The 72,089-nt window shown below is 37.1% G+C and overlaps 3 protein-coding genes across 3 annotated transcripts; 1 reads left to right on the top strand and 2 right to left on the bottom strand.

Annotated features, from left to right (window-relative positions):
• Window positions 1–2,972: 2,972 nt before the first annotated feature.
• LOC115921745 (galanin receptor type 1-like) lies at window positions 2,973–4,641 on the bottom strand. The gene is made up of 2 exons (XM_030979812.1): window positions 4,420–4,641; window positions 2,973–3,872 (listed from the first exon to the last, which is right to left on the bottom strand). The coding sequence occupies exons 1-2, from the start codon at window positions 4,621–4,623 to the stop codon at window positions 3,675–3,677; spliced, it is 402 nt and encodes a 133-aa protein (XP_030835672.1). The 5' UTR covers window positions 4,624–4,641; the 3' UTR covers window positions 2,973–3,674.
• An 818-nt stretch (window positions 4,642–5,459) lies between these two features.
• Window positions 5,460–32,930, bottom strand: LOC100890051 (pyroglutamylated RF-amide peptide receptor-like). Its single transcript, XM_030979172.1, has 5 exons — window positions 32,647–32,930; window positions 15,468–15,842; window positions 7,119–7,246; window positions 6,244–6,372; window positions 5,460–5,705 (listed from the first exon to the last, which is right to left on the bottom strand). Exons 2-5 carry the CDS (start codon window positions 15,793–15,795, stop codon window positions 5,460–5,462), a joined length of 831 nt encoding a protein of 276 aa, XP_030835032.1. The 5' UTR covers window positions 15,796–15,842; window positions 32,647–32,930.
• A 19,010-nt stretch (window positions 32,931–51,940) lies between these two features.
• LOC105446596 (low-density lipoprotein receptor-related protein 4-like) lies at window positions 51,941–60,531 on the top strand. Its single transcript, XM_030980121.1, has 6 exons — window positions 51,941–52,055; window positions 53,514–53,532; window positions 56,278–56,502; window positions 56,933–57,110; window positions 59,014–59,138; window positions 60,084–60,531. The coding sequence occupies exons 1-6, from the start codon at window positions 51,990–51,992 to the stop codon at window positions 60,395–60,397; spliced, it is 927 nt and encodes a 308-aa protein (XP_030835981.1). The 5' UTR covers window positions 51,941–51,989; the 3' UTR covers window positions 60,398–60,531.
• Window positions 60,532–72,089: the final 11,558 nt, after the last annotated feature.

Consider the following 72,089-nt stretch of genomic DNA (forward strand, 5'->3'; position numbering starts at 1 on the left):
CTATTTTTTTGTTTTTGTTTTGTTTTGTTTCTTTTCTTTTTCTTTCCTTTTGTTGTAGTTGTTGAACAGTTTGGTTTGATTTTATGCCACATCACGCTTATCCCCCTCCATGAAGAGGATGCAAACACGATTGCCAAGACTTAAATCAAAAATCATCCAAAGGTAATTTAAAGTGGCCTTGTCTTGTGCATCACCTATGAGATGTACGAACATTACAATGACATCATCTCAATATGATTTCTAAAGGCGATACAATAGGGAATTGAAATTGCCCATAAATAAGTATGTTGATCTTATCAAAAGTATCTGCGATCGCGTGCGTATCTTCAATGCACCAGGGGACCTCAAAGATATAATGATAAGAGGATTTTATTTCTTCTTCATTGAATGACTTCACGTTCGGCCGATCATATGGCGTGAACGCCGGTATGGTTACATGAATTATCACGCAGACAAATATTAAGAAATGGAAGAGCATATAGCAAATAACATTTGAAAACTGAAATCTTTTGACATTTAACACTAGAGATTGCTACTGTCATTCCTCGTTTCTGCCTCTCTCTCTCTCTCTCTCTCTCTCTCTCTCTCTATCCCTCTCATCTCTCGTTCTCTTTCTGTCCTCCTCTCTGTGTTTTACTCTCGATGTCACACACAATCCATCTCAATTGTTACCTTCTCACATCACACCCTGTGAGAACCAGAAGAATATTAATTCGTATAATCTATATTGAATTTACTCCGTGGCAGACAGAAGGCCAGTGTTTTCTATATCATGTTAAATTGAATAATAAAAGAATCAAAAGACGGAAGTATGAAAATGTATGTAGAGAAAAAATATTTATTTCTGCGTCTTACCCGCGCTACTCGTAAAAGCAATCATTTTCTTATTACAAAAAAAATAACGTTGTTCAATGAAATAGAAACAATCGTTTTAGTCTAATGTTTTCAACGACCATTACCTTTCGATTTTTTTCAGATGATAAATCGTTTAAAACATGGACAACGGACTATTGAAAGAAAAAATGGTATGCAGACGTGCAATAGCGTAAAAAAAATAATAATAATAAAAAAAAATCTTATTTTGACAAAAATTACATATCCTTCCTACTATTTTTCGATGTGTTTCGAATTATGGGCGTAATATTTTTTGCAAAGAGGAGCATTATAAAAGCATCTTTTCATAATAGTCATAATATTCACAGGGAGAAGCAAATCTTGTATAATTTACAGTTCTCAATCTTTATACCAACGAATATCTAAATTCCTGTTTTTACTTCAATTAAATGATTGTCATAAAGTAGTTGGGCTCATGGCTACTTTATCATCTAAATAATTATGATCGGAATCTTTCTAAATGCACCTTGATTATTACATAAAGAACATTTCTGTCACAGATGTACGTCGAATTCAATTCCTCTCTTCATGAAATCATTTTTAAGTTGACAAAAATCAACTCTATCTTTCTCTTCTTGCCGTCTAAATCACATAAATCCCGCTTCTTAGCATCAATTAGGATTATTGTTGTTATGTTAATTCATATAAATACAATATTCTTTATTGTCAAATATATATGTCATATTATTATGATATACTTACTGTACATACACAGTGATCGGAGGTACTGCTTGGTTGGTTTGTTGGTTTTACCTTACTGCTAAGAAAGCATGTGTGTGCTCGTAAAAAAGCAACTAGGGGACCAAGGGCTTTAAGTCCTCTTCGAGGGACTTGGTAAAGAGGATTAATGCCTTACCAAAGGACACTAGCGCGTCGACTTGTTTTTGAACCCGTGACTTCCCGGTAACGAGACCACTGCTCTACCGCTGAGTCATTATATCTCACATGAACGATATTCCAAAAGGCCTCTTACATTTTGTGTCTTATTCTTTAGGTAAGATTGCGCAAAAGGTTCTTTCATGTTCCATAATCCATAACTATTTTGTCGTTGTCAAAATTTGAGAGGAAATTTGGCACTCTTCCCCCACCCTAACAAAAAAATAATAATAAAGTAATGGATCTGCCTCTGTAAGACGACTTGGATTTAATTATTTTCACGAATGAAAACCTTAACTCTTGTTTTCTTAACATTAAAAATAAATTTAAAGATATGAGCGTTTGGAGAACTATAATGGTAAGCTGCAATATATCCCATTTAAATCATTGATTTAAATTTGAAGAAAAGAAATCACCTTCAATTCGATTACTTTTCCCCAACTTGAAACTATTTTCGGCAGCTGCCTGGCTACAGTGGTGTTGAAACCCAAATGCCTATACACGCATTGGCTAGTAGTATATACAGTTGGAATTAATCATATTAAAGATCTAATTTCGGAGCCAGCATAGACGCAATAACTAAGCGCCTTGAAGCTGAAAGCGTTGTCCAAGGGAAAGTAAAGCATATTTCTCGCAGCTAAACCGGCGCGGCGCTCAGTTCGTGTCAATTCTACCGCGACTGGATATTTTCATATTTGAAAGCCACCTATATGCAAAGACAATATTAGACCCTCGACGACTTCATATGAAATAAATATTGAGCTATGCAGTGTACAATGCAGACATTCAATAAACGTATTGATGGTCATTATTGCTCAGACTTATTTCATTCCAGCAGTTCTCCCTGCATTGACGTGACACATACACATACATGTAATGACGAAACAAAATTGAACAAGTTCCAGTGTTGAAATTTCATTTCCATTATCTCTCCCTGGTTAAAAAAAATCATAGATCTATCAAAAACATAGTCTCTATTGTCCTTCGATACATAAAATGTGACGGGATTATTCAAATGGTTCAAAGAAGAGTTCGTTAATCTGCCGCACATCGTCTCACCATCGCACGTCTTGGCGCACAGCGAACATTACTTTCAACGTAACTCTGTGTGCCATATATTATGTATGTATATATATATATATATATATATATATATATATATATATATATATATATATATATCTTTATCATGATGGTATACCCTGAGCGAACGACTAAATGAAAAGGTTCAAATAATTGAACTCTTTAATATTTTTGTTTGTGTTTCAAAATACATTACAGAGGTGTGATCCCGTCCAATACACCTTGTCGCATCACAACCATGTTTTAGAGCACTGCAAAAAGAACTGCTCTCAATCGGTACTCTATGTGCATAATATACTGCTGTAACACGAGCAACATTCAGTGACGCATTCAGTGACGCATTCAGTGACGCATTCAGCAAGCAATTTTAGTGTACGAAGCGACCACCGGTCACCGCCACAATAAAGAACACCAACGACCACCCACTGTTTTGTAAGTGATATCACCTTCGCTCCGACGATATTTGCCATCCGGACTTAACTTCCTCAAAATCACAGAAATAGTTATAGACGAGTCTAGGATTGAAGTTATGCTCGTTACATGATGCGCCATTCCGACTGCGTCATTTCTTGCGCTAATCAGGCCTGTAAAGGCAGCGGACTCATGCGTCAGTTTTCAATGCAATGCATACATTGTTCATTTTGCAATCTCTTTTGCACACTGTCACCATCACATAACGCGTTAAAGAACGCACCTGTCACTGACGGAGTCCTGCGTCAGGCAAATGACGCATCCTGTGCAACGGGCTTTAGCAATTCGTCTCGTGTAAGAAATAGATCGTGGGACGAAATTATCGTGAGAGCATTTGTCGTACGGTGATTCTATAAGAGATGTTTCTCGTTTAAATCTGGCGACCTCGGTGAGCTCGAAGAGCATGTCGTGTACACGGTCTTCATTGTTGGGCCTACGTCGGCTACGTCGTTTTCGATGACGGGCAGGTCGATGCAGGTCTTTCCGATGTCGCTCTTAGGTTTGTCGATGTCGACTTTGCGATTGAAATAACGTTGGCAGCCAAGAAGCTGAGGTGAGAGGGGAAAAGTCAAGAAATTGGTTTGAATGATGAGACCCAACATCTATATAGGTCATTATAGGACAAGCCTATCCTTGCTTTCTTGAATTATATTCGCAGAACTACCAGAATATAATATTTCCTAAATAAGTTTAAGGAATTTACTGAACTTTTCAATAATGTCATTTCAAAGTCATTTGAAACATTAAAAATGTACAGTAACTAATGAAAATTTCATGATAACATAATATAATATGTTGTAAATTTAGCAACAACCTAAAATGCGTCCAAACGCCGCGAAATTATGGTAATACTGTAATAATCCGGATTGAAAGTAATTGATGTTATGAATAAATTCTCAGGCCCAGTCTATTTTTTCTTCTTCACCTTCTGCTACAGTACGGTAGCAACATTAACTAAATCAATAAAATTTCAAAACTAGCAATCCTTTCATGCAAGGTTCTATAATACTACAGATCAGGTAATACTACAGATCTTCAAAGGAATATTTTGTAAATTTAAAACTGATTGGATTTTTGACATTCCGTTTATCTTACCGTGACAAGTCCGCGCTGGAATCTACGGCTCATGAAGGCGTACACGACAAAATTGAGCGCGCTTCCCGCGTAGGCGATGAGGCAGGCTGTGACCTCCATGGCCGCCTTCTCGCCCTCCGTCATCGGCATCGTGTACTTGAGAAGACGACTGATGAGGGAAGGCACCCAGGAGATGACGAAGATGACGAGGACGATAATCACCATGCGAAGAGTCTTGTCTGTACGAGCTGAAGAATGGGGACAACATTAAAAAAAACAAACATTTTATTTGAATGATAACTGTATATTATGTGTGCAGATCTGTAGAGACGGGGGCCGCGAGGTGGGGGGGGGGGGGGGGGGGTCGTGCTCTCATCAATATTCCGAAAAGGGAAAAGAGAGCAAAAGTGAGGAGGGAAGAAAACGTGACAAAAGGACGCTACGACCCCCCCCCCCCCCCGACTGATGGTCTCGTTAATTTGCATTTCATCATGCCACCAAGTAAGACCACGGCCCTATCTTACAAAGAGTTGATATCAATCATGATCGCAACTTATTTGCGATTGATATTAATCGCAACTATGTTCATAAGAGATAGGAGACTGGAAACTTGCGATTGATAGGAGGACTTGCGATTGATTTGGATCAATCATAACTCTTTGTAAGACAGGGCCCATGCAGTGCACTCGTCACCTACCCCCATGATACCGTGCCCCCTCAATACCTTGACACGCTGTACGATCATGTACATGACTTTATATATGGTAATCATGAATATCATGGTTATAGTTATAATCATATAACTGTAAATCATACATTGAATGAAAATTACACACTGTCTTTTGCCTTACTCATTTTTTCATTTTTCTTCTCTATCATCAGGACTTAAATTAATGTGTGCAAAGAAATTAACTAATCATTCTGCGCTATTTTGATATATCAAGGCTATATTCAGTGAACGGTACATACAGAGATAAGAACAGAACAATATTATCTATACGTAGAGACAGAGACTGCACACAAAAACATGAAAAAGATGTGAGAAAGGGAGAGTGGGGTAGCTAAAGAGGAGTACGAAGCAAGGACCTACCCGGGGTTTTCGTGCTTTTCTTCAGCCCCGCCTCGCTGGCTCTCCTCACCCTCGACGCAGACTGTCTCGCTACTCGCACGATGCGGTAATAGCAGGCGACCATGAAGACCAAGGGGACGATGAAGAAAACGGCCAGGACGCCGAACTCGTAATTCTGCGGGATGAAATAGATGGTGACCGCCGCTGCGCTCGATATCAACCAAATGACGACCAGGACCTGACAGAAATACAAAATGGTGGAGAAGGAGAAACTGTGAATTATCGAGGTATATAAAGACATCCATTTTGAAAAATGAATCTGAATTTAAAGGCATCGTTTAACAATATTAAATTTGGAATGCACGGTAATGCGCGTTATCAGTGCCTGTAATATGGTGTTATATTGAAGCCCTAAAAAAATTGTGCTTCAAAATGATCAAGAAGAGCCTCAAAAAGTGAAAAACCTTTGAGTGACCGGTTTTTACCTTACTCGTTTTCCACAATAGACTGTAGTGTTATGAAAACCGTTAGGAAAACGCAAAATTTGATTTCGATTTCCAATCATAAATATCTTGACAATCAGACACGCAATCGGCTTGTAAAAATAATGGGGTTCCTGACTGACCTAAAGGTTTATAATTATCATTGCAGCATGAGCTAAATCTAGGATTTTGTTTCAGAATCTGAGAAAAAGTTACCCCTTTAAGGCTGCAGAGAAGGATACAATCTACAGGTCTTTGATATAGGAGGCCCCTCTAGTTTTAATCATATCTTACCTGTTTCGAGCGCTGGATGTTCAGCCTTCTCGACATGGGGTGAATGACGGCGTCATGGCGGTCAAGGGCGATGGCGGATAGACTTAGGATTGAAGCCACGGAGGAGAAATAGAACATGACCTGTTCCACCTGCAGAATAAAAAAATACAGTTCATGTATTTATAATTATTCTAATTGCATCTATAGAATGATCAGGACATTTATTTTCATAACTCGTCATTTCATTGGCGGGTTCTTCATGAATAAAATGACTGTGACAATGTCGATGCTTTGATTAGCAGTTTAAATAAGACAGTCGTAACGAAATACTTTTAAAAAAAATCAACTTTGTATGAAAGAGTACATTTTGCACCACCTATTGAAATATACGACATGAAAATGACATTATTACATAAAGCCAATAATAATTTCTATATTTATGAAATACAATATAGGGGCATTGAAATTACCCTTAAGTCGATTTATTTTATGTCTTCGAGATATTATCAAGGATTTCAATATCATTGCTGCTTTCACTTTTTTTTACCAAACTCTACATCATTATGTCCTGAAAGCAACTATTTTAACTACATTGCCTCTCTCTCTACCCCGGTGCAGGTATACCAAGTAGGATGCGAGCGTCATTGTGCTTTGTTCAGCATTGTATGAACCTATATTATGTTGACTAGCCGAAATGATTTTAAAAATCCCCAGGGAGTGAAGAATGTGCACATACTTTGTGCTGGCAATCAGATAAGGGGTTAATGATTTTTCAGCAAAGCGCAAAGAAACATCGTAGATAATTTATAGTGATATGTATTTACATAAGATAGCTATCTATATTAATTAGAAAAAAAAGTAAAATTATTCATTGGTAAATTGTTTTAATCTCTTACGATATATGAGACACCGGTATGTTTCTGGTGCACAGTGATTCCAATGATGATTAATGGCGTGCATATGACGCACACAAATAGATCAGCGACGGCCAGAGAGAGAAGAAAGAGCTCGGTGACGGTCCGATCTGTGAAGAGAGAAAACGGATATATAAAACAATCATGATAGTGATTTGTTTACATTACATGGGCATGATATAAAAAAATATCAGGTGTAGTAATAGGGGAGGGGGGGAGAGAGAGAGAGAGAGAGAGAGGGACGTGTATATATCAGTAGAAGTAGTAGTAGTAGTAGTAGTAGTAGTGGTAGTAGTGGTAGAAAATAGCAGTAGGCCTTGTAGTAGTAGTAGTAGTAGTAGTAGTAGTAGTAGTAGTAGTAGTATTAGTAGTAGTAGTATTATCAGTAGTAGTAGTAGTAGTAGTAGTAGTAGTAGTAGTAGTAGTAGTAGGAGTAGTACGTATGGAAACGTTGTATCATCCGCTCAATCTGACTTGCGTGCATAGAACAAATAAGCATTTTTCCATGAAAAAGTGAAGTTTTCTAAAATGTGCGTTACTTCCAAGCATTGGGGCGCCCGGAATTCACTCGGGTAACATTTCATAAAGTAAAATATAAAAAGACCATATGCCAATTTTCTGTACTTTTGTCGGAAAAAATACATTTATCCAGCACAATGTCGTCCCTTTTTGCGTTGGAGAAGAGCAAATAGCGAGTTTCAATCACACTTTGGCCGCTCTCGCAAGCTCTCACTCCTTTCACTGTGGTCAAGCGACTTTGGGGCAAGCGGTTAATGAAAATACTAATCGTTAGCTTTCTTCTGGTATTAAACTTGTTTTGATTGATTATATAATTTTGTCGGAATAAAGGAAACAAAAAGGCTCGACCAATAACTTATCAGTGTCTGAATTGACCTTTTGACCTTGAATTTCCTTGATGCAAGCGCACTAATGACGTCATCTTCGCTAAATCGGCGTCTTTTATCGTAAAATGCGACACTTTCACAATGTTTATACATCTTTTTTAACTACTAGTAAGATTTAACATATTTTTTCTGATATCACTGAAGTTTTGGGTGTTATTTAATGAGTAATTTTAAAATAAGAGCCATTTTACTGTTTTATTTTACTGGATCATATCATTCAAGTCGCAGGGTAGAAAGATGTATTTTCCAACCGCGCCAAATTTAATTTACGTTTCGACATTCTGTTAAATGGGTTCGTGATGTTAAGAATCCACTGCTTTCCGCTCCAACAAACGTCCACATGCGGAGTCGTTTATCAACCAAATTATTCAAATGTATGGAAGCTTCCTAGCTTCCCAGGTGTTTGTGTTGCTGTTGACGCATTTCATTCACCTACTATCATTCTTTGTATTCCAATTGCCAGAACGCAAATTTCATTTTGGTTTTATAGTTTCATCGAAGTCGTTTATTAACTATATGTATTCAAATATATGAATGCTTCCTCCCCAGGTGTTTGTGGTGTTTATGCATTTCATTCACCTCTTATTATTCTTTGTACTCCAATTGTTAGAATACAAAATGCATTTTGGTTTTATAGTTTCATGCAATAAGTAAGTCAATAACAGAGTATGTTCTGCACAATAAAAACAATGTATGTCCCTACTGTACAATGTAAAAGGTCCCCTCATTTTGTAATAGTTAATTTACCCTTTCACATAATGGAACTACCTGCCCGATGAAGCCCGTGGCCTGTGACCCCTGAGCACTCAACACCGTGTGGGAGTCAGTTTATTATCAACTTCTTTTATGAGACAAATACAAGCAAACGTTTCCATATGTAGTAGTAGTAGTAGTCACCACGAGGAGGAGGAGAAGGATAACGAAATGGGAGAGAAAATGACCAACAATGAAAATATTAAATTATATCGTGAAATAAAATTTTAAAAATATTAATTCAAAGTTGTCGAGAAAAAAACACGGTTATGAATATTTCATTCGGAGCATACGAACACGATTATGATTTTTTTTTTAAACGCCTAAAGATATTAGACTTGTCATTTTTAATTACAGATTATATCATTCTCTTACACAGATGAAAGTGCAGGTGACCTCATTATATCATCATATTTCACAATAAATGAAACCAAGGATGAAAGGTAAACGATTTGATTAGGAAATAGCTGTAATCATCTCTTTAGCGATAGACACGAAAAGTGTCAATTTAGCCACATTAGTGATTTCAATTAGATTTCGTCTATTTCTAGATTCTACTCTTAGAAAAAAAAAATGGTAAAAAAGGGTAAAATTTCGCTATGGTTCTAAAAAGAACTTTGCGCTTCCTTTTAACCTTTGTTCTACATGCCAATTTATATAATATTAAGGTTCTTTAAACAATGAAAAAAGGGGTCTTCAAGTGGCACAATGGTTTTATTTAGAAATCCCAGTATTTATTTATTGATTTATTGATTTATTGATTTATTGATTTTTTATTTTTTATTTTTATTTATTTATTTATTTATTTATTTATTTATTTATTTATTTATTTATTTATTTTTTATTTTTTATTATTATTTATTTATTTATTTATTTATTTATTTTTTTTTTTTTTTGGGGGGGGGGAGGTTTGTTTGAACAAAAATGGAGTTGATGGAATTTAAACACGTATCTTCATGCTTGGGGAGAAGGAGGAGGGAGGGGGTTTGTCATTCCTCCGTTCCGTCTTCGTTTTATCAGAAGAAATGCGAATAACACTTTAGAGTCTTTTAATGATTCTGTGCCTCGCATTCATATTGCCGGAAAGCTGATAAAGAATTCTTTCAAGATCTTACCATTTGCGAGCCCTCTTGGGGTTCTACATATGGGCCAAGGTTTGGAGCCATTACAGATTTTAATTTGCTGTATTTTTTACAAGATTATATATCATTAACTCATAATAATGCGCTTTGGTGGCTTCAGCGGCTTTGCTCTATATAGCATTGATTCGTCCATGGAAAATATAATGAAATTTACACTGGTGCCCATACCCATACCATACCTGGTACCGCTTTTCATGAAGTCATCGTGAGAATTATGGGTTATTTTTTATAGCCAAGGTTGATATGTTCTCAAAAAAGTATTGGTTCATCTAAAGAGTCATAGAGATTGATCAATAAAGTTCATAGAAGATATACAAGTTATCAATAAAGAATAAATCATATTGTCACAATCAGTTCTTGAAAAGGGGTTAGAAAAAAATGATTTCCAACCGAATGGGCAACAGCGTTCTCCATGTATTAAGATAATGTTTAAAGATCATGGGTAGAACCGTTTTTTTTGTTGTTGTTAATTTAAATAGTTTGATCCAGAGACAATATCTGTAATATTATTATTCATCATGGCCTCTTTATTTTATATAGCTAATGTTTTGTCTACTCTCGATGGAGCGGGCAATATTCCCCGATATACAGTTTCTTCCAGGAAGAAAAAAGTCACATTTATATAGCGCTTAATATTAAGTTTCTATGTAAGTGCTTTACATTGTTATTACCCAGGTCATTGGATTCAATTGCTAATCCGCACGTGATGCTACACACGCTCCACTCCCTGTGGAGTATTCCGGCCAGGAGCCATTTTACAAGCGCGCATGTGCCAATTCAACCACATTAATATTCGCATCTTACCGGGTACCGGCCCATTTTACACATTGTACACCTGGGTGGAAAGTGACAAATGTAGATTAATGTCTTTCCAAAGGGGATTATAGCGCCGCGGCGGGACTCGAACCGCAAACCATGTGATCCCCTGATATCCCCTGATTTCCCCCAGTAACACCGTGTACAACGACCGCCATCCATTGTCTGCGCGTAACTATGGTAACTATCCGTGATTGTTGCGGAGTGTTACCGACCTTTTTTTAATCTAGTACTAATCATGACGATTATTCGAACTAATACAGCAATCGAAAGTATTACCATTGACTATTAATCTACAAAACAGGAAAAACAAAACACCTGCCAACGTTTTCATGGAATAATAGAACAATGACCCATCGTGGTTTTGCTAAACCATCAAATTGCGTATGTATAGTTTTTTTTTTTTTTTTTTTTTTTTATTGGTTTACGTTTTTGTTGTTGAGATTAACTGGATATATTTTATTAGAGGAAATTCAAAATGAATGATGTTAGAGAGGGTTGTCGGAGGGGGGGGGGGGAGGGGTTATAGAGAATTAAGCGAATGTGTAAAGATTTATGTACTGACTGAACAGATTTATAAATAATGAATAATAATGATGTTTGTTTGTTTGTTGTTTGATCGATTTTATTTCTGCGTTCAAATAGCAAATACAGGGTTATACATTTTAACATAAGTATTACACACATGGCAAATCATGGCTAATAATGTAATACAATAACCATAATACAATATTTGTATATATTTTTCATTGAACAAAAGAGATACATTTTAGAATGCAGGAGACCGCTATCGTGAGCGGTTAGTCTGGAAATGGATGGCGGCCTCATGAAAAAAAGAAAGAAAAAAATTAATTTAATTAGCAACAAAACTCTCTTGGTAAAACCTAGTGATCAAGTGGCTGCAGTTCAATTGTCGGTGCGGGTGCAGCAGACGGCGGTTGAGTAAAATGAATAATAAATAATGGTTTCAAAGAAAGCTATTATACTAACTTAGGGCGTTTGGCACATAATTAGGGTTGTATTATTTTTCCTTATGAGAAATTCGCGGTATAAGAAATAATAATAATAACGATAATAATAATAACAATAATAATAATAATAATAATAATAATAACAATAATAATAATAATAATAATAATAATAATAATAACAATGATAATAATAATAATAATAATAATAGGTGTAGCTTTCATGGAATAGAGGGTTGAACAAAATTTGATGTTGTCGGGAAAATTATTTCAAATATCCGGACCACAATGTCTAATGGGTTTGTGCGTTATTAATAATTTTAGGATGTAATTTCTAGATATGCGAGTGAGATAGGAATGAACAGAACTATTGGTGTGACAATCATTTGGCAATACATTTCAATTTTCGGTAGAACGAACAGGGTACCAGGTACATTGAGCAATAAATATTAATGAAAACGTTCTTAAATTTCAAACTTGGCATTAACCTGTAGTCATTCAAATGTTCAGATAAAGAAACTACACCCCAGTAGAAACTGATACATACGCAAATCCATTATTCACGATTGAAAAGGTCTTTATTTATTTATTTATTAAATTGTAACATAACAGGAGTTCAAGTGCGAGTTGAGTTACACCCACTTTATATTTCACTGAAGAAAAACAAATTATTGACAAAACCATTATTTTCTTCTTTCCTAATTTATTTCGCTATTTATGATCGGTACAGTAATGGGTAACATCGTAATGAATACAGTGAATGAAACCATAGTAATTAAATAATGATTTATTCCACATCGTTGGAGAATAAACACAATTACCCGCGTTGCGAAGTTCAAAATCGATTCGGTAATATGGTCGAGCCTCTTTTTAGAATCCCCAAATGTACGCAGGCATTTCTAAAAGCCATCTTAAATTTGGGTTGAATACTGATTAATCGAATGAATCGATCAATATTGATTTTCGAGAACTATAAGTTAAGGGTCAGCGGGTAAACGGGACTTTACTTTGGCCGGAATTTAAACAGGAAATTGTTATCCCGATTTTTGTTGTGTCTTGGCCGTTTATGTGTGTCGTATTAATTGGCTTAGCAGACGGAAAAGACTATGTAATTGGATTGTTAGTGCCTTAACAATATTCACTGTATCCTAAAATGGATATTTAACTTCTTTTTGCTTTCCATAGATCTAGGCAATGTCAAGGTGGATTTATTTCATAGAGATGGTTGGGAAGGGGGCGATGGCGCCCGCCTCTATGATTTGTTAAACACGCCCCAATTGATTATTATCTCTCTCTCTCTCTCTCTCTCTCTCTCTCCCTTCCTCCCCTCATCCCCTCACTCTCTCTCTCTCTCTCTCTCTCTCTCTCCCTCCCCTTCTCCCACTCTCCCCCTCTCTGTCTTTTGTTGAAGATTTCTGATACCCGAGCCCATCTCAAAGTCGCTCTTGTATACTCTTCAAAGACATGACTGTGCACTGACTGCATCATTTTATTGGTTACTAAATAAAAATTCTTTTCATTTTCATTTTCGTATTCTTGGACATATTTCCGCGAGTGGCTTCCGGAATACCCCTGTATTAAGAATGGTCATTAGTTATTTCACTTGGTTCAGATTATAATGAACTGACAAATAAATGTGCAAATATTTATATTGCCATTATGACTGTTGATAAACAAATGATATCTAAAATCTTAAATGTCATTTTCGTATTCATTGCATATTTCCGCTAGTGAAAACCCCTGCAATAAGATGGTCATTGGTTCACCATTATTTGGTTCAGAATGAAATGAATTGACAAATAAATGTGCAAATTCATTTACGTATTCATTGCATATTTCCGCTAGTAAAAACACGGGAATACCCCTGCAATAAGATGGTCATTTAGTTCATTTCATTTTGTTAAGAATAAAATGAATTTACAAAAAAATATGAAATGTCTACATTGCCATTATGACTGTTGATAAATAATGCAAAAAGAGATGAGGCTTATGTAACTCAACTCGCACTTGAACTCCTGTTGAGTTAGAATTTAATAAATAAATAAATAAAGACCTTTTCAATCGTGAATAATGGATTTGCGTATGTATCAGTTTCTGCTGGAGTGTCGTCTCTTTATCTGAACATTTGAATGACTACAGGTTAATGCCAAGTTTGAAATGTAAGAACGTTTTCATTAATATTTATTGCTCAATGTACCTGGTACCCTGTTCGTTCTACCGAAAATTGAAATGTATTACCACATGATTGTCACACCAATAGTTCTGTTCATTCCCATCTCACTCGCATATCTAGAAATTCCATCCTAACATTATTAATAACGCTCAAATTCACATTGTGGTCCGGATATTTGGAATAATTTTCCCGACAACATCAATTTTTTTCCAACCCTCTATTCCATGAAAGCTACACTTATTATTATTATCATCATAAATACCGCGTTTTTATTATTACCGTTATTAGATACAATACGTATTCTAATTCCACTGTGTTTTTTTATATACAGTACATTTAGCCATGTCATATATTATGAATGATCTCGATTAAATTTGGTCGTCAACCAAAATCATAAAATCCTAAAAATCGTTTATAACCTTCAACAATACTATAGAGCATTGGTTGAAATGTTTTTGAAGGTGTCGAGAAGAAAGGGAGCATTTCGAGTACTTGGTGACGAAAGACGAAGACTCGTCCAATCCAGGCCTTATCTATACCATCGATCAATTCATGGCTGTCACCATAGCAACAGCGGAAGTCTTCACATTTTAAGTGGAGCAAAGATGAAAACATGTCCTCAAAATATCTAAGCGGTAGAAAGGTGTGCAAAAAGAATAATGTTCGGAGGTCAAGCGATTGTATAAACCAATGGTTGAGTGCCGTCTGACATTTTAATGTCTTCTCGAGATCGTGTGACATTTCTGTTCCATTAAACATTATTGCAAAAGCCAAAACAAGCTCATCTTTTATCGATTGCTTCTGAATTCATGGTTATCTCTATTGTGACCGCCAGCATTTTGACGGTTTGTCATATTGCAAATAAAGCTGAACACACATCATATGTATGTACATGTATATCACATAATTTATGCAGGAGGAGAACATAGACAAACATTGAGAATCAGATTGTTGTGATTTGTGTTTGTGGTATATTCTTATTTCTTTTTAGATATTGGAGAATTTTTACAAAAATTTCATCGAAAATATATATTTTTTATCAAGCATCATGTTTTCAACGTTAATTGCTCAAAATTTAAGATGTAAATGTAAATGAAATTGGATTGTGAAGAAAAAACTAATCTTACAATAATGCATTTCCCATACCCATATGATTTCATGGAATTTATTCAGCCCTGGCAAGGGACTCCAAATTCATTTATCAAATCTGGAAAGACAAGATTGGAGAGACATCTTTCTCAAAAGAGGGGGCATCTAATTATGAGCGGGGCCAATGTGCGATATTCTGGGTTACGTTTGCACCCATCTTGATTATATTTGGCGCTATCAGACATGGATTGTTATTCGTCACTATTGTCCGTTACGCACAAAGTGGCCTTTTATTAACGCAGTACTGCGTTAGGGACTAACGCAGTCTTTGATGTACCACGTGCGAGCTGCTGTACCGAAAATTTCTAGCGCATGCACTAATTATTAACGCAAGTAATAACGCAATCGAGATGACGCGTCATGACGCCGCGTGTACGTTAGGTACAAATTAAACTTTCATTTTGTAAAGAGAAAAACTCACATACCCACTTTCATCCTCGATATGACGGCGATGACGAGTGCATTTCCGATGGAACCGACCACGAGGATGATGGCGGCAATGAGGGCGAGGATGACCTGGGCGCAAAAGTTCATTGTCGGTTCCGGTTCGGCCACAGGCTCCGAAGAAAACTCAGGAAACGGCTCCCCAAACAATATCCCGGTTATCCATGGCTCCGGCTCCATGGTACCCATGATCATCTCTGGTTCAGGTTCGGGTTCCGATTCGGGTTCCGGCTCGGGTTCGGAGGAAGGCTCAGCAGTCGCATTTAGCGTTGCCATGACGACAGAGTACATGATTGATGTGGTCGACATTTTGATCACTCGTTACGTTCTCTGCTTTCGAGCTAATGGCTAAACTTCTGTAGATAAAAGGGGGACGAAGTAACAAGTATAAATAATTAGGATGGTGTCATTTTTTGTTTTTATTAGAGATAAATGTATTATGATAATAATAATAGCCTAATAGTCCACTCCAAATTTTATTAAACCGAAACGGAAATTCTTTTTGTCCAATTGATCGTGAGCCCGGCAGCCACTGAGCAGCGCCAGATCGACGTTGCTCTATCCCTTATTGTTGAACGCCAAACAAGGTAGCAACAACTCCCATCTTTTAACGTCTTTTGGTATGACGCGGCCGGGGTTCGAACCCACGACCTCCCGGTTGTGAGGCGGACGCTCTACTGACTGAGCCAACACTCACATACTAGACGAACCGTGTATTAGTTTCAGGCCTTTATTAAACAAAGATAATATTTGGCTATATGCTGAATGTAGATTAGGTTACATGTAATACGTATTCAACGTAATCATTGTTTCGATTAATATGATTATTTGAAAAGGAAAATCATCTCGTTAGATTGATGCCGCAGTCACGCCCTCCTTTTATTTTCAGAGCAGGTAGATTCTTATACGATATATATCATATCATATACCGCCCCTTCGATAGGACGGTAAACAGAGGCCCCCGTGAAGAGGAGAGTTGTCAACTTTCCTCTTTAAGAACCCACTGCACTGTTCGTATAAGAGTAAGGGGAAACCCCGGTGTAGTGGTCCACCTGTACACCCCAAACAGTTATACCGGAAGAGAAACCCGAGGGTCATAGTGATTCGGTTCGTTTTCTCCCTTCGAGCACAGGTAACGCCAAGTATCTTATAATATAGTGCACATTAAAACAAGTTTCAGCAGTGAGCAAAATCCGCAGCCTCTCTCAAAAGAAATGTGCATCATTACATAAAGTCAGTACTTATATTGGGCAAATATTGAAACATTTTGGAACAGAAAATCATTACATCATCTCGTCGCAAGAATTTACGAAAAACTTGTGTCACTTCTATCAGAGCAGCGTTTGCTCAGACACTTAAAAGGAGAAATTTCTTCAAATATTAAATCATACTGACCCACAATAATTTTGACGTACAAGTTTCCCTTCATTAGGTTTGTGTTGTAATATTTTTTCTTCTTCTAAAGTTCAACGAAGTATCAAATATTTAAAATAGACTGTGATGACTTTACGGCCAGGGAAGTAGTTTTTACAGCAAACAGTGGGGGGGGGGGGGGGGGAGGGAGTTATTAAACACGCGACGAAATTGATTAATAATGGAGACACATAGACAACAAGTGAATAATGATATTAAATTGTGTTATTCACACAATGATGTCGGTCACTGTACGTGCCGAATTAATCATCTCAACTCGTTTCGAATTACGAAATGTTTATTCAATATCCTTCTTCTCTCCTTCATTTTCTTGCACTTCTTCTTTTACCCATCTATCATTTCCATTAATCTATATTCACATTTGTCTGCCCTGGTTTTTTTTTTTTGGGGGGGGGGGGGCCATATCTTCTCTCAACTGTAGATTTCGAAAAGGCCGATAATAAGTTCGACTTCTATATGTAGGCCTACTAATGGCCTACAAATTCAATTTATATCTGTCATTCATATTCGTCAGTTTATATTCCTTCACTTTTAACTATATAGACCCTTTTTTATCGTTGATATGAAAGGCTTGTAGTTGTTTTCTTTTCCCACTCGGCGATTTGGACTAACTGTATAAAGGCCTTTTTCTTTTATTCTTCTCACGACTACGTCATTACTTCCTCGTTGAATATTTCTTAACTATACTTAACCAAATTGATAAGAAATTTTATATTTCATTGTTCATTCATTATTTCACCACAACGCTTATTTAATAATTTATTCTAAGCAATCGTGCAATCATCTGTGGTAACATATCAATAATGCATTCCACATTTTGTTTTAAACGTAAACTTAATACAATTTAGTCTACTAAATGTCATGTTTAGAAATGAAAGTAAGAAACGAAGTAAGAAAAATCCAGCATTTAAACCAAAATAAAGCTTTTATACTATTTTCCTATTCTATGACATTAAAGCTAAAATGCAAGTTTCGTGACCTATACCTATACGACAAAAAATTACAGCGAACAAAATATCAATAAAATATCAATAAATAGAAGTGAGTCTATATACCATTATACAAAAGAAAATACTCTATCGGTGGACTCGGGACTATATCAGGACAAATCTAATTACCGAAATTGCAGGCCTTTATCTTGAGGTGTGAAATTTGATTCTCTTCTTTATCAAATTATGATTTTTAATCGAATAAATAATGCTCCAGTGTGTTTTCTTATGACGTTTTAAAAAACCGTCTCGTAATATAATTGACAGTACTCTTTGTACTTTTATAACAGATGTTTGAAGTATATAATTTCATTATCTAATGTCGGTTAAAATTCTGACCTTTTCGAGAAAGTTTTCTGGTTTATATATCATGTCCTATACTTTACTGAGTTCCTGTTGCGTTGGTATCGGAATTCTCTTTTCTCGGTTTTTACATTTTCCTATGCTTTTCACTAGATTTTTATCCATTCGTACCTGCATTTCAAAAATAAATAATAACAATAACACGCCATTCTGTGTATACCCTACGGGATATTAAGGTAGTGAAGCCAATATTTTGTTGCCTCTCTTCCTCTTTCATGCATAGTTTTGTTCATCATCATAACTACAGACGCTCCATCTCTTCTTGTGAGACGAGCTTTGCTGTTTTTAAAGGTATAGGCTGGTGGTGGTAAAATTGCGGTTCAAGGGTTTTGGGTGCTAAATATCCATTCAATAATGTTTAAATATTGCCTTCAGAGGTTTAGATGGCAATACTTCAACCTAAATTCTCAAACAAAAATATATGCCAAAATGATCAATGTTGAAGTGCATTCGCGATATCTATCCAGGCCGGATCGATATGCTAACTTACCAATATATCAATACATTTTTTTTTAGTAGGCGGTTTCCCGGCAAAATTTGTATGATCACGTATTAGTCAAAACATATTCTTTCACATGATTGGTAATAAGAGCTTCAATTTATTTTTATGAGAGGATGGCGTTTCCAAAACTGGTCTATACCTTTAAGAGCCAGAACTTCGACGTATTCAGTAAAAGGGTGTTCAGCAATACTGCCTAGGAAGCGGAGCATTTGCACCATCATGTGCGGATTAGCAATTGAATTCAGTAACCGGGGTAATAAGCATAATAATAATATTATTATCATTAGGCTTAATGTAACATTTTGTTTGGTCAGTTGTTTATCTGGTGTCGGTATCTTTAGTGTGATTGGGGTATAAAACAGGTGTGATGACGTAAACATTTTGAGCGCGAACTGAAACTTCTCGGCGGCCAGTCAGAAGAGAGATATAGAGAGATATATATAAATAGAGACAGAGAGGGAGGAGGAGGAGGAGGAGAGAGACACAGAGAGAGAGAGAGAGAGAGAGAGATAAGAAATTGACTGAATAAAGGTCTCACTATCTTAATAATCATGATTCCTTGATTAATGAATGCATGTTGTGATAGCGTGGACTATCGATCCTAGATCGTAAATCCAGCTGCAATTATTGTTTGGAATAACTAGCCATAGCAGTCATGATGACAGCAAAATAATGATGCTTCCACATACATATGCGCCAAATTGCCCGCCCGCGCACGCATGTGTTTTGTCGGTCATTGTGTTAGCAGGGGCGGCGATCCCAGAGGTGGGGGCGGGGGGCACATCCTCCCCTCAATTTTGTTAGGGGAGATCGCCCCCCCCCAAAAAAAAAAAAAAAAACACACAAAAAAAACAACAACAACAAAAAAACAAAACAAGAACAAAAAAACAAAACAAAAAAAAAACAAAAAAAAAACGGAAAAAACGGAAAAAGTGAAGAACAAAAAAGAATAGAAACTACTGACTAAAGACTGCAACACACTTTTAGGCTCTGGAGAACCCAAGGGTGCAGCGTTTAGACTGATAAAAATGCAAAAAAATAAAATCTCGCTCGGTCGCTACGCTCCCTCGCATAATATCCTTCAAAATGTACAGGAAAATATTGTAGAAAATCTCGCATTTCGTTCCCCCACCCCGGTAATGAAAGAAATCGCCGCCCCCTGTGTGTTATTGCCTGCTCTTCTCTCTTTGGTGTTTCTCGCGAGCAAATTAAGGTTAGGTAGAAAAGAAAAAATGATTGATCGCGAAGATCTAAACTTAAGAAACACTATATAATTGTTCGGTAAAATCATTATCTAATTGCTTTTAGGGACGGCTACTACGTGGAAAACGTGAGGTGTGAAGGAGACACGGCATCATCGCTGGGTATAACTAATAATTTTTGTAAGGACTAGTATTAATTCGAGCATTTTTATCAAAAGCTCATGCTGTATCGACCTTCAGACTGTGTGCTAATGAATTTAAAATGTCCTTCTCTTCCAAATGTTATTGTTCATTAATGTCATCATCTCATGAGCATTTCAGAAAGGACACGACAAGGTCGGGTGCTTTCCCTAACAAAACCAGCATTCCATCTGTTACATTGGTAACTGAGTTGATTTTTTTTCTTTTTTTTTCCTTCTTTTTTTTCCTTCTTTTTTTTCTGTACAATGTTCTGCCTGCGGTGTGTTGGTGTGTCTGTATGCATGTGAATGAATGAGGGTGGGTGTATGTTTGTTTTGATAAGTTTTACAATATTTGTTATAATAATTTGCTTGTATGATTACTTTTGTACAGGGCCCCATTCTCACAAGCTTTGCTTTTCTTGGGGTCCTTCCGATTTTGCTGTTAATTTGATATGTATTTTATTTTGAATTTTAATGGAAAATAAATGAAATGAAATGAAAAAATGGTGAACATAGAGCCTACATCAAGAATATTATGAATTGCATAATATCATAACATCACGACTCCAATTTCGACCAATCAGATGGCTAGATCCATAAAGAGAGGTATATAACATAACATAACACCACCTTACAAAACTAAAATCGAATTCGCCAGAAGTAAGTGAAAACTGACCAGAGTGTAAGTGCACTATGATTATCGGTCAGCTGCAAATGGAAATTACTATCGAAAGTTCAAAATTATAAAAGAAAATGAAATTGCACTTTTTCATTTAATCTAATGAGGCCCTATGCGCAAAAAAAAAAGTTGATGTATCAACTAACCTTGAACGATATGATATGCATTTCCTTATGTCCGAGTTGCATGTCATGCATCATAGGCGGGTCCAGAGTTTTAACATATAAGGGGGAGGGGGCTCGCAAACCTCATACGTATACATGCTATGAAAATTGGCCATAATGGAGGGGTGCATGGTGTAAAACAGTATAAGGTAAAATGGCAGGATGGGGTAGAGAGACTTTCGAGGGGATGGGGCAGAAATTGTTATGGAAGTAGTGAAGGGGGTTCTCGAAAATCCCGTGGGAGATTTTGAATTTTTTTTAAAAGGGGCATCCCCCCCCCCACCCGGCGTCCACCCCATGATCCGCCATTGTAAATATAACCATTCAAAAATACCCAAAACAGCGCTAGCATCCTGAAACTACCAGTATTGTGGTGAAAAAAGACCCTCAACAGTACATCATGATTGACGAGATGTCAGGAGAAGTGAATGTCCTTTCTTCCATGACATGACAGTTATATACTGGTGATTGTTAATCACTTTTTGTTCACGTTATCACGTTGTTGTTGTTTTTTGGTCTCGTTTGTCTATCTGTTTGATTTTGTCTTCTACCCCTTCTTCTGGCCTTTGTTTGTTCGTTCGTTTGTTTTGTTTTGTTATGTGCTCTTCCTAATGATGCTTATGGATAGATCCCCCCCCCCCCAATCACTATCACTAACTTTAACAAATATAAAAAAAAATGAGAGATTTCCCACACTTCTCCCTTCTCTGTGCTAAAATGTTCCACTGATTAACATATTTTGTTGTTTAAAGCTTTGAATAAGCATACATTTTATTCTTTTCCACATACATACACACACAGACACAGACACACGCACATAACAATAATAAAATGATAACATTGACACTCAGCTGCGGTCGTTGTGTTTATAAAGCCTTGGCCGAGATTCTTCTTTTTGTTCACAATCGTAGCTCTAGTTTTCTCGAAAACACATATTATGTTAATTTCTTCTTATTCGTCCCTCAAAAATGTTAACGTTTGAAAAGAAAACAGAGACAACTGTGCAAGAGAAGCAGATCTTTACTCAATATTAAATTCCATAAAGTTCCATACTCCTGGCAAAGTAACCATAGTTACATGAACAAGCAACCGTGTATCATCATGAATTCCACAAGGTCAAATGCAATCTCACATATGAATTGGTGCACATTGTATTGCCATGCGTGTTATAATATGTTCTAATGAAATATCTAAAACATGCGAGTTATCATGCTCTAAATTGGCATACTATGTTGTGCGCGGAATAAAATGACCCCTGTTAGAATATTAAAAAGAAGACCTCTTCTACTATTCAGCTCACGATGGATTACATTCACTAGAAAATGAAATGCATTTAAAGCCCCACTGCACTACCTATAGCTACTTGCGCCCTCTATATAGCAAACAATGCTTAATCGGTGCCTGTTGGTTCCCATGATCACCTTTAAAAAAATGTTAATTGAGAGCTGATTTGATGAGATAACCAACTGTCAGTGACCTTGCAGGGAGGTCTAATCCCCTGGCCAAACTCCTACAGCTGAATCCTGTTGTACCTTTGCTCTCATGCGTGGCAAATATAGACTCGCCCATACAAGTTGGGGGGGGGGGGGACAAATCAAAAGTCAGGAGTTTGTAAACTTTTTTTTTTCTTCTTCAAATTTCCGCTGGCAAATAGGAGAAACAGTTAAAAAAGCGCAATAACATCGAAAAGAATCTGAAAGTTGGAATTGAGGTAGAGAAATAAATAAAAGGGTAAATGTCACGTGCGAATCCATGGGAAGAAGTAAAAGTATGGTATAAACGAAATGAACCTTTTAGGTGTCAAATTTAGATAGCGCTCATTTCCTCTCATTTGAGACTCTATGAGCGGACATGCAGGAATCGGAAGGGAAATGATTTACTGGGGACTCTTACAGTTGCTCTTATCCTTCCACATCCCAACCTTATCCCCTACCACCCCTCCCCCCCCCCAGGTTAAAGACCAGTATTGGAAACGCCCCCCTCTCAAAAAATGAAATGGAAGCTCTTTATTATACCAATCATGTGAAAGAATATGTTTTGACTAATACATGATGATAACAATTTTGCCGGGAAACCGCCTACTAATTTATATATTTGGTAAATTAGTTTATCTATTGGACTGTGAGAGATAAACGCACGTGTCGCGCACGTGTGCGTAGGCCCATATACATCTTTCTGTGTACAGTGCTTGTAACTTTACGGAGACTGGGCCAAATTTCTTATTATTTTGATGATTCAAGAATCTTGCAGTACACACCAATATATGCTAGATGATCAACTTTTTCTGATCGATTCCACAACGTTTCTTTCACAATGCAATCGCATGACCAGAATTGGTCTTTATCTTTAATCTGTCGAGGCTTTAAAACACGATCGCATTGACTTTTTTTGTTGAAAATTCACCCCCAAGGGAGTTTCAATCGCCTCGCGCGTCAATAGTTACATAATCCGAACATGATTTCTACCGAATATAGAATAACGTATTGAACTTGCGATTGGGTAGATTTCTTCAAAGTATTTGCGATCATGTTAAACCCAGGACTAAAATTCCCTTTTATTTAAATACCAGCAATGGAAAATTTCCCAGCAGATCAACGCCACTGCATCGATAATAGAACCAGTAAGTCAGACCAGGAAAAGCCATTAAAACCATATCCGTAACTCTTCTATGGAAATACACGTGCCTTGACGGATAATGGCTTTGTTATTTCATGACATTATCTAGAAAAATGTTGTCATTTTTAGTTCAGTTATAAACTTCAATTCACTTTATTTAACCATTTAAAATCAACTATACAACGCATGTCATACAAAATAAATGGTTTGGATGCCCCTGTATGCCAAAGCTTGTTAAAACGGAGATAATAACAGCTCCCCTAAAATGGGACAAAAAGTGCAAAAACTTTAATAATTTGTTATTCCGACCTGTCGATTAAAAAGTGGATTAGCACAGTTCGGTTTATTAGATGGTATATACAACATTAAAGGTAATACAAAGTTTTGGTAAAGTTGGCTGGACAGTGATTTCTTACAATTTTTTAATATTTGGTTGCCCCTGTGGATATATATATTATAAGCACTAGAAATTTCAAATAGTGCCTACGGCCATACAATGGTAGCTGTGACCATGAAAATCTCAAAATATGCAGTTGTGATACATAATTTCCAAACGGGAATAGCCAATCGGTCGATTTTAGTCAAGAAACATTGTTTCTATAGCTAAATTAATATCTTGACCTTGAGAGGAAGCTATACAACATAAATAGTTTGTTATTTAAAATTCATCACTTTAGACTAGATTTCAACCGCGAAAATGATCACTGAATATTGTAGGATCGCTTCCAATATGTTCATTTGAACCAAATTCATGTCCCCATACCAAAACTTTGTATTACCTTTAACAATTTGAGAAGCAGCAAATGATTATACTTGGCAAAATGTGTTGTTGAGCATTCTGAATCAAGCTGCTTAAAAAGAACAAAAATGTTATCTGCCTTTTCTTCCTGGCTTTGAAAAGCATACACAGGCACACTAATTAATCAAATATCCACATCGGTATCGGCACCTTTGACAATGGACTACGGTATTTCATTGTCATCCTCATTGATTACGGTCTACATCAATTTAATTGAAAGCATGAACTAACATTACACAATTATTTCAATACTAATTTTACGACTATTATCATCTATTCATCAAGGTCTCTTGTTCTTTGGGTAATTAATATAATTAATTCGTGTTTTACATCGTGATATTTTGGTGGCAAAGCTATGGGGTAACTTGGTAAGGGGTCAGAGGCATGGGGGCTCACCCCTTCATTAAAATGTGAACATAAGACAAACTGAAACGGAACAGAAAAATGAAATGAATGGAAAAGGGAGAGGAATGAGAAAATAAGATGAATAGATTCGCCTCCCCCCCCAAAAAAAAAAATATATATATTTTTTTTTTTAATTTAAAAGATGTATATATAAAAAAAATAGTCATAGAACTTGGAGTGATAGTCGGTGGACCGGGGTGGGGGGGGGGGGGGGGGGGGCTCCTGGGAATCCGCACACCTAACTGTTAATTTTCTGGAACGCTAAGGTCAATACCAATGTTTTCGTTATAGAATATACCACCATTCTTTTCGACAAGATTAAAATGCGAATAAATACAATCGACTTAATGAGTCAATGAAAAAGACCGAATCGAGATCTCAAGGTGCATTGCTCGGTCCACTAGTAATGACTAACTTCGGGTCATTAGTTTACTGAAACGCATAGGTTAATTTCCAATTTATCTTTAAAGTGAAAATAGTGTTCGACATTGGAATACACCATATACGCCTCTTTGCGACGATATTAACATGCGAATAAACACAATCGATTTAATGAAGTTGTAGAGCGAATCGGTAGTACCTGTCTTGGTCTACGACTAATTACCAACGTCGGGTCATTAGTTTACTGAAACGCATAGACTAATTTCAATATTATCTTTAAAATGAAAGTAGTATTCGACATACACCATAATAGGCATATACGACTATATCAAAATGCGAATAAAGGCAATCGACTTAATGACTCTGTGAAAATGAAGAGCGAATTGTTAAGGGATTAAATTTGTCCACCTGAATATTGTAAGTCTTTTGAAGTATCATGAAGAAATCAAGCAAATCATGTTTGAAAATGAAATACAAGTTCTTGCTCTGAATGAGACTAGATTAGACAGCTCTATTGCAGACAGTGAAATGTACATACCCCATTACTCATTACTTCGAAAAGATAGGGATAGAAATGGGGGTGGAGTGGCCATTTATGTCCATGAGTCTATTCATATCAACTTAGTTAGTCATGATTCGCTTGAACGTTTAGAAGCATTGTGCATAAAAGTTTGTTTGAAGAACACGAAGCCAATTATTTTTGTAAACTGGTATAGACCACCAAATTCAAAAGTCGAGGTTTTTAATCACTATGAGGACTTTTTGGTTTTTGCAAATGGTCTCAATGGGCAACTCATTATTATGGGTGACATTAACTGTGATATCACGAAAAAACCTTTTGAAGGAAATACGAAAGTCTATAATCAAATAAATGATATATATAAAAAAACAAAATAATAATAATAATAATTCCCATGGCTCACCTAAAAAGGTGACCTTACCCCCCCCCCCCAGTGAAGCGAAATGTCAAATTTTCAAATTTCGAGACAAAAAAAAAAGTGTCCTCTTACCCCCCCCCCCCCCCCGCTTATTCAGCGGCTGGTTGAGTCGTTGCGAAATTTTCGGCCCGATTTATAAATGTTAAACCCCCCCCCCCCCCACCCCCTTGATAAAAATCCTGCATACGCGCCTGTGCCCAAGGTTGCAACTCAATGTAATTATAAAAACAGCATTGGATAATGAAGGAACGGATGTCATAACAGATGTATCCATGTTAATCTCATCATCATTAGTAAACTATACTCTGGTAATGGTAATGGTAATGGTTTTATTAAAAATTCATTTGCAATCAGATGGCTGAATTGCAGAATGTTGTACATTGTAAAAACATAAATATTTATACAAACATTTTCTAAATAAATCAGTGTACACACATATATATACAAATTAATACAATTCATAAAATTCGCTTAACAGCTAACAGTTGCTTAATTTTATTCCACAATCATCATAGGGCTGGAGGGAAATATAGAAGAGAGGTAGGGGGATAATAATGCAGACAGAAAAGGAGAGAGAGAGAGAGAGAGAGAGAAAGAGAGACAAAGTGAGAGATAGAGATAATATATATATATATATATATATATATATAAAGATAATGCTGAGGATGAGAGTGTATATCAGACATATTGAAATTAAGGTAAAAAGTACAATTTCGACAGAGAGAATACTGGTTGTAAATTAATAAATTACATTTTACATTTTCATTGGTGAGTTATGGCTAACATATATTGTAAATTGATAGGTAGGTATGCAATCAGATGAAAGACATGAAATATGGTAATTTTGAGATTTTTCTTGTAATAAGTATGTGGTAAGTATGTTTCAATCATTACAAGAGTTACCCATGGCAATCTTGATTTACTTTATTATATTATTATTTTCATTTATCAACTATCAGGGTTGTACAACCGTCTTGGTAACAACAAAGTTATATACTATTTCACATAATATAAAATAATTCTACAGCACCTATACCTCATCACTTTGGGGGTAAGTTTACATGTTATACAAATGTGTACAAAGTGCGTGATCACTACTGTGAATTTAGCAAGTCAATTAGGTAGGGAACTGGACTGTTACGACATTGTTTGGTTTTACGTTTTAACTGTTCTCTGGTATTTTATTTGCGTAGGCTTCTAATGTTCTTACAAAGAGGTATGAGGTAAGATACCTTCTCGTTTGAAATCAGTTTCTCTGCGAAACTCAAACACAGTTCCTTCCTTCTGTCAGCCAAAGAAGACAGATTCATTAGATTCAGTGCTGTCTCATATGACTGATAATTAGATCCCAAGACTATTTTCAGAGTTCTTTTCTGCACCCTTTCTAGTCGATCTACTTGTTCTTTAGTTAGGCCTCCATTCCACACCGGCGAGGCAAATTAGGAACAGAGAAATAGAAACACAATATCCTTGGTATGAAAATGATGCCCGACCTTTGTCATTTATTAAATTGCAAGTGTTAACGAACCTTATATATGTACATAATTATACTGGCCTATGTTAAGTATGCGCATGAGCAAAATACCTCGCTTATGAAGGAGATACATTTATTCAAAACCCACGACCTACATTGTCACGGGGGGTATTTTTTTTATTGTTTCGTTTTAATATTGTTTCTGTCGTAACGTGTTGTGAAGTGCATGACGGTTTTATCATAATTAGCTAACGTCACCTTGTTGTGACACAAGAAAGCATACAAAATAACAGAAACATAATGGTTGAAGATTGATGTCAATCATACCAGTATAAAGGAATTTATGACAGTTTGAAATATACAAAATTACTACATCTATGCGAATTACAAATTGGCAATTTTAAAAGTGCATTTGACATATTCAAGAGCAACTCCCCCGTTTGTCATGTACACGCATATCATTAGTTTATGCCTTTTTCCTAAGCGCCTTCTCCCTTGAGGTATAACTCAAAATATGTTATTGATATCACTTAACAATAGGTCCTCTTAAAAAGTGAAGACACTCCTGAGTCATAAACAGTTTGAAATATTGACATCATGATAATTTCGTGTGTTAATATTGCCCGTTGCCCGCACCACAGTTCCGGCGATTCGGCAGATTTGATATTCCCTGACGTGTAGTAAGTACAGCGTTCTGCATCTATTATATTCTGCTTTCCGCGTTCAGGGGAATTTGCTTCAAAGGCAGGATTTTCCTTTAAGATGGTATTTCGAATTTGAAGAATATATCACGCACGTTGAGATGTTAAGCCCTTATTAACCCTAATAATTATAATAATGTGACTTAATAATATTAAAAACAGGAGGACGCGACCTGCGAAAAGTCATAGCAGCTGAGAGCGGGTACGTACTCTCATGATGTTTGTAATTCATGTAGTTTTGTTTGTCGATCATCGTTGAATAATAATATGCGCAAGCTGTTGTCAATTTTAGCCAGTTTTTCTTTTCTTTGTAATAAAAAGGAATTATGACCACATATAACGTCGCGGTTACTGGACTGCTAACGAAAGGGAGAGGGGCCCGGCCCCCACTCCGGGGGCGGAATGACCGCATGCGTGTTAACAAAATGTCCGGTAAAGGGGTACTTTTCGCGCGACAAAGTCCGGCTCGAGAATTGTAAAAAAAGGGGGTGTATTTGACTTTTCACCCGGAGATTTCTTTAAAAAGGTTTTTTTTTTCCTCTCATCTCTTTGGACTCCTGAGAAATTATTCCGAATTTAGGGGGTCTCCAAGGCAGGAAAAGCCCGCGAAAAACCCGCGAAAGGGGGGTTCGAAAATGTTGGCAGTCCTCAGATAGGGGGTGCTTTCAAAAAGAGGGAACAAGCATACGCGTACCCTAAATAACACTGAGTGGGGGGGGGGGGGGGGCATATCAAACATCAAGCGGAGTCGAACCAGTGACCTTGGAAACTGCAGTAACTGACATCTTAGTGCACGATCATTTTTCCCTCTGTAAATATCGTATATTAGATCTCAATTTATATCGCTGCAGTTGTATAACGCATGATTGGACACCAGTACTGGAGTTGTACATAACTCTTAGAATAATGGAAAGCAAATACGTGCCTATAAACAGAGAACAAGGTCTCACGACTTATTACGTAATTGTTTTTTCCGTGAACATAATCATTGTTGCATAATGGTGAAAGTGACTTCTCTTTAATGGCTTTAGTTTAACAATTATTTACCTTTTAATCAGACTTTGAGCCAAACAAGTGTAAACACTAACTTAAGCCCCACTTAACTTGAGTTGGATTCGACAGTTTATTTTATTTCTTTCAGTGCTAAATGTATTGATAGCAACAAAAATAATCCATTGCCAGATTCAAACGCTAGTCATTTGCCGATTTTTGCCTAATCGAATCGAGAAGTATTACGGGTTGATCCAGGATTTCATAAGGGGGGGGGGGGGCAAATTCCGACAAAATTATGACATACAGGGGAGGGTCAAACGCCCCCAAATATCTACCAAATATCTGACAACCCTCCCCCACTCTAAAAGGAAGGGGTCGAGAACTTTATGACCCTCTCCCCCAAACCACACATGATTATCATTCTTCTTATTGACCAATTTGAACAAACCATTTTTGAAACACCGGAGCGCATCAAATGATACAAAAATCATATTACTGTCTCATGATTATACGTTCTTTCTACCTACATCGTACCGCCCACCCCCTAAACAAAGAAAATGAGCAGATGAGTTTCTTAAATCTTAGGAATATTCCTGTTGATAATGCTTTTATACCAGACCCTAAACTGCAGTATTATCTTAATGTATGCATGTAATATTAAATCAGAGACATGGCTAAAATATTTCCGACTATATACTTGTTTGGGTGCAAAAAGTGGGTAGCTAGAATGTCGCCTTTTGTCTCCTTTTCTATATGTCATTTAATACTTTTATGACGGTGGCGGTTCGACAATTGAGTAAGCAATTTGTGGGGAGGTCTTCCCTGGATATTATAGCTACAAAATAATTAGTGAAAAGTCGAGCAATATCCGATCAAAATTATTAAATTTATGATTTTTGAAGTTGTCATCAGTAAAACACTGTGACGTATCTTGGGAGCACCTCTACAATTTGCTCTATACAGACAATTTCATGAATATCATTTTTTTTTGTTATTAGTGACAGAATAGACTTGTATGATTGAACATTTCTCAAGGAAAAATATGATATTTTGAAGATTTTTAGTACAGGGCAAAAGGGAGGAGACCTCGCTAAATACGTCTCGGAGTTGCCAATTTGTGTTAGATTTATCACACCTTTCAAAATTCACAACTTTCTTATTTTAATCGGTATTTGCTCAAACTTTCACTGACCCGTTTATCTCATTTTCTGCTTCTAATAATACCTACTGAATATCAGGGTGGACTTCCCCTTTAATCGGGACTGAAGAGGATCGGTGGTGATGCAATTCCTGGTGATCCTGAATTTACCCATTACAAAACCCCTTTGATGATATCAATTATGGTTTTATGAGGAGGGGAATTTCACAAAATAAATACAGACGAATTTTGAGTTACACTGTGATGAATATTGTCTGTATTCTACTTATTTAACCCGACCCTGAGTCTATGTGTAACATAGTTTAACTTTGGACTTCGGACCAACTTCCTCTGATAAACCCGATTTCGGCCAACAACAAAAAAAGAAAACAACGTCGGCTGTATATTCCAGTAGAATACTGGCCTATTTCTTCATCCTCTTGATTATTTGGTGTAAATTTTACACCTTATATTGTTTAGTGTTTACGTCAATGTCTAATGAATTATATTAAATGACATTTATCACCTGCAGAGCTATATCTTCATATCGCCCAACCCCCATTACAAAATGGTAATCTAGCTTTACTTAATCCAGTACTTGATTTGTTAATGGATGTCCCTCGGTTGAGCTCTTCAAATTATGGTTTATCGCAAAGAGCTCATTATAATTTATATTGAGGCTTAAAATAATGGTATTAACCTTGTCAATAAATTAACATGAAATCCGATGTAGAAGAAGTCCATACTATTTGCGGTCCGCAGTACAAGTGGATTTTAATTAGAACAATGTGTGAGAAGAGTGATAGTTAATTGATAGAAAGAGCCGACAAGTCCAGAGAGATCGCATTTAGGGCTTAATAAGGATTAAGGCTATTAACATCAAGGGTAATCATAGATACATAGTCATTTTGTCCCACTGCAGAAAAATACTCAACCATAAAGCCCTTCTTTAACATATCCAGGACATAGCAGCACGCCTCACCACACGTAGAAGAAAACATGAACACATCACGACGATCATTCGTTCGACTATAGCTCCCCCTCCTACAGCGTGTCAAATTCGAGTTTCTCCTGCTTACATACAAGGCCGTTAACAAACTTGCTCCCTCATATCTCTCAGAACTCATGACTCCTAAAACTCATACTTCAACTATTGGTCGCCAAGCATCGCCCATATCACATCTTCATCTAGCCCCAGGCCCTCACACCAACCCCCACTGTGGCGGTCGTGCATTTTCTATTTGCGCCCCCAACTTTGGAACAAACTTCTCCATGAAATACGCGAGTCCTCAATTTTAGAAACCTTCAAGAGTAAACTTAAAACTTATCGGTTCAATATGTAGTGTAATTATATTTCGTTTGTTAATTTATAAAGCGGCTATATGTAAAGATTAAATATTATTATTATCATATAATTGGTATAAAGAAATTGTTATAAGAATGATGTATTATGTATATTTTGTTAAGCGCTTGGAAACATTGTATTAAGCGCCTTATAAATTATATATTATTATTATTGTAGTACAAAATTTCTCAACTCATTTTGCTTGTGTTGATATTTTGCCTCTGCTTTTTTTGCATTAAAATATAGGTTTGAGAATTTATAATCCTTTTCAATTTATTGAAAGATAGCCCTTTTAATTTAATCGATATAATTTTGTCATTTTGTACATAACCCTATTGTAAGAAATTTATATCTATTCTAGATTACTTATACTATCTAGAAGCCATCGACAAACAAACCATTCCACCAATCTATTTCAGAGATATTGTTAACAACTAAATGAAACTAAATTAGATAGATGTTTTTTATAGGTGTTCATATATAGCAATATACAAATAAAATAAGGAACCTTTCCAATGATTAGATATAAATGAATACAACCCACAACAGTGAAATGTTTATTACCAACTTGAAATTAAAGAAGGAATGGAAAATGATACAAAATATGCAATCATTAAAGCAGGAAGAATATTTCAATTCTATAAAGACCCTTTGCCCAATTGAAATTCATCTCTTTTAAAAGAATGACTGCATGGATACTGGCGTTTTCGATACTTGCATACTTACAGTGGAAATCATTGTCATAACCCATTGGTCGAAAAAAAAAAATAATAATAATAATCGTGACAAAACAAAACTACAGCAACAACAAGAAATACAAACGAAAAGAAAATTTAAGCAGAATATTAAGCTTACCTAATACGTATTTGTATGCTCCTTGGCGATATGTTTGTCAACGAACAATCGCATTTCAGTCCTTATCTCGAGCAACGTGACTGCTAAGAAATAAATGATAGGCCTACAACGATTCACTCTCCTTATATAGGAAGCAGAAATCCTACACTGTCCGTTTTATTTCCGACTGTAACTGATAATAGAATATAGAGTTGTAGTGCGACAAAAAGTTGCAATTGACGCACCCGCTCAAACTTCGTGATAGTAGGTCGTTATTACACGGTGTGTCCGAAACGATTGCAGAGATATGATGAAACTAATCTTTATGGACAGATTTCTATTCACTTATTGAGCGGGAAAGCGCGCGTTTTCCTCCGCGAAGTACCTGTTCGTCTGCCCCCCTCTCTCTCTCTCTCTCTCTCTCTCTTTCTCTATCATTCTCTTTCTCTTTCTTTCTCTCTCTTTCTCCCTGTCACACACACACACACACACACTCTCTCTCTCGAGCTCTCTCCCTCTCTCTCCCTCCCTCTCTCTCTCGAGCTCTCTCTCTCTCTCTCTCTCCATTTCTCTCCATCTCTCTCTCACTCCCAGCTCTCTCACCCCAGCTCTCTCTCCCTCTTTCTTCCAATATCTGTCTCTCCCTTCCCCCCCCTCCCCCTCTCCCTTCACCTTCTCTCTCCATCTCTCTCTCGTCTTAGAACAGGAGAAGGAAGCAGTCACATAATGAGTTACGTATAACTATGCAATTTTTCATCATTTTATTATTATTTTATATAACAGCTCCCATTTTCGGAGCTTCCCAAGGCGCAGGGTTAAGTGGTTGACATTTAAAATCTATAATTATGTATATAATGATTGTCTCTTCTCCCTATACGAAAGTTGATTGCAATACTTCCCACTCATCCCTCTCCTCTGCAATTTGTGTAAACCCCTGCGCACGAAATCAATTTCAAATCTTTCAGGGCGTTGACAGGATTTGCACTGTGAAGATCTTAAAACTTAAAAGATCCTAAAAGGACAAACAAGTTGTAATCGTATTTAAAACACTTTCCGGAAATTATGGTGGCAAAATACTCATCATTTCCAAACTTACAGTTTGTTTTGTAATGCTGTTTTATAATGTTGTATCTGTGCATGTGCATGTAATTGCCTGCATCTTAGGGTAAATTTACTTTTCGTGAGGTTTTGATCTGCGTTTTACTGCTTTTTTGTATTCTTTTTATGATAACTTGTAAATATTGTGATTGTTTTTGATTGTTCAATAAAACACACAAAGAAAACAAAAATTACCTGCCCTAAGGTTCAAGACCAAAAAAAAAAAAAAAAAAAAAAAAAATCTTACAGTCATTTTTCTTTTTAAATGTGAATTTTGGAAGTGGTGGTATTTTATTCAACCCATTAAATTGTGTTGTGTACAAAAAAGAGGGCTTCAATTTTCACTTATAGAGAGAAAACCACAGAGTCTTTTGATCTTAAAAGACGTTCATAAACTCATATTGAACTTGATGCTACAGATTTTTTAATTTTTTAATTTTTTGGTAAAATAACCATTTCAGGTTTTCTTTATTTTTGTCTTCATAATAATATAAATATATTCACATTTTTAGCATTTGCCTCCATTTCTGGAGGGATAAACATGTTTTTCTAATATTTTCTTCTATTTTTAAACGATAACTTAATAGGTAAATAAAAATATGAAGAAGTCTCTTTTTAGTTGTTTTCTTTTTAAGTTATTTTCCAACACAACTTTTGTAAATAGTAAAAAGTGCATAATTCAAAATAATATCAACATCTTTTCCTTCTTTGAATTAAAATCAATACCAAACAATAAATGACATGGTCTGAAATTAAAATTAGACATGAAATATTTCTTTATAGTCCTAAAAGAACATGTGCATACAATCACCTGTTTGATTATAATAATAACATTTATTCATTGGCATTAACTTTCCATTTAAACAAATTATATGGTATTGCTGATGCTACAGATACATTTTTAGATCATTTTTTAGGGCTTGCAAAATCTAATATGGGCTTTTAATGTTATATTCCTCCTTTGGTTCTTGGTGTAATTACTGCCTATTGTGTCATCTCAATTTATGGTATAACTGACTACACTTTGCAATTGAATTAACCTAATTCCAAGCGCGAATTTTACCTTAATTGCTGTAAAGAAGTTTTTTCTTTGCTGGAAGTGTATTCCGTGAGGTTTCAAATTAATTTGACATCATGAGTGATAGTTTGTCGTGAGAAGATGTAATGATCGAATGGCGTAAGTACCCTTTCGCCAGTCGAGCGAAAAATGGGAGACGTAAAAAAAATGATCAGAGTGGTGAGAAACGGGGCGTGAAATTCCCGGGTGAAATTATGATGAGAATCCTCCTCTCTTACATCTTCCCCATAATCGTCGGCATTAATATTTTTTTCATTCCATCTGCCCCCTCCTCCCCCCCCCCCCAACTACATGATACAGGGCCCCCTCAATGACTGGACCCGCGCTACTGGATGTATTGTAATAAGGCTACCTAGTTCCGCCACTTAAAGCTTATCTGCCATAGTTTACAGGAGGGATTAGACCGCTCTGCAAGTTCACTGGACAGGTGGTTATCTAATTAACTCAGCTCTCAGTTAACATAAGAAAAAGAGGATCATGGGGGACTAGTAGTCACCGATTAGGCATTGTTTGTTATATAGAGGGCGCAAGTAGCTACCAGTAGTGCAGTGGGCCTTTAAATCTAACCCTTTTCTGCATTGCTGGAAAGTACTGATTTCATTTCTGAACGTTCATATATTGAGGCCAAATTCTCGCTTTTGATCGGAACAACGTTAACCAATATTTGCAGATTTCTATCGCTTTCTGTACACAATGAGTCTGCGTATCACCATCAACGGCCTATGATCATGGTCCAGTTCCATTTACGAAAACTGACCAAATTAGCGAAATATGAACCTCAGTCTTAGCGCAAATTTAACCTTATTGCTGTATTAAAAGCTATTCATAGGATATCCCTTACTTTCTCCTCACACTGTTAGTGCCATCAGCTTATTGCAAGTTATTACTGTTTACATAATCATCCCATTATACCGCCAACCTTTATTTGCTCAGAATATTAACACTCTGGCACAGCTCAGACAGAATTTTCTACGCTAACCGAATTTCTAACTTCAAACCAGGACAAAACACTCATGCTAACCCCAAGGGCGGATCCAGCCGGCGGCAGGGGAGGGGCCAAAGAGAGGGCCCAATTCGTGAGAAAATATTTAGCGGCGAAACAGCAAACCCGTGAATAAGGGGGGGGGGGGGGGGTGAGCACTTTTTTTCTTTTTTTTGCCCTCGAAAATTTGAAAATCGCACCCCTCCCCCTTGAACACCAGGGGAGGGGGCCCGTTTCCAAATAAAGGTAAAATTAACGTGTTTTTACCTGTTTTTTCCCCGGGGAGCCCCCCCGCCCCTAGATCCGCCACTGGCTAACCCTAACCCTGTATCTAAGATAAAATTCAATCACAAACGTAACCCTATAACCCTATATTATCTGTGACAAAGAAAACGAAATTGTCGAGTCAACTTGGGGAAACATAATCCTTGCCATACATCTTATTTCATTTCAAACATCATATCAAACTAAATCAAAAGTCAGGTTTGAATAAATAGAATTATCATGCACATTTAGAATCAAAATGTTAATATAATGTGATTGTAGCATCGTTCCATCTGCTTTTTTAAAATTTATCAGTATTTTGTTTACAAACTGATGTGAATCTAATCCAGCTAAAGGGGTATTCAATGCATTACATGAAAGATAGTCTTATCTCTCTCTGTTTTACGAATTCTCATGAGCATCTTTATGGACGTATATAGCGCCATCTACGAGCAGAAGAGCAGGCAATGATTGTTCAAAAGAATACGCAAATTACGTTTGTAATTGATATCGATGTTCTAAGAAAATACATTGAGTGCTCTAAAATCAGTTATTTTCTTAATTTTCAAAAATTAGTTTATACGAATACGGTTAAGTGCATCCTAAACTCATTTCCTGTACATTTGGAAATAGGGTTTATTATATCGTCAGTTTTCATTGTGATGTCACGAGTTCCGTCATGAGTAGCTCACTCCAGACTAAAGAACCAAGATTGGATAGATTAGTAAAGAAATAGGACGTAGAAAATATAAACAAAATGTAAACAAAAGAACAAAAATGTTTATTATTAAGATGGTTCTCATTTTAAAAAGAAAAACAAATGTAATAAAAACATAATACAGGCCATAATAATTGTTTTAGACCAACTCCCTCAGGCAGTGGCAATCCAAGTATTAAAAAATGGAGGGAAAAAAAATTAGTAGTTTTAACTTTTGTAAACTATGAGACTAAAATTAAAAATACTTATTTCTGTCAAAAAATTCAATGTATATTGAAAAACATAAAAAAGAGGGAAATAAAATATTCCAAACTACAAATTTTAGCTATTTAAATATATTTATACATGTATATATCGGAAATTGGGAAAAAACTACAACAAAGAACCAAAGATACCATATAATTTATATAATTTCCCTTTCAAAATGTTTACAAAGGCACACAAATCTTCAACAACAAAAACAATCTTTTTCGTTTTCACATTCATGTATTCAGGGAAATAAGCGGTCTTTTCTAAATTGTAAATCTTGTTTTGTTGACGAAACTGCGTTGTCATATTAATTTAAATCTGTTTTGCTCGCTTGCAATATTTAGGAACTGCGTTTATTCGGGAAAAAGATAATTATAAGCCCTTTTGTGACATTTTGCCCGTTCGCCAATGTCTACAACAATCGATCATTAAATTTCCATCTTAATAATAATAATAATAATATTTAATTTTTATATAGCGCTCAATACAAAATGTCTCTAAGCGCTTTACAAATGTACTATTATCTTCGTAAGAAAAAGCTCAAAACCTTCTCAAAAAACCATATAGCATATAATTGTCGAACAGCATCGTGAAAACTCAACAGAATCGAATAATTTGATCAAGTACCTCATTAAATTATTGTTAACGAGTGTACTTTTGGGGCTTGTCGTATATGGACTTGATGTCAAATTAATCATCAAAATTAAATTACATTAATCATTGGCATATTGGCATAATATCGCAGGGGGGGGGGGGGGGGGGGGGGGGGTGACATCTCATGCGGTAATGTAACCTGTACTTTCCAAAATGTTTCTCATTTATTCTATGCCCATGATAAACTTACACTTTCACTACAATAAAAATGTCCCTTTTTGCAGAGATATGTGAGAGATTAGTAAAGGACAAAAAACAAAACAGACAAAAAAGGCACTTCGTTATTAGTACAAATCTTAGTTTGTCATATATCTATAGCAAATAAGGTGTAGAAATTTGAAACGGATCAAATTGATGTGCGAATAATATGAGGTGACAGGCGCCTGAGCAGGCACGTAGCCATTGGGGGGGGGGGGGGGAGGCCCGGGGGGGGGGGGCACGTGCCCTCTAAAATTTCCATGATCGGTTGAACTTTTTAGACCCCTTTTTTTACCTCGATCGATTACATGTATGTGCCCCCCCCCCCAAACATCGAACTCTGGCTACGTGCCTGCACCTGAGTATTAGGTAACTGGTGGGGGGGGGGGCAGTCCCAAGCCACCCCCTCTGCCTGGTATACACCTTTATAGCCTATCTGCACTAGTTTGGCTAGGAGGGGTTAGACCTCCCTGCATGGTCACTGGCAGGTGGCTATCTCATCAAATCAGCTCCCAATTAACATAAGAACAAGGGAACCATGCGGATCAACATTGTTGGCTGTATAGAGGGCGCAAGTAGCTACAAGTCGGTCAGTCCCGCTTTAAAGGTTTAGATTGCTGAAGTTTAATTATCTGTGCCTAATTTTTGTTTACGTCAATGATTTCGGTGAAGGGCCTTTTAAATATTTTGAAAGTTTATTTTGATGCTCACATTATATGGTACAAAGTGGTGGGGGAAAAACTCGAACTATTAATTAGTTTTATAAACGGATGAAAGGAGACGTATATCGTTTTTCGTATATAGAGTGATGGAAAAGGTGCTAATTAAAAACCTTCCATCGCAATTAACAAAGAAATGATACCTTTGTAATCATGGGCGGTTGCTACGGGCCTACATCCACTTGACGAAAGTATTGACAGATATATTATCTGTATCTAAGCAAGTTTTGACAGAGTGGCGACCTTGTTATCCTGGTTAATCGCTTCTAATCGAGTGACATTGACTGAAGAGCTGATGACTTATTAATATCGTCATGCTTGATTTCCGTTGCGTTCGCCCTTAAATGGACGACCTGTTTGATTAATTGGTCTCGCTAGTTTCGATGATGAATGAGGTGACATTTTATCACAATTACGTGCTAAAATCGTTATCCTGTTGATTGTAGTAGATTTGGAAATTGTATTGCTGAAGGATAAGTGGTTAAATTGAAGTTAACAAAATGAGCTACAAAATGAGCTCGATCAGTGGCGTGGTATGAGTCCAGCCATCAAGGGATACTAGCATCGGGAAGGGGAGGGATCGGTCTGTGGATGTTATTTTCTTATTTGTATTAATGTGTGTGCAAGCTCACTTATCATGTACATGTTATACCCTTATAAGTTATAATAATGACTTATTTATTTTAAGTATACGTATATTTTTTTGGTCATTATTTGTATGTTTTTATCATTACACGTATTTCAAAATTCAGCCACTGTGGGCTGCGACCAAAAGATAATAAAACTTTCGATCCCATTCACTTACCAGCTGGATGGGTTCCGAATGAACGAGATAACCAATAACAGCTTTGATTTTAGCATGGTAAATGATCGACACTTTCGAATTTTAAACGGCAGTCCTTTAAAGCTCGGCTGTACTAGTTTGGCCAGTGAGGGATTAGATCTCCCTGCAAGTTCACTGACAGGTGCTAATCTCATAAAACCAGCTCATTAACATAAGAAAAAGGGACCATGGGGACCAACAGGCACCGATTAGGCATTGTTTGCTCTATAGATGGCGCAAGTATCTATAAGTTGTGCAGTGGGGCTTTAAACAAAAGAAGAAGAAGATGTAGAGAGAAGAAGAAGAAGAAGAAGAAGAAGAAGAAGAAGAAGAAGAAGAAGAAGAAGAAGAAAAAGAAGGAGAAGAAGAAGAAAAAGAAGGAGAAGGAGAAGAAGAAAAAGAAGGAGAAGACAAAGAAGGAGAATAAGGAATAGGAGGAGATAATTCTTCATATTGTCTTAAATATCCTGGAAATCATTGATTGTGGGAGTAGTGTGAACATGATATTTGTTAATCCCATTTTGCTACATCTTTTGACCTCGAACCTCTTTTGTGGTATTGAAGTGGAAATACAATGAATGAATAATGGCTGTGTAGGCGTTTAATTCCAATGTATTTCGTATATACAATGATTGTTTTATTGATATAGGCCCAGCAATATAGTTCTACTCTTCAATCTGAATTATCGCTCCATTGGGACTTTCAAAAGTTCCACCCCTAAATTTGAAATTGCTAAATTGCGCCATCAAATTGATTTTTAGAATTAAATTATTCATAATCAACGTCACCATATCTAAATTTGTCCAGTTTTCCTTATATGACAGGCCATTACAGGAAGATGTAGCTAGGAAAAGCGAAATTGGATGGAAATATAATTTTAAAATGAATTATAGATTGCTTCAGGATCGTGTTTTTCTTTGCAGTGGTCATTAATTTTGACTGATTAATTTGGAAATGGAATAACTTGCATCGAAATGTCAGGTCCTTGATGGATTAAAGGTCTTTTGATGAAATTAACAAAAAGAACAAAGGAAAATAAGGGAAGAGGGAGATTCATAACTCAATCAGGGAGATTGGAGGACGGTTGTTAGGACAGGGAGACGTATTCCGTTCATCTTCTCCTTAATATTTTCCCTCTCTCCCCCTTTCATACTCTATCCATAACCATGTGTTCGTTTTCTTACCTCTGTCCTTCACCCCCTCCCTCCTCGTCTCTTTTTCACCCTCTCTCTCTCTCTCTCTCTCTCTCTCTCTCTCTCTCTCTCTCTCTCCCTCCACGTTCCTCGCTCTTTCTAATTCTGTCTATCTCTCCCACCAACTCTTTACCTCCCTTCTCATCGGCATTCTTAAATTGCATTGCCCAACGACGCGAGCGTTATTAAGTAATCAAATTCCATTCCTAATGGGGAAAAGACTAGACATTATGTGAAACTAGATGACCATTGCCCATACAATTTGACAGGTCAGTAATTACATCTTTTTTAGAATTTAATATCATCAAAGATTTAAGACATGATCTAGGCAGATATCAGAAAAAGGTTTGAAATTGCATTTTTGGCAATGAACGATTCTTTTTAGCAATATACACTGTTGGTCATTAAGGTAGAATCAATTTTTTTAAAACCCAATTTATGGAATGATTTTCTCAATGATTTATGGTTCAAGGCATGGCCACACAGAGGATTTTTTTTCTGGTGGGGACCGGGGGGGAATGTAAGGAATTATTGATAATTGATTGCATTTTCTTATTTTCTTTTTTTATTTGTGGGGGCTGCCCGCTACCCTAGCCCCCACCCTGTGTCGATGTGCTATATTAGTGCCCTTTTGTGAGGCATTTATCCTCATTACTCTCATTACCCGGTCACACAATAGGGGACGCATGGGGGACGCAAGGCCCGCGCATTGAAAATTTGCAAATTTTCAATGCGCGGGCCGTACGTCCCCCTTGCGTCCCCGATGTGTGACCGGGCCTTTAGCAGTCACGCAAAACAAACACTCGCAAATCATTATTCAATAAAATCTGAGAATGTATACTATTCGCTAAATCTATTAGGAATAAATCATCGCAAAATTATTCTATAAATCGGGCTAAATCAAAATTATCCAACCTTTATGACCAACAGGGTAGATGAAATAATTTGCACTCCGAATGGGGTTGATAAATTGCTAAACATAAATTATGTATGGTCTTTAAATAAATTATGTCCCTTTTGCAGCCAAAATCAAATTCTTTAGAACTTTGCAGAAATTATGAATATGTCGTGTATGTCCTATCTGTGAAATTTAAACATGATCAGTGTCCTAGTTTACCTTCTAGTCTTCACCGTCAGACACTATTGAGTGACTGACTGACAGCTTTTTTCTTTGGTAATAACATACATAAAATGAGCTGTAACAGGTACATGAATATTTGTCTACATCAATAACCCACTACTTGTAATGACCAAAATTAAATTGATTGAATCTTTGTGCAGCACAAAACGTACGACCATTCGGTAAAAGGCTCTGAAAATCAGATTATTACTTAGGTGATTGCAATCACTTAAGTAGATTCGACATCGAATGGTCGTTATTTTTCAACTAAAAGCCATTTTCACGCCCTTTCGTTTTAAGGGAAGTTCAACATTTCTATTGTCTTTCAAATGCCGTTGGAATTTAACCTTTTCATTTTTTGGCCTGCAAATGGGACATAGTACCTTTAAGTGGACATAAACCCAGATAGTATTAAATCAAGGGTCCGGAATTTAAGCGAAATGTAAGACAAAATAATAGACCTACTGACAAATAATAAGTCTACATACAAATACACATAACATGCCCCGGCCGTTAAAAAAATTAGAAAATATATACACACATAAAATATAGCCTATGCCTTTTTATATATATGAAGTTCAAGTCTTGTATTTTTACCTCGTATTTGCCAACCTTTGCTCAATCCTTTACGTTGCTGTTTATCTGTATAATATTAATATATTTTGATTTAGCAATATACTCAAGAATGTTATAATATAGAGATGCGACAATATAGGCCTACGAGATAAGTAGATCATTGATTGTTGTTGTTTTTTGCTAAAATTTAGTGATGTAAATAGCATTTTTTTTGGTCATCCCATGCTCACTTTCTCCCACGCGGTTGGGTTTAAACAAGATTCTTGTCGAATTAATCACTTTTATCTCTGCCTAGCGGCCATTGTGAAAAGTTAGGGATCAACAACCTGTCGTTGGGAGCGCCCTGTCAAGAACTAATAATCGAACGTGCGCCCGAGCAAAAAGTAGCATGTAATAGAAGCGCTCGCGTGTAATAATGTGTGCATGTAATGTGGGCACGTCCGATCTACAGTCGCTCATATCGCACGCACGGATCATAGCATGTGTACCACTGACCTCTGTAGAGGTCAGTGATGTGTACAGCAACAACAATTCAGCCCAGGAAGTGGACTTGGATGGTGAGCGTTCGTTGATAACGCCATCTTCGGCGGCTTGAATCAATTGTAGTGAATATAATGAAGAACCGGTTAGATTCTGGACTACCGGAAACCTCGAATACATCGATTGGGCCTTTTCGTTTGTGTTGACGAGGAAGCGAATTGGCCGCAGTGAACCAGTCTTGTTTACTATTTTATAACTCTTTTGGTTTGTAGTCACTTCTTATGTTGTTCTTTGTTTATTATTCTATCATTTTTTCTATCTTTCGTCATGTTGTTTTTACGGTTTTCCTGCTATCATTTTCTCTTTTTGTTTTTCTTATGTTATTCTTTGTTTTTCCATCTTTCATCTTTTCTACAATCTTTTCATTGTCTATTCTTTATCATTTCTCTTTGCTGTCTTTCATTATGTTATTGTTTGTTTCTTCCTTCTATCATTTTCTCTTTCTTTCTTTCCTCATGTTATTCTTAATTGTTTCTTCCTTCTATCACCTTTTCTAATGTAATTCTTTGTTTTATTTTTCTATTGATTTCTTCTTATCTTTCCTTACGCTATCCTTTGTTTCTTGCTTCTATCGCCTTCTCGTTCTGTCTATCCTTGTGTTATTATTTGTTTCTTCTTTCTATAACCTTCTTTTCTTTTATGTTATTCTTTGTTTTTATCATTCTATCACTTTCTCTTCCTGTCTTTCCTTATATTATTCTTTGTTTCTTCCTTTTATTACCTTCTCTTATGTTATTCTTTGTTTTTATTATTCTATCACTTTCTCTTCCTGTCTTTCCTTATATTATTCTTTGTTTCTTCCTTTTATTACCTTCTCTTATGTTATTCTTTGTTTTTATCATTCTATCACTTTCTCTTCCTGTCTTTCCTTATATTATTCTATTGATTTCCTCTTCCTATCCTTCGTTATGCTATCCCTTTTCCCCTTTCTATTACCTTATCTTTTTGTCTCTCCCTATGTTATTCTTTGTTTCTTCCTTTTATAACCTTCTCTTGTGTTATTCTTTGTTTTTATCATTCTATAAATTTCTCTCTCTGTCTTTCCTTTCTAATTTACGCTGCGATATAGCAAGATGACGTCATTTTGACGACGCCGGGAGTACGAGTTTTCTGACGAACCTCAAATCGTGGATGAATGTGTTCTCAAATTTGGCCCGCCGACGTGAGACGACCCGACGCATGCGCAAACCGCCGAAATGACGTCACCTCTTTGACGTCGTCTATGTGGGCGTGACCAACAAAAACAAAACGCCCAAAATGACTCATCTCTGACCTCGTTTTATAACTTTGCATTATGTTTGTGTACACAATTAATTGCAACCTTCGATTGAGAAACGGTTGAGTGCAGTGGGATCTACATTGTGCAGTCTATCAAAAATGCTCGAAAGTCGTGATACACCCAACATTGAAAACCTAACAAACAATAAATCTGTTTTCAAAATGTGTTCAAAAAATAATGTAGATACACATTTACGTCTAGCAACGAACTATTATCTTCAGATGTCAAAGTTGTTGCTAGGTCGGACAAATATGGTCCAATGGTGATGTAAAATTCACGTTGGGGTTGGAGTTTGAAACTCCGAAACGTGACTCATTCCTTTCAATGCTGTGTGTATTTCCATTGTTTTTATCTGAAACTTGACTATTGCAGATTTATTTATCGTCATCGTCTTTTCCCTGTCTGCTCCTCTGTTATGCCCCACCCCCTTGTTGTCCCGATCACTCGGCTTTTCTCTTTTCAATTTCCCCTTCATCTTACCCTCCTTCCTGCTGTGTGTCTTTCTGTCTGTCAGTCTCTCTCTCTCTCTCTCTCTCTCCCCCCTCTCTCTCTCTCTCTCTCTCACACCCCCCCCCCCCTCTCTCTCTATTTTATGGTGGCTTTTTGTTTAGCGTTCATGTCCGTCACGCTGTATCGCTCTAAGCTGGCGCGCCAGTATTGTTACCCTCAGAGCCGCTGATTAGTAGAGTTTGGCCAACCCGGTTCAAGTGGGGCGCAATATGAATACTGAATATCATTACGAATAGTTGAGAAAAAAGGGAAACATGTCAATGCTCATTTCAACTAGCATTTACAGTGCACATCAGCTGAAATTTCGTAGAGATTTTTAACATGACAATGTTAACATGGTCATAATCCTCTTGCAATCCTCTCAAGTTACATTAAATATACTAAAAAGTATGTTGGTAGTCACAGGCAAATTATTTTCATTGGTAATTCCAGGGAGGAGAGATTGTCTCCCCTCCATGCTTTAGTAACTCCATAATTCAATACATGTAATTATGCGTGATGAGGCGTAGGGGCACTCTATTATGGTAACCCGACACATGCTCCGCCGACGATTGCTCCGCCGACATTTACTCCGCAAAACGCGACAATTGCTCCGCGACATTTGCTCCGCGACATTTGCTCCGACGTCAAATGCTCCGCCGACAGTTGCTCCGCCGACAGTTGCTCCGCCGACAGTTGCTCCGCCGACAATTGCTCCGCCGACAGATGCTCCGCCGACAATTGCTCCGCCGACAATTGCTCCGCCGACAATTGCTCCGCCGTCAATTGCTCCGCAAAACGCGACAATTGCTCCGCCGACATTTGCTCCGCCGACATTTGCTCCGCCTGAAGCGACACTTGCTCCGCCGACATTTGCTCCGCCGACAATTGCTCCGCCGACAATTGCTCCGCCTGAAGCGACGATTGCTCCGCCGACATTTGCTCCGCCTGAAGCGACAATTGCTCCGCCGACATTTGCTCCGCCGACAATTGCTCCGCCGACAATTGCTCCGCCTGAAGTGACAATTGCTCCGCCGACATTTGCTCCGCCGACATTTGCTCCACCGACATTTGCTCCGCCGACAATTGCTCCGCCGACAATTGCTCCGCCTGAAGCGACAATTGCTCCGCCGACATTTGCTCCGACGACATTTGCTCCGCCCAAAAAGTGTCCCATAAACTACAAATGCTACTAGTACTACGACAAATGCTTCGCCGACAATATTTTCTTTACACCTATTTTTTTCGTTTCTTTTTTTTCTTCTTCATTTTCTGAATGCATTTCTTGAAATAATGTAGATGAAATGAAATGAATGAATGTTGATGAAGTGGGAGGAAAAAGGAGTTACCTAAAATTCATTTCGAATATACTGAAATAACTTTCCATCTATCACTGTACGTCCTATATAATGTATACTAAACACTCATTACATGTCGTGGGAAGTTTTTAAAAAAAGTAGAGCAGCAAGCCACATTCCCCAATACGCGCATACCTCCTAGTTAATTTCAAGTAGCTCATCAATATGTAATACCTGAAATTACCTCGATCAATGCATCTTACTAGGTAAAGCATTATACAATGTAATAGGTCATCATGGAAGTTTAGAAAATAAGTAAGGGGGATTTACCAAGTGTTGATCTTTTTAAGAGTTTTATAAAGAAACAAAAAGATATTGAATATTTCTCAGCGAAAAAAAGGAACAAGCTTGTTTCGCATTTTAAGAAATGGCGATTTGACTTAATATGATACTCATGTTGATTTAACTTTTATTCCTGTGCCCCATTACTCCCCTTTATGCACTGGAGTTCAAACTATGATTTATATGTGTACAGTGTATTTTTTTTTACTATAATGTTTTTTTTGTATAACTTTCTTGTCCTTTCATTATTGTTAGTTGTTCTTATACATATTGGTTTTTTTGTTTGTCTAATTATTACCAATGACTTGTAAATATGTAATTTTTATATGATTGAAAATTTAATAGACACACAAATATAAAAAAAAAGTTTAGAAAATAAGGGCATATAAGGGCAATAAGGGCTTATATACGTAAGGAAGAGAACCCATTCAGACGGGAAAATGAGATGGCAGCCTTTCTGCTTATTCACATTTATACAAATCATTTTGTTGCAGTTTGATGTTAGTTCTTCATGATAAGCCAATTGCTCTTCTTCCGGTGGCTTCGTGAGTCCCTTAAATTATTTAGTGAAAACAAAGTACTCGAATGAAACGGAGTGTTTTGCACACTAACATATATATATTATATATATTAAAGCTACATACACTTAACTAAAGGAATGAAACCTTTAGAAAATGGACTGGATATAATTGAAAATATTATTCTAAACAAGAATGTACTACATGATTGTATTACTTTTACGTTTCAATTTTTAACGAGAGAAATATAACTCGAGAGGGGGAGCAGAGAAGAAGTGATGGAAATGAAAGAAGACTAATAGCATGAGAGGAAAGAAAAGAGCAAAGAAGACAAGAAAACGGTGTAAACAGGAAAAGAGGAGCATGGGAGAGAGAGAAAGAGAGAGAGAGAGAGATAGCCTTGAGCTTTGGATCAGCTAATGAGTAATACATGAAACAGATTTTGAGCGGAGTAATTATCTTTCGCCGGAGAACTTGCGTAAGGAGCTATAATTTTATTTTTTATTTTTTTAAATCAAACATTATGGGAAATAGCAAAAAACGGTTGTCTTTTTTGCTCTTTTCTTTCCTCTCATGTTATTAGTCTTCTTTCATTGAGGTAATTTCAGGTCTTACATATTGATGAGCTGTTTGAAATTAACTAGGAGGTATGCGCGTATTGGGGAATGTGGCTTGCTGCTCTACTTTAAAAAAAAAAACTTCCCATGACATGTAATGAGTGTTTAGTGTACATTATGTGGGACGTACAGTGATAGATGGAAAGTTATTTCAGTATATTCGAAATGACTTTTAGGCAACTGCTTTTTCCTCCCACATTATCAACATTCATTCATTTCATTTCATTTACATAATGTCATGAAATGCATTAAAAAAATGAAGAAAAAAAGAAAGAAACAAAAACAACCCGTGAAAAAAAATTATTGTAGGCGAAGCATTTGTCGTAGTACTAGTAGCATTTGTATTTAATGGGACACTTTTTGGGCGGAGCAAATGTCGTCGGAGCAAATGTCACCGGAGCAAGTGTCGCTTCATGCGGAGCAAATGTCGTCGGAGCAATTGTCGGCGGAGCAAATGTCACCGGAGCAATTGTCGCTTCAGGCGGAGCAATTGTCGACGGAGCAATTGTCGGCGGAGCAATTGTCGGCGGAGCAAATGTCGTCGGAGCAATTGTCGGCGGAGCATATGTCACCGGAGCAATTGTCGCTTCATGCGGAGCAATTGTCGGCGGAGCAATTGACGGCGGAGCAAATGTCGGCGGAGCAAATGTCGGCGGAGCAAGTGTCGCTTCATGCGGAGCAATTGTCGGCGGAGCAATTGACGGCGGAGCAAATGTCGGCGGAGCAAATGTCGGCGGAGCAAATGTCGGCGGAGCAAGTGTCGCTTCAGGCGGAGCAAATGTCGGCGGAGCAAATGTCGGCGGAGCAATTGTCGCGTTTTGCGGAGCAATTGACGGCGGAGCAATTGTCGGCGGAGCAATTGTCGGAGGAGCAATTGTCGGCGGAGCATCTGTCGGCGGAGCAATTGTCGGCGGAGCAACTGTCGGCGGAGCAACTGTCGGCGGAGCACTTGTCGGCGGAGCATTTGACGTCGGAGCGAATGTCGCGGAGCAAATGTCGCGGAGCAATTATCGCGTTTTGCGGAGTAAATGTCGGCGGAGCAATCGTCGGCGGAGCATGTGTCATGGAACCCTCTATTATATTTGCAAAACAGGTGGGTTCGCTCGTGACTAAGGACTAAATTAAGCTATTATCACGCAAAACAGTCCATGTCAAAGTTTGAATTGTTTCACCAGAAATTAAAGTTGATTTGTGTCATTCAACAACTGACTGAAAAAGGACAGACCTCGGACATTCATGAACTTACTTGACCTCAAGTGGAAATGCATACAGTCGAAAAGTATAGTCTATAATTAAGTATGGTTGACTGTAATGCAGTGGGGTCTAAAATATCTACGGCCAGAAGCATAGAGCCGCAGCACCATTCCCACGGCCAAATACTGTAGCAATCAAATATGTGATGTCAGACCACAATTATACAAACACCCCACAATTTCAGCAATGTGAGTTTCATTCTGCATGTAAACAAGTAAGAAAATCAGCTTCCTGCCCGAAAAACATAGCTACAGGAGTCATCATACCAAAAAATCCCCCCCCCCCACCCAAACCAGAAAACATAGCAGGATGTAAGGAGGTATTAATTTGGTGACATGTGCCTATAATAGATCTATTACTTCAACAACAACGACTACACAGACACACAGATCATAACATATTACACAGTCAAACAATTCTCAAGATAAAGGGCACATTCAAATCGGGATAAAAAGCATACGACAAAAAAAGACACGCAGTGATTTCAGGCAATGATTGATGCGGGTGAAGATTTGAGCAAAAGAAGTAGGAATGTGTGGCTATTCAACCACCCATCCTCAACAAGAAACACCAGGGACATGTTGCATAAAACTTATTATAAACCTCTCTTTACTATGTTGAAAAAATCTAGTCATTATGATTGGTCGAAATTGTAGTCGTGATTTTAGCCATGCCCACTTAACGGTCATGAGAAAGATGCCCATTGTCAGTGGGTGGGTGGGTGGGATCCTGCATTAAACCTGTCTCAAGTTAGATGAAAGTCTCTCTTGGTACAGATTATCAAGTAGTGGCAAATATATCCCTAGTATACGTTGAACTATTTTCCTGGGTTTATTGAGTTTCTTCTGATCAAGTTTTGTTGCATTAGCAAAGTATCACACTATGTTGTACGTCAGAACACTCTGGATTAGGGACTTGTAGAAGAGGATAATAATTGTCTACCCTTAGCTTTCCTAAGGTCCTACAAAATATAGCCTCTGATTTGCCTTCTTTTGAGTTAGTTGAACATTTTTTGACCAGTCTAGTGAATTGCTTATGGTCGTACCCAGATACTTATATTCTTGTACTTGCTCTACATCTTCCCCATGAACGGAAATTGATCTGTGTTCAATAGCATTTCGTCGGTAATCTATTATCAGCTCCTTTGTTTTGGATATATTTAGTTTAAGGAAGTGATCATCACACCATTTAATAAAGTTATCTATCGTCGTAGTATGATTCGGTATCGTCAGATGCAATGTAACCGGTAATGACTGTGTCATCTGCATATTTTATGATGCTACACGCACTTGAGGAACATCGACAATCACTGGTGTACAGAGAGAAAAGTACAGGAGAAAGGACGCATCCTTGAGGTGCTCCTGTGTTCAGAATTCTCATACTAGATTGAACATTACCCATCATCACTTTCTGTGGTCGATTGCAAAGGAAGTCCTGGATCAATAAAATAACCTGGGTTGGGACGTTAAATGGTACCAATTTCTTCGTTAATACATGAGTTGCAATAGTATTAAACGCACTGGAGAAGTCTGCGAATGTAGATCTAACATACGTTTTACTTTTATCCAGGTGAGAGTACATCTTGTGTAAGTATGTCAAAATGCATCATCTACCCCCCCCCTCTTACACTTATACGCAAACTGCATAGGGTCCATGTGCGAAGATGAGAATTTAAGAAGATACTTCAGCATCACCTTTGCAAAGCACTTCATCACATTACAGGTAAGCGAAATAGGTCGGAAATCGTTTGGCTCAGTAGCTTTCTTTACTTTTGGGATGGGTTTGATTAAGGACATTTTCCATTTCCGAGGAATAGTTCCTTGTTCCAACAAGCATTGGAAAATTTTGGTCAAGATACCTGCTAATTGATTTTTTCACAATTTAAGAACTTTTAAGAACCGGGGGCCTTGTTAGAACGGACTGATCCAAGTACCACCCTCACTTCATGTTCGGTGAGGTTAACCCTATTCTCAGAACCTGTCTCTCTAAGACTACTGGCAATAATATCATTCTCAACTGTAAAGTCCTTATCAAATCTGCAGTAAAAGTTATTCAGTTCTTCTACAAAAGTTTGTGTGACCTCAAAATCCACGGTTGGAGATTTCTGTATACCAGTATACCCGGTATTCATGTTCATTGTTTTCCACGCTGCGGCTGGGTTATTTCCAAGTTTCTTTCTAGCTTTTCTTTGTATGAGTGTTTACATTCACCAATCCGTCTTTTTATTGCTTTTTGTAGCTCTTTTACTCGTGTTTTATTATATACCATCTGTCAGTGCAGCTTTATTTTCTTTCAAAAGGTCCCTAAAGTCTTTAGTTACCCAAGGCTTGTTGTTTGGGAAGACCTTAAATGTCTTACGAGGTTGAAAAAAAAGTTATAACTCCGCGCTATAATCCTAGTTTGCAGGCACAAGCCCTGGTCAGTCGTAAATGAGAGTCTGCACTATAAGACTACCATAGGTCATGTACTATAGCTGCTCTTGACACAACCAGTAGGTAGCTGGGCTAGGCTTCTCTCAAGGTACAATGATTTTTTGATAAAGTGTCAAATTAAGATCTTGCAGACATACTTGATTTGATAAACAGGAAAGTCCATTTTCGACCTCTTTTGAAAGAGCAAGAGCAATTAAAATTAAAATGAATCAATCCATGTAGCCTTGGATATGACGCAGTTATCATTTCTCTCTATCTATTTACGTGGGGGTGTTGCTGTCAACATGTTATCCAACTATTATGAACAAATCACCAATGCTCGAAGGCCGATATTGATGTAATGAGGTGCCTGAAAAATGTCACAATATTTGCTCAAGGCCTTACTCATTTGCGAAGATATCTTCTGTAAATGTAAAAATCCGTTTGTGGCTTTCATTGTAGATATATTTCATCACCAAGGTTCTTTAAGACTTGCATAATAACAATTCAATTGATCTTTTGTCATGTTTTGAGGGGAGGTATTTGTTTTAATTTCCTTTCCTCTTAATGCGGTTGTATGTTTTTTAACAAACCAAACAAAAGTGGGCGAGAAAACGAAATCTTTTGAAACCTTAATTCAAATTGATGGAGCGATTCAATAGCGACGCAACTCATGGTTAGATTTCACTAACCATGCTAACAGTTTATTTGCATTTTCAACAACTTCATGAATACAACATTGTTATGCTAACCTCGGCTATGATAATAAACCATATTATATTGATAGGTTGTCCCATATTTTGTTTCAATTTCATCCATCTAAACGGTTGCTATGAATGGCTCAAAACGAAATGTGACTCACGATCGCTCACCTTATATAAGAGCTCAATAAAAGCTTCCAGTCACCATTCTTGATTTTGCGACAGGACACACCTATCAACAAAATGAAAGGGGGAATTGTTATTATCTTGGCTTCCGTCGTCGCCCTTATAGGCCTAGCAAGCAGTCAGGTATGTGTATACATTTTTTCTCTTCATTCTTGGTGTTTCATAACAATTAAAATCAACAAGGACGTCGGCCCTTGGCTTTTGCATACCCTGATTTTCAGTACATTTCAATATTTACTTTTTCTTTCCTTAAAGGTACTATGTCCCTTTTGCAGCCAACCTCAAATTCTGTAGAACTTTGCAGGAATTATGAATATGTCATTTATATGTCCTATCTGTGAAATTTAAACGTTAGCAGTGTCCTCATATTCAAAGTATGCAAGGAAACCCGTTTACTTGCTAGACTTCACTGTCAGACACTATTGAGTGACTGACTGGCTTTTTTCCTTCTTTGGTAATAACATACATGAAAAGAGTTGTAAAGGGTACATGAGCATTTGTCTACATCAATAACCCACTTCTTGTGATGGCCAAGATTAAACTGATTGAATCTTTGCGCAGCATAAAACGTATGACCATTCGGTACAATAATTGTCTGAAAATCAAGACTATTACTTTTGGGCTCTATAGCCCTAAAGTCGATTTGACAACTAATAAACGTTATTTCCCAATTGAAGACATTTTCAAGCCCCACCTTTTTTAGGGAAGTTCTAAATTAGTATTATCTTTCAAATGCAGTTGGAATTTAACTTTTTCATTTTTTTGGCCTGCAAATGGGACATAGTACATTTAAGTTAGTTAGTAGTATTCTTTATATTTTTTAAATAAATATATATTCACTGAGAAGAGTTTGTTTGTCGTTGATTTGCTCCTGATGAAAACGCATCTACCCTAAACTAAAGTTGCTTTGGATAAATGTAAGAATCAGAGAAATTTGAAGGGAAAAAACAAGATCAAGAAGAAGACAGTTTTTGATCATTAGGGTTTTGCACTGAGTCAATTAAACGCTCATCTGTAACGTTATGACCTTTTTTCCATGCTTTTGGAGCCATCTTCTATTTTCTTCGAACTGAAACTTCTATGCATTTCCATTTTCATGGCACTACTGCATGTCGCTGGTGAATAACCAGACCTTTTCGTATGGTACGTGTGTAAAAACACATGTCCCATAATGACATCCTTTCTAAAGTTGAGCTATCAGTATTAGTTTATCGTTGACAAGTTTGGCAGACATGAGCGCTGTACTAGGACCCACTATTGTTCTTATTTCAGTATATTTATGTATTTTCTTCCGAAAAGGGGAAAGGAATAAAAGGAAAAGTTTCGAATTCAAAGTCCGTAACAAGTGGAAGTGGTGCTCAAAAGATACGTCACAGAGTTGCAAATTTGTTTTTGATCAGATGCAACTTTCTTATCTTTTATCTAAACCTTCCTAATTTTCTCACATATCTGACACAATGTGTTTTGTGCTTACATTGTATGGAACGACATTAAAAAGTGAATTTTAACTTGTATTTACCTTTTGTGTTATAAGTTAACACATCATAACATTTAACTTACACATATCGGTCCAATTTTCAGGTGAACTCCCAGAACACTGGTAAGTCACTTTTTCGTTTTGTTTATATTTCTTCCTTCCTGCTACATTGTTTTCCAATGTTTTCTTCTGATTCCTCTTTCACACACATGTTTCAATACAGAATCTTTTTACCTTTTTCGCAAAATAAGAGTGCCCTTTAATATTTGATTGTTTTGTTTCTTTGTTTGTTTTACCTGACTGCTAAGAAACCAAGTGTATGCTTGTAAGTAATATCTGACAGGACTATGCCAGCTTTAAATTCAGTCAATAAGAGTTGCCGAAGTATTGGTGGGTCTATAAATAAGTGACAAGAAAGAGGCAGAGAGATATGTCTCTAAAATCATGTGCAGGAATATTAGCATCACTCGTTAACAGATTATAGTTGAAATCTCCCATAGTGATACACTTTTTGTTTTGAAAGGAGTGATAGTGTCATAAATTATTCAAAGTGTCCAGAAAATCAGCATGATTGCTCCGAGGTGGCTTATAAACAACTCTCAAGATAGTTTTTCTTTTTTTGCGATCAGCAATTTCAATAAACAAAGTTTCTGCAATTTCATTCATCAGTTTCATGTCTTCGATTGTAACATAATTATTCAAATTGACTTGGCACAAAGAATGCTATTGCACCACCACCTGTTATATTTTCACGATTATTTGTAAGTATATCATATCCAGGAAGAGAAAACAGTGTATTATATTAGATAGCTTAGACAGATACCGATATGTGATTGGTCCAGAGCTCGTCACGTGATATCTATTGCGAGGATCCAAATTGTTATATTTTTCCTAGTTGGTTATATTTTCCTGGTTGGTTATATTTTACCAGCTGGTGAAAAAAAAATTTCATGAATTTTGTTTTCCCTTGAAAATTATTTTTTCCACATTTTCTTTTTTTCCCAAAAAATGCTTTTTCGGGTAAAATTATTTATTTTTTTTATTTTTTTTTTTTCTTCCCAAAAAATGCTTTTTTGGGTAAGAATTTTTTTTTTTTCGATTTTTTTTTTCTTTTTTCCCCCAATTTTTTTATATATTTTTTTTTTTTTGTAAGATTTTTTTTTTCTTGAACTATCTCGACAGATTATTTTTCCGTAATTTTGATTTTGATTTAGATTTTCTCTCGTGACCATATTCGACATCTCTCTCCCCCCCCCCATCCTTGTGGATGAAATTAAGAGAATGATAAGTTTGTGAGGATCGGTACCAGTTTTCGTCCACTTTTCTTCTTCTTCTTCTTCTTCTTCATCTCCTTTTTCTTCTTCTTCTTCTTCTTCTTCTTCTTCTTCTTCTTCTTCTTCTTCTTCTACTACCTTTTTATTCTCCTATTCTTCCTTTTTATTCTTCTATTCTTCTTCTCTTCTTGTTTCTTCTTCTTCATTTCCTCCTCTTCTTCTCCTCCTACTTCTTCCTCTGTCATTTGTAGATTACGATGTTTATCATTTTATTTGTGTACCTGTAAATTGACCTTAAAATCATGTTATCATGCAGTCCTTTCAACACTGTTAATCTTCACAATGACAGTGTATCTTTCTTTTTAGAAAATGAAATTGTGTGTAAGAAGAAAACTGCAACAATTAACTGCGGGGAGCGACTAATCAACATCCTGCTATTTCTATGTAATTTCTATAATAAAATCCAAATTCATTAATTTCATCACCCTCTGCTTTTCGCTCATATCATCTGCACAACGACTATGGCTCCAGTGTGTCACAATCACTATGCGACCATGCAGGGGCGTACGCAGGGGGGGGGGGGGGGGGGGGGGGGGGGGGGGGGGGGGGTTGGGGGTTCAAACCCCCCCCTTTGGTATTTTTATGTGTGTAAACCCCCCTAAAAAAACCTAAACCCCCCCCCCCCCCTTGGATTTTTTTTTTTTTTATTTTTTTTTTATTAATTTAAAAAAAAAAAAAAAAAAAAAATATGCCCACGGCTAACCTAAAAAAGGTGACCTTACCCCCCCCCCCCCCAACGAAGAAACATGTCAAATTTTCAAATTTCGAGACCAAAAAAAACAAAAAAACTGTCCGCTTACCCTCCCCCCCCCCCCCCCCCCCCCCCCCCCCGACTGAGCGACTTTTCGGCCGGCGCGATTTCAAATTTTTCGGGAGCAAAATATTTTGGGCCCGATTTTAAAACCCCCCCCCCCCCCCCCCTTGAAAAAATCCTGCGTACGCCCCTGCGACCATGGATTGTGGCCCGAACAATGTCGTCATCGAAAGCGCTTTCTACGGGCGGAAGAGCAACAGCATATGTGCAAGCAGCCGAGCCAACACGGCCAGCACGTGTTTCGTAGATGTGACGGATATCTATGGTGGCCCTGAAGTGACATCGCGAATAGACTAAATCGCGAAAAATTAGCGATAAAATTGACGATATCGTGAATTTTATCGCCAATTTTTCGCGATTTAGTCTATTCGCGATGTCCCTTCAAGGCCACCATATAGGGCAGGCACCAAAGAAAACACACAACCAACATGGCCAACGCGCTCAGCGTTGCTGGAGAGTGACTCCTTTAAAACATGGAATGCTTTCATGATAATGATATCAGTTAACAGACATACCAGATATGCTCTGATAGATGAAAAGCCTAACATCATCATGACCATATATATGATAATTGCCTTGCAATGGAACGCGTGTTTTTATACATTATAACATGTATAACTTTACTAGTTTATGATCTATCTGAGTTGTGTTTCCACACCCAAGAAATTAGATCTCGTTAACGTTACCAAACCTCACCTTATTTTATCCCATTTATTTTAGAATTGATCTTTGTGACCGATGTAGACAGCGAGAACAAGATTTATGTTGCAAATCTACGAGATGACCTAGTCTTCACTTCTATACCATCCACTAAAGAACCACGTTATATTACATATGACTCCGTGGAGGAGAAGATCTACTGGACTGACAAGGATACAAAACGAGTTTATCGTGCTGATGTGGATGGTGGAAACAGGGAGGTGGTCACTTCTCAAAGCGGTGATGGTATGATGTATTCACTTAGTCGTATAAATATGAATCTTGAGATACGATTGTATGCATTTTGCGAGGAATGATTGAGATTAGAATCTGATATTGTTTGTATTTACAATCCAAACATAATTGTACTCATGTGGCTAAATTATTATTATTACATAAATCATGTTGTAAATGAAGGCAATGGTCTGGCAGATTTGTCATATAAGAGATGCAAGGCTGCACACCTCATGTAAAAATAAAGTTTATACATTATGTTTATATACCATCAAGTTGAGGGTTGTTGACATCTCCATTGAATGGAATCAGAAAATAATGTTGTTGAAAGACCTCCTTACTAATCATGGGGTAAATATATATGAACTCCTTATTTCGTTTCTTAAGATGTCCGAACACCCTCGTTCCGAGAAAGTTTGCATTTTTTAAAATTAAATCACAGAACTACGAGGAATTGCTATTGCAGAGAGATCTCGCACCCTCTACACCGCGAATAAAAGTCCGAAGAAAATTACATCGGTATCGATTGTACCAGGAAGCTCGTTTCCTAGGGCTGAGACGGACTTTACATCCGAGTTATCTGAAGAGCTATATTCCTTAGAAGTGGATGAAGAGAAAGGGTGAGTCTGGCATGGTTTAACCAGGATATATACAATGATGTCCATTTTGTTTAATAATGGAGGTATATCATGCAGTGGCGTACGCAGGATTTTTTCAAGGGGGGGGGGGGTTTCAAATCGGCCCAAAATTTCGCAACGACTCAACCAGCCGCTCAATAAGCGAGGGGGGGGGGGGGGGGGGGGGGGGGTAAGCGTACACTTTTTTTTAAATTTAGAGTCCCCAAAAATCGCAACGACTCAGCCAGTCGCTGAATAAGCGGAGGGGGGGGGGGGAGGGGGGGGGGGTAAGCGTACATTTTTTTTTTTTTTTGGTCTCGAAATTTGAAAATTTGACATTTTGTCCAGTTGGGGGGGGGGGGGGGGGGTTTTCCAAAATAACATGCATAAAATATACACATAAAAAAAACTCGAGGGGGGGGGGGGGGGGGGGGGGTTTAACCCCCAAACCACCCCCCTGCGTACGCGCCTGATATCATGTCACTTAAGCCGTCCCTTGCCAATCCCTGCACGGGATATCACTGTACACGATAATCCCCCAACGTTTGATTTGCCAGAAGACAATAACCATTTGTTTATTTTTTTTAATTTTTTATAGGAAGGTAGAATGTCCTAAATATGTTTTAAGCCCTTTTTATACTTAATTAGCAGTTTTCCTCTGATTTTACCACGTGGAATGTTGATATCTGTGGGCGATCTTGGTTACTTACCCCTCATGTGACAAACAGGTGTACTTTTTTTCTACACATAATGTACCTTATAATGTGTAGTCTCTCATTCAAATGGCATGCATGTATCGTTTGAAAGGAGGGCAGATGAAAAGCTGTTTCCAAGCCCGTAGTTAATTTTTGAGGGTCGACATGTAATATCACAAGGGCATGAGGGGAAAATAAAGGGGGTTCTTACCATTGCTTGACGGAACAGAAGTAAGCAGATCTTGCTTTAAAGGGATTGGGTAACTTAGTCTCAGATTCTGAAACAAAATCCTGGATTTAGCTCATGCTGCAATGATAATTATAAACCTTTAGGTCAGTCGGAAACCCCTTGGCTTTTACAAGCCGATCGCCTGTCTGATTATCAAGATATTTATGATTGGAAATCGAAATTAAATTTTGCGTTTTCCTAACGGTTTTTATAATACAACAGTCTATTGGGGGAAACGAGTATGGTAAAAACCGGTCACTCAAAGATTTTTACTTTTTTGAGGCCATTCTTGATCATTTTGAAGCGCAATTTTGTTATGGCTTCAATATTACACCATATCACAGACACTGATAACACGTAGAGCCATGCATCTCAGATTTAAAACGGGGTAAATATCGTTTCATTTTCCCTGAATAATTTCCGTTCGTTCGCAAAACAACCTCGCCTAAAACCCAAGGTTAATGAATAATTACAACAGGAACATCAATAAATTAGAAGGTGGTATACTTGTATATACAGACAACTATTCCAGAAGGCATCAGAGCTGTCAGCTATTAACGTCTCTCTATTTTGGCTCGCTCGTACATACATTTTTACCTAGCGTATTACCAGCAATTGTGTCCAGAAAGAAAACAATATAATTTTTTATACATCTCTGTTCTATGATATAAAACAGCATACAAAATGATAATGCATTCATAACGGGGGGGGGGGGGTATAAAACTCAATCGTTTTCGACAGGTTTTCGTAGGAGCCCCTTTTCCGAAGGTGTGCCCTTTTTGGCAACCCCTCCCCCCACTTTGAAAAGATGTTCTGCCGTTCCTGATGTCCACAATGCCGAAGAAATATACGCACAACGAAATAGTGATAAAATATTTGGTTCACCCCAAATTATTAAAAAAAAAAATCTAATATAACGTTTCATACTTTCCTTTTTTTTCTGGTGTTGAAATTGATTATTACGGCACGCTTGATTTTTCAGATTCTTGTATTGGTCACTGAAATACAAAATCCAGCGCAAACGACTCGATGGATCTGGAGGCACGGAGACTATATACAGGAACAATGATCTATCCGAAATCACTGGATTGAGCATTGATCTCACCCGTACGTATTTCATATTTAGAAGGGTTTAGTAACATGACATGTCATTTCAGATAGACAGTTTATCTACATGGCTCCTCTCCACCCATGTGTTAATGGGTACCTGGTATGATGCAAACGTCATTGTGGTTGGATTAGCATGTCGGCGACTAATTTTAATAATTTTGTATAATACAATACAATAATTATGTGAGCGCCAAGCATGAAAGTGATAATAGTTGTTGTGGGTTCTTGTATGGCGCTCACGTATGTCACACTTAACGACCCTGGTACTCCACTGATATTACCCTGGCATTGACATCATCCATGTACGTATTTCTTATTTAGAAGGGTCATTGACATCAGCCGTGTACGTGGAAAGATTCTTCATGGCCTTTGGAATGCTAACTCATGGATTTATCAAGAAAAGAAAATAATGTTGTATTTGTATTACAATATAATGATATTCCCTTCTTTCTATAATGAAAACATAATTGTGGTGATGACTTGATATGATCAGATAACAGACATTCTAATGATCCCTCATATTACCTTCTTAAAAAAAGGCGTTAAATCAACGTTTTGATTAGTCGCAGAGAGACAGTGTTGGCAGTGGCAGATTTAACAATTTAAATATTAAGAAATATACATGTTTCCATGTCCTTCTTAATGTTGACTTAACAGTATAATTGTATATCATGGGCTATAAACAAGGAGAAAACGATAAATTGTATGAAAAATGAGTTCAAAATTAATTGAAATGACCATTGTATAATACACCACGTATATCACACACAAAAAGTCATGTACTATCTTCAAGTTTTACATAATCTTGTCTTGTCTTCTCAGACTTAGATTGTAAATCCATCTTGGTTGTTGTGAGGGTTTAGTCATGAAATTTCATTTAATCAAAGGCTAAATTCATAAGATTAACTACTTTGCATTTGCATATTTTCTTTGTTGTGGCAGGAGATCCACGACGCATATTTTTCTGTGACTTTGGTAAGAAACGATCTTACTACAAGGACGTAAACCAATCTCCCTCAACGGCTCAGGATCTCACAAACTACATGAATGACCCTGACATCAGTGGCGAAAAAGAGCGAGAAAAACTGATTGATATAAGCTACTTCGATGGCACCCTCTACTGGACGAAGGAAGACGATCCCAATGGCATCGCTGTAATGACTAATTACGATCAAAGCAGCCGATCATTCGACATCAAAGAAACCAGTGAGATTAACAAGCCCTATCAATTGCTCATCATTAACGTAAATCCATGATCAATATTTGAGAGCCCGGGGTGTATTATTTATTTGATTCAATGTTATAAACATTGTCATATCAGATATGACTGGTAAACCACCGCCAACAAAAAACAGCCGCGTTTTGGGGGGTAATTGTCCTTGGGGGGTAATTGTCCGCGGGGGGTAATTCTCCGGGGGTAATTTTCCGGGGGGTAATCGTCCTACGGGGGGAGTTTTCCGGGGGGTAATTTTCCGGGGGGTGATTGCCCAGGGGGTGATTGTCCTGATACGATATAGCACATCGACATGGTTTTGATCCAGGGGCCTCACAGTTACGAGGCCATTGCTTTGTAACTGAACCATGACTGTTCGCAGCGGGGCAATTTTTTGTTGCTCACTAGCCTCCCCCACCCCTTCCCCTCCCCTTCTTAATTCCCCAACGTATCCAATTCAAGATCCTTCTCCTCACGATCAACATCATTCATCATCTCGCACCATCATACCTGATTGAACTGATCTGACCCAAACAGACTACCGGCATGAACCTAAATCATCATCCAGACCCCAAAAGCAACCCAAATAACTATAAAATAAGTTCGAATAAATATTACCATGCCTTTATTATGTCTTTTCAAATTATTGCTATCACTGATATAATGATATAATGTGTTAATTTCAAAGGAATTTACATGTTTTGTTAATTTCGTTAGTAATGTTAGTAATGTTAGATCTTCTTGGTATTTAAGTAATGTTAATTTGTTAAGTTATGTTAGAAATATTTGATCTTCTTGTTAATGTAAGTAATGATAATTTGTTAAGTTATGTTAGTAATATTTTGTTTTCTTGGTATTTTGAGTAATGTTAATTTGTTAAGTTATGTTAGAAATATTTGATCTTCTTGTTAATGTAAGTAATGACAATTTGTTAAGTTATGTTAGTAATATTTTGTTTTCTTGGTATTTTGAGTAATGTTAATTTGTTAAGTTATGTTAGAAATATTTGATCTTCTTGTTAATGTAAGTAATGATAATTTGTTAAGTTATGTTAGTAATATTTTGTTTTCTTGGTATTTTGAGTAATGTTAATTTGTTAAGTTATGTTAGAAATATTTGATCTTCTTGTTAATGTAAGTAATGATAATTTGTTAAGTTATGTTAGTAATATTTTGTTTTCTTGGTATTTTGAGTAATGTTAATTCCATTAGTAATATTGATTTTTTTTGTTTGAAGTAATTTTGATTTGTGTACATGTACAGCGCTTTGAAACTTTTGTCACAAGCGCTATATAAATTGTTCATATTATTATTATTATTATTCAACATTGTCTTGAAGACTGCAATGCTGTTGGTATACATGGGAATTCTGTCTTCTTTCTTAATCTTTACCGTTAATGTCTGTGTGACTATTATTTGTTTTTATTTGATGCTCTTTTACTTTTTTACCATTAATTAAATCATGAATTTTAGTTTTCATTACATCGTTGAAAGACAATCTTTATTATTATCCTTGGCATATAAGTTTATTTCGTAAATTCAATTGTAAACTTATACTTCTTTTAAAATGAGGAATTCTTCTGTCAAAGCATGAGGCGGTAATAGAAAGGTCAAGTTTAACTACTATATGGAGGGGAATTTTTCTTTCCTGGAGGGGCCGTTATAAATAGGCAATTTGTGCTTAAAAATAGGTAACAACAGAATTATAAGCATCAGAAGGGGTCGGGGGGTGTAGGCAATTTTCAAAATCTAGAAGGAAAATGTTTCACAAGTAGACCTCATAAATCAAGTAAACCCTTTGTAAAATCGGTTATTAATAAGTTGCCCACATTATAAATCCGTCAACGTGGTTTGAATGGCTAAGTTTTACAATTTTTACCTTCAATTTGATATTCTATTAGTTATGTTATATATCTATATATATATATATATTTATATATATATATATATATATATATATATATATATTTTTTTTTAATCCTTTTTTTTTTTTAAATACTTTTAAACGTGATAAATATTATACCCATCCTCTTATTCGTTTCCTGTTTTGTTTTTGTTTTTGTTTTTTTCTTGTTTTTCTCTTATGTTTACCTTGATTTTTTGTGTGTTATGTTATCGGTTTTACAGTTTTACTCGTATGCTTGTTGTCGTTCTAGTTGACCTGAATATTCAACCCTCTCTTAAAGGGAAATTTGGTGGAGTTATTTATAATATCTCATTTGATACACTTGTATGTAGTATTTCTTCTGAATAAAAATTTGGTATTAAGGGAAACAATTAAATGTCTTTGTATTTTTGTTGAGTTATGTTCCATTTTTAAGTAGGCTAAGAGGCAAGGCAATGTCCATATTTCTTTCCCCGAAAATGAAAGACCTTGTCAGTGGTAAATATGCGTTTTAATGGTTCGGTATAAAAATGTCAGAGGTAAAAATGCCAGAATTGACAATTCTACACCAACGATTTTGATAGATGCCTCCACATTTCCTTTTCCTATATACCAATTATAAAACAAACATTCAATAATATTAAACAAAGCATCCCATCCAAAATTACTGCACTAGATGTTAACGTTTCAACATTACACCCCCCCCCCTTTCTCCGTTTGTTCAAGTTGTTTCGACTTTATTATACTGAATGTGAATGTCGCCTCTTTTCAAAGAACATTAGCTACGTTCGCATACCCTGCACCGGTTTATCAGCCCGAAAAGCACCATAAGAAAATAAAATGGCTATCATACATCTCGGTGCTCACCACACGATCCTCTTGCGATCCCATTTTCGTTGAAAGGTGGAGGTTATTTTTTATGTTGACATCTAAATTACCACTATCCTCCTAATTAGGTTCTAAATAATGATAATAATATTAATAACCGAAATAAGTGTAAGCATTTAACTCTTCTAATCGAGAAAAAAAGGCCGAAACGGCTCCCAATATTATTGTAGACAGTCGCAATATTGGTCTGACGTCCCAACGTTTCTGAGCCGATTTAGCTTCCCTCTCGAAAGAAGCATGACATCCCTTGAAATTTTAATTTTAATGATTTTAATTAATGACTATTCGGATCCTCGGCAATTCAGATTTTACATATCATATGGCTACGAATAGTCTCACTGGACAACGCCCTTTATCGTCAGAGTCCAGCAGCCTAACATGTTTAATAGCCTATGGACTTTTACCCCCCCCCCCCCCAAAACAAAAAAAAAAAAAAAAAAAAAAAAAAAAAAAAAAAAAAAAAAATCGTTTTTTTTTTAAACGAAAAGCACATTTACCCCGACGTACGTTGACACTAGCTCTTTCATTGGAACCCTCATGTCCCATTGACTTTTGACATTTCATCAACCGTAATTTGGTCAAAATAGGTCGCTAGCTCGCCATTGCCTATATAACACATGTCAAACAAGTCGAACTTTGGACGCTGGTATTGTCTGCAAATGATATAAAAATGTTCCCGACGTATTAAGCGCTACATAAGCAATATTATTATTATTATTATTATTATTAAATCAGATGAACTCACAATATCATTAATATAAATTAAAAAAGTAAAGGACCAAGTATTGAACCCTGGGGCACTCCACAACGAATGGGCAAATATGAATATTGTTGATTTTGAATAGAAACAAATTGTTGACGATTTGATAAATAATCTTTAAATAATTGCAAAAGAATTCCACGAATACCATAAGCCTCTAATTTACGTAACAAAATTGCATGATCTAAAATATCAAAGGCTTTACTTAAATCAAGAAATAAACCAATTGTAAACTGTCTAGAATCAATTGCATAAGAAACTTTATTAATGAAATTAAGAAGAGCAGTCGTTGTGGAGTGTCCCATTCGGAAACCGTGTTGATTTTCAGACAAAATATTGCACGATGTTAAGCAAGTAAACGCTTATATAAACACTTTCAAAAAAATTGGAGAAAATAGGGAGGACAGAAATAGGCCGGTAATTCTGTACATTATTGCGATCACCACTTTTAAAACTGGAATAACTTTGGCTATTTTCATTTGATTAGGAAAATACCAGTTGACAAACATGAATTGAAAATAGAACAAATGTATAATTTTCTTGACGACAGTAATATTAGTATCATAACCAGCACTAGTACCATTCTTCAAACAGCGAACGATATCGATAATTTCTTTACATGATATAGGAGTAAAATATGCTGATTTTTCATTAACAAATAAATTATCATTGTAGAAACTGTTGGAATATTGCACATTGTTTGACAGATTTCGTACCAAGTTCTCCATTAATAGTCTTCCAAATTAGTTTAATATCACCCTTATCATGATTAAATTTATCCTTAAAATATTGATATTTAGCTTTCTTAATTTCATTTTTAACTTTATTTCTGTATTGTTTATAAACTCTTTTCCTATATTCAGTTGAATTTTTTAAAGACTTTTCATACAATTTCCATTTCTTTTTATTTTTTTTCATTAATACTTTATTTATCCATGGTTTATGCTTACGTCTATTAACATTTATTTATTGCAAAGGAAAGCATTCTTCATAAATGCTAATAAATTTAGACAAAAAGCAACTATAGCTCACATTACAATCACTTCATTTCAAATTCCATCTGACATGTTACGATCATTTACTGAATTCAAAAATATTACTATCATTAAACTGTCTTTTGTTAATTACATGATTCTTCTCCTTGATTTTATGATGACAAACACTAAATACAGGAAAATGATCTGAGATATCAACTAAAATAGCACCATTTAATGTATTAGCAACATCATTAATATTATCTACAATGATCGGTCACCCGAGTAGGGTGATGAATGAGTGGATACATAGAAAAGTTACCAGCATATTTAAAAAGTCATTAGCTTTATGACAAGATGTGGTATTTAATAAATCTCCCATCAGATATACAATTTTATTCTCTGTGTTTATTTTATGAAGAGCTGAACCAGTTATATCACAAAATTCTTGCACAGACTGATCAGGTGGCCTATAAATTACTCCTATAATTATGTTCTTATTCCATGCATTCTCTATTTCAATAAATATACTTTCTATTACTCCAAATCACCTCTATGTTTATGAATCAGATTTTCCCGAATGAACACTCCAACACCCCCTCCTCTCCTCTCAGCTCTACTATTATGTAAAAAGCTAAAACCTTGAATATTGCACAATAATGAGTTGTCTTTCAGCCAAGTTTCAGTTACTCCTATAACAGAAAACTGAAAATTCAGACTATTTAACAAAGCAGAAATACCATCAAAGTTACTTAGAATACTATGACAATTTATATGTATTATGGAAAAATTTATCGAGTTCAAAGAATATTTCAAAAGGGTAGAATTATGGTCATCGGGCAAATAAAAAGATTGATCTATTCCGAAAGTATCATTATCTCCAATCATAGGTGACAAAATATTAGAAACTGTACTCAAATCAACATTACTGATTGCATGTTCATAATGCCCGAATGGTCATCATTCACACGTATAAACATAAATAAGTAAGATAAATACACAAGGATAAATATTCACAAAACCATATAAAACAAAATAATGAAATGAAGAAAAAGGTCGTATTTAAAAGATAACAGTCTGCAAAAAAAATGTAAAAAGGAATGTTTACTGGAGGCCAAATCCAATAAAAACAGTAATTATCTAATGCATGGACATGTCTGACAGTCAAGTCTCTCATGCATATGTGCATGTAATTACTTATATCAGTAATCAATACACAATAATATGCATTAATATAAATGCCTCAGAAAATTAAGTGTTCAAATCTGACAATGATGTGATTACTCTCTTTCTACCTGTAGATTTCAGAAGTGCTATAATACGTCCGTCAATTGACCATGAAGCAGCAACTTTGTCTCTCATCTTGAAAGTTGCTGACAATAGGTCCATAATGTGCTTCGGGTGAGATCGATCCTCAACAATCACCTGCTCTGAACCCTTGAGTTTGTGCTTGTTTCTCATTTGAGCATATACTTAGATCTATACGACGTGAACTTAACAATAGGGACTTTTAGATTTGCGTGGACTGATACGTGTGACGTCCATTCAAGGCAGTGCATTAAAAGGACGTCGATCGTAGCAATCCACGTTGTCGTTGTGCAAATCTAAAACTCCCTATATGATAGCACGAGGACTGTGGAATCTCTCTTGCGCGTTGCATCTGAAACGATTGACTATACCAGCTTGCTGATCCCCATCACCTGTCCGTGAAACGCGGTGTGAACTATCGATGTCATTGACATTGATATTCACTTCAATGCTTTTTGCGATATCACAAACGATTTCCTGCAGTGCTCTCATTTGGAGATTCCTTGATCCCAATGATGCGTACATTATGTCGTATCGAATACTGCTCCAAGTTATTCATTTCACGGGATACTTCTCAACTCATCTTTGACCCTCTCCACCGACTGCGACACAAGATGGAATTCATGAAGCTTTGCGTCAACGGATACTTCAAGATCATGTAGACGTGCCATCATCTCTTCCCAGGCGCGGATCCAGGGGGGGGGGGGGGGTCGAGCGGGCCTTGGCCTCCCCCCCCCCCCGAAAAAAAAAGGAGAGAGAGAGAAGGAAAAGAAGGGAAAGGGAAAGAGAGAAAGGGAAAAAAAAGAAGAGGAAAAAGAAAAGAGGGAAGAAGGAGATCGGGGGGGGGGGGACAAAAGGACTTGCCTCCCAGGCTGTTGCCTTCCCCCTCTCCCCTCCCCCCCCCACTCAAAAAATAAAAGAGAAGGAAGGAAAGGGAAAGAAAAAAGAAAAAGAGGAGATAAAGGGAAGGACAAAAGAGGAAGATGAAAAGAAAAGAAGGGGGATATCAGTTACATTTTTCGCGCCAATAAGTTGCGGTTCGGGGGGGTGGGGGGGGGGGGGTAAAAGGCCCTAGCCAGTGTCACATTATAATGGGGTATCAAAATATTCTCATCTGACCATGATTAAATGCCTAAAACCCCAAGGGCTCTGCCCCCTGGATTCTACCTAGGGCCCTAAGACGGGGCCTTAGATGCTCATCTAACGGTCATTTAATGCCTAAAACCCCTGAATTCTGGGGGCTCTGTCCCCTGGACCCCACGCCTAATAGTGTCCTGCCAGTGTCACAAATAATAGGTATCAATATGCTCATCTGACCGTAATTAAATGCCTAAAACCCCTGAGCTTCCGGGGGCTCTGCCCCCTGGACCCAACCAAGAGCCCTTAGGCGGGCCCCTTGATTCTCATCTGACCGTAATTGAGTGCCTGAATCCCTTGAGATTCTGGGGCTCCGCCCCCTGAACCCCAAGCCAACTAGTGACCTGCCACTGTAACAATTAGGTATCAAAATAATGCTCATCTGACCGTAATTAAATGCCTAAAACTCCTGAACTTCCGGGGCTCTACCCCCTGGACCCAGCCTAGGGCCCTAAGGCGGACCCCTGAATGCTAATCTGACCGTAAATTAAAACCTTAAACCCCTGAGCTTCCGGGGCGGACAAGGTATCAACATATGTTCATCTGACCGCAGGCGCGTATCCAGGGGGCGGTGGGGTGGTCCCCCCATAAACGCCGGCCAAAAAAAGAGAGGAGTGAAAAGGAAGAGGACTTAGGAAGAAAAGTGAATAGACAAAGAACATTTTTGAAATTCAGACAAGGATTAAGAGTCGAGAACGGTACAACGAATCGTTTTCCTTTCTCTAATGAATTAATGAAACGTCAAAGCTTCCGCGCTTTGCGCGGGGGAGGGGAGGGGGAACTGAATTCAGACGAGGATAATTTTCGAGAACGGTACAACGAATCGTCTTCTTTCTATAATAATTTAATGAAACGTCGAAGCTTCAGCGGAAGGGGGGGGGGGGGGGGAATTAATTTAGACAAGGATTAAGAGTCAAGAACGGTACAACGAATCGTCTTCTTTCTCTAATGATTTAATGAAACGTAAAATCTTCCGCGCTTCGCGCGAGAGGGGGGAACTGAATTTAGACGATGATTAAAAGTCATAACGGGACAACGATCGTCTTCTTTCGCTAATGATTTAATGAAACGTCAAAGCTGCCGCGCTTCGCGCGGGAGGGAGAAACTGAATTTAGACAAGGATTAAGAGTCCAGAACGGTACAACGAATCGTCTTCTTGCTCTAATATTTTAATGAAACGTCGAACCTTCCGCGCTTCGCGCGGGAGTCGGGGAGGGGGGGGGGAAACTGAATTCAGACGGGGATAATTTTCGAGAACGGTAGAACGAATCGTCTTCTTTCTATAATAATTTAATGAAACGTCGAAGCTTCCGCGCTTTGCGCGGAAGGGGGGGAATTAATTTAGACAAGGATTAAAAGTCAAGAACGGTACAACGAATCGTCTTCTTTCTCTAATGATTTAATGATACGTAAAATCTTCCGCGCTTCGCGCGAGAGGGGGGGGGGGAACTGAATTTGGAAGATGATTAAAAGTCATAACGGGACAACGAATCGTCTTCTTTCGCTAATGATTTAATGAAACGTCGAAGCTTCCGCGCTTCGCGCGGGAGGGAAAAACTGAATTTAGACAAGGATTAAGAGTCGAGAACGGTACAACGAATCGTCTTCTTTCTCTAATGATTAAAATGAAACGAAAAAGCTTGGGGGAAACTGAATTTAGACGAAGATTAAGAGTCGTAAACGACACAACGAATTGTCTTCTTTCTCTAATAATTTAATGAAACGTCGAAGCTTCCGCGCATCGCGCGGTAGGGGTGGGGAGGGGGAAACTGAATTTAGACAAGGATTAAGAGTCGAGAACGGTGCAACGAATCGTCTTCTTTCTCTAATGATTTAATGAAACGTAAAAGCTTTCGCGCTTCTCGCGGGATGGGGGAAAACATAATTCAGACGAGGATTATTTTTGGGAATGGTACAACGATTCGTCTTCTTTCTCTAATAATTTATTGAAATGTCAAAGCTTCCGCGCTTCGCGGAGGAGGGAGGGCAAAACTTGCCCCTCCCTGCACCCACCCACCCCTAATTACGTCACTGCTGGTCACCATTACGTACCAATATTTGGCTCGCATAATTGCAAATTTGGGCCTCCCCCCCCTAAGAAATCCTGGATCAGCGCCTGTCTCCCCCCCCCCACCCCCACTCAGTGTTATAGGGTATACGCATAATGCATGTTCCCTCCTTTTGAAAACACCCCCTAAGTCCGGTGAGTAAAACGGGCTTTTGTGTACTACGAGCCGGACTTTGGTGCCTGAAAAGTACCGTTTTACCTCCCTTTGAAAGCACCCCCCCCCTCTATCTCAGGACTGCCAACATTTCTGAATCCCCCTTTCGCCGGCTTTTCGCTGGCTACCCCCCCCCAAATCCGGAACACTGCTAAATGTACCCCCCCCCCTCCAATTTCAGGTGAGCTCTAGTCGATCGAGGGGTACTGGGGGCCAATGTTTTTACCTTTCAAAATGAAATAATCCTGAAAGCTCAAAGCTAGCAGGAATTTCAGGAATTTGATCCCGGGATTTGATCAATTTTTCTATGATATTCAAGATATTTTATAACCCCCTTTTTACATTTCTCAGGAGTCCAAAGAGAGAGAGAAAAAAAACACACCCCCTTTTTAAAGAAATCTCCGGGTGAAAAGTCAAATGTACCCCTTTTTTTTACAGTTCTCGGGCCGGATTTTGTCGCGCGAAAAAGTAACCCTTTCCTGGAGATTTTAGGAACGCGCATGCGGTCCCTCCGACCCCGAAGTGTGTGTGTGTGTGTGGGGGGGGGGGGTAGATGAAGAGTGAAGCTCCAGACCTGGCCTGTTCAAGACTTACAGTGGCTGTTTGTCTCTTCAGTTATTTAAAGGTAAGCCTGTACACATTCTTATTATTTTTTATATTTGAGAAAGGATTTGGCTGAGGAAATTAAAGAATTCATTTGCCCGTATTCTGAAGTCAGGTTTAGATAAACCCAGGTTTAACTAAGCCAGACTTCAGGTCTAAGTATCATTTCAGTTTCTGAAAGCCAGGTTTAAGTCTAAAACCCAGGTTTAAAGTTAAGCCAAGGTTTAACTACCATGGAGATGTAGTCTGCTTCTACTGCACATGCTCAGTACAGCTCATCCATTTTCAAGGGTAGCTGATATAGGCTTTTTTATAGCTGGATTTCGTGCTGCAAATTTAATAATTTCAATTCAAAATATTCGACATAAACAAATCTCTTTCGAAGCAACCATTGAACATTAATAAATTTTTTTATGACTTGATTTTTTGTTTTGTTTTACCCTTTGATTTATTGTTAAACTGCTGAAAAAGTCTGAATCGAGGTTGAATTGATCTTTACGAATAATAAATAATACAAAAATCGGGATTCTACCATTTCTGCATGCCCAGATTAGTCAAAACTTCCAGAACATCATAAAAATGCTCTAAATAAGATTTAGTTGACTAAAAGAGAAACTAAAAATGATAAAAAATACCTTCTTGATGCAAAATAACTAGTTTAAAGTCAACATTGCTGAAGCTCATTTGTTTGGTTTTTAGTTTTTTTTAAGGACAATGGAATCCTTTTTCGTACCGACGCACAGTGGGCCAGAATCGCCTCAAAGCAAGCCAAAATTCAAAATTGGCGAATGTGAATTTTTTTATTTTTTTCATTCGCTTGGGGAAGAAAACATTCTAAAGAATATTTTTCCACACATATTTTAATATTTAGCGAGTTTTAAAAGTGTCATATACCCCTGTGAACATGGGAAAATCTATATGTTGCTCCAAAAATGATAAAAGTGGCAACTTTACAATAAGTGTTGAGAATTTATGAAGGGAAAAGCAATCAACTTGATACTGCGTGCACTTCTTGCCTATTGGTAACCCAATTAGAAAATACAATGATCAAATTTATAAAAGCTTCATTTTGGGAAAAATGAGCATTAAATTTCACACAAAAAAAAGAAAAAATTGCAATTTTTTATAAAAGTAGCATGTTTATTAGGATTCTGGCCGATTCCCGCAGTGATGTTAATCTCAAAATGTCCGCCCAAACCTAAGGTTTCCATGTATGCATGGGTGTCGATCCCGGGGGGGGTGGGGGGGATATATCCCCCCCAATATTTCAGGTGGGGGGGATGGCCTGTACAATCATCCCCCCCAATAATTCACCATAAAATTATTTTTTTAAATGAAGAGAAAAATTAATGATGAGAGTCCGATGAGAGTAGTTAATTGTTATTACTCGCAAGATGACCATCAATATACACATTTTGCTATCTCATTTTCATAATACATACATTATATACGAAGTTAATAAGACAACCGTATATGAGACAAGAATAAATTGAATTCTCGCTCATACGGCTTCATCAGGAATTGATGAATTTATTCAATTTGTTCAATCAACAGCATATCATAGAAATGCAGTGCGCCAAATGCAAAGACGCAGCATCAAAAGCAACGAGCTAAATGTTAAGCGCGAAGCACAAAAGTAGCAATCTGCAATGCACATCAGACAATCCTGGACAGTGTAAACATAGATGAACTCTGTGACGATTTCGTGATGAGATCGGAGACAAAGAGAAAGATTTTCGGACATTAGTATGACTTATAAAATAGTTCACTAGTTGTTATGTTGTTTCCGTTCACCCTTTTTAAAATTCACGTCATTGTATCTTTATTTTTATTTTTTTCACTCATTTTATTTCCTGATATTTCCTAAAACATTTTTCATTTTTGGAGAAAGATTATTATGTCACAACTTATTTTCAGTTGGGAAACTGAATTCAGACAAGGATTAATATAGAGAACAGT

The sequence above is a fragment of the Strongylocentrotus purpuratus genome, unplaced genomic scaffold (assembly GCF_000002235.5).
Source record: "Strongylocentrotus purpuratus isolate Spur 01 unplaced genomic scaffold, Spur_5.0 spur5_scaffold_10, whole genome shotgun sequence".
Lineage (NCBI taxonomy): Eukaryota > Metazoa > Echinodermata > Echinoidea > Camarodonta > Strongylocentrotidae > Strongylocentrotus > Strongylocentrotus purpuratus.

Excerpts from the sequence above, each read along its gene's own strand:
- LOC100890051 (XM_030979172.1), bottom strand. The coding sequence starts at position 15,795 with ATGTCGACCACATCAATCATGTACTCTGTCGTCATGGCAACGCTAAAT. Across the intron at positions 7,247-15,467 it reads CATATCGAGGATGAAAGTGG|ATCGGACCGTCACCGAGCTC; the intron begins GTATGTGAGTTT and ends CTCTCTTCACAG. Across the intron at positions 5,706-6,243 it reads ACATCCAGCGCTCGAAACAG|GTCCTGGTCGTCATTTGGTT; the intron begins GTAAGATATGAT and ends TATTTCTGTCAG.
- LOC115921745 (XM_030979812.1), bottom strand. The coding sequence starts at position 4,623 with ATGGTGATTATCGTCCTCGTCATCTTCGTCATCTCCTGGGTGCCTTCC. Across the intron at positions 3,873-4,419 it reads TCCAGCGCGGACTTGTCACG|CTTCTTGGCTGCCAACGTTA; the intron begins GTAAGATAAACG and ends CTCTCACCTCAG.
- LOC105446596 (XM_030980121.1), top strand. The coding sequence starts at position 51,990 with ATGAAAGGGGGAATTGTTATTATCTTGGCTTCCGTCGTCGCCCTTATA. Across the intron at positions 56,503-56,932 it reads CACTTCTCAAAGCGGTGATG|AACTACGAGGAATTGCTATT; the intron begins GTATGATGTATT and ends ATTAAATCACAG. Across the intron at positions 57,111-59,013 it reads GAAGTGGATGAAGAGAAAGG|ATTCTTGTATTGGTCACTGA; the intron begins GTGAGTCTGGCA and ends TTGATTTTTCAG.